General features: G+C 35.7%; 1 protein-coding gene across 2 annotated transcripts; it reads right to left on the bottom strand.

Annotated features, from left to right (window-relative positions):
- Nucleotides 1-39,008: 39,008 nt before the first annotated feature.
- Nucleotides 39,009-66,811, bottom strand: LOC149805348 (uncharacterized). 2 transcript variants are annotated; one of them, XM_089949487.1, is made up of 5 exons: nt 66,667-66,811; nt 55,875-55,899; nt 43,514-43,669; nt 41,307-41,534; nt 39,009-39,191 (listed from the first exon to the last, which is right to left on the bottom strand). In XM_089949487.1, the coding sequence occupies exons 1-5, from the start codon at nt 66,676-66,678 to the stop codon at nt 39,160-39,162; spliced, it is 453 nt and encodes a 150-aa protein (XP_089805613.1). In that variant the 5' UTR covers nt 66,679-66,811; the 3' UTR covers nt 39,009-39,159. The 2 variants fall into 2 exon arrangements, with proteins under 2 accessions (XP_089805613.1, XP_089805620.1); XM_089949494.1 differs by having other exon boundaries at nt 43,514-43,660.
- Between the last annotated feature and the right edge of the window lie 5,278 nt (nt 66,812-72,089).

Here is a 72,089-nt window from a genome sequence, read left to right as displayed (position 1 = left end):
TTTTTCAGCAAACACGAATTTTCTTGCCACAAGTTACATGCGAATACTAAGCGAAAGCTCGGTAATGCTTACTTATTCTTTACAAACCCATGGCCGCAACAACATATCTCCAGTTATTACTATCTTCCAGTGCCTGCTATGTCTTTCCCACTGCAGTTTAATTTCTCTGCCGGGTATTGTTTTTTTTTTTTCTTTTCTTCATCCAACCCTCCCGACCACTACTACCAACACCAACGCGTAACCTATCTAAGAATGACTTTTGGAATAGCATCAAAGCTCATTCGAGACATATGGCCTAACCGTGCCATTTTTCATTTCTTTTTCTTTTTTCCCCTCTTTTTCTTTCTAATGCCTGATTTCAATAGTATTGTTTATTTTGTATAAATCATTGGAATTTTTTTATTTGGTCAGTATCTTTGACCAAATTGTCTCAGGTTGCATTAGTCTCGACATTCTGTTTGTTTAGTACATATTTTTTATCATGCACGTTACTCCGCAATGAGCAAATCATGAGTCAGTATCTAGTCTTTTTAACAGCTGGTGAGTCAGTATTTATCTTTATATTTTTCTAACCTTTGGTCATCAATTTAACTTTGAATCTAAGTTCGTTCTTTTTAAGGGTTCGGATTATAGCCATTAATAACAAATAAGATCCCCCCCTCCAATTTTCTGCATTTCATATAAAATGAATAATACAATACTGTGATTAATACAATACTGTGATTAATACAATACTGTGATTAACATATTTGTTAAGTTTTCCTTTAAGGAATATGTTTCACTGAAAAAAATCAGAAAAAAACGACATTGATGTCAAAAACATTTATTTACATCGCATTTTGATATTGCTGATCGTGCCTCATCTAGCACCTGCATTTCTTCTGTTTATTGCATTCCTTTTCCACTAATGGGGCCAACCTGCATTTATCCTAAGTCCTTGGGGAACACTAAAAACGTTGCACTAAAAAAGAGTTAGAACTGACACTGAAAATTATATTTGTGTCTATTTCAGTTTTCTCGGTTTTGTGAAAAGTGACATTTTGGAAAAGTACTTGAACTCGTGGACTAGATTTTTTTTCTCAGCGAAGGTTCATTGTTCTTTAGTTCTTTAAATTCTTGGATTGTAGCAGCTACAAAATCGAACAAAACTTTTAAATTAATAGTCATGATAATACCACTAACAGGGTGTTTTCTGAGACTTTACCTTGTCCCTGTTATAACATCCGACTTTTTTTTATAAATAATGCACCGCACAGAAATGAACAGTTTAAAATGTTCGCGATACATGTCTTTACTTTAACTATGACCAACAGTGCACTAGGTGAATTTCAAAAGTGCTGAATATCAATATTCTTTACTGGTGAGCAGTAAGTTGGTGCATCTTCTTAATATATACCTCGTGCACCTCTGTTCACTTTCTCGGGCAGATTATCCAAGTACTAATTGCCTTTTTATACTCATATGCCTACAACCTCAAGGCAACTTTCCAATCGGCTTCCCCATGGAGAATTTTTGATAACTAGATTTATCCCAATACGAACTTGGAGGTAAAGCAGTGCTGTGTGGATGCTGTGGCGAAGTCTGAATGCTGTTTTCCTTTAGGAAGTCTGTCACGACGGGGTGATTTATGCGTCAGTACATTGTAATGAAGTAGGTAAGTAACGCGTACCGATATACGGACGGGTCGTTCGCAAGTGTTCCACAACATTTGGCAATACGTGTTAGGCATAAATGCCCAGCAAAATTAGCAGTCAGTATATGGACGAACTACATTTTTGATACTAAGAAAGCAATGCGTTTCAAACTGTCTAGGCATTCCAACGAAGTCGAGCTATTTGTGGTCTCTGCTCGTTTTCTAGAAATCCTATCTTTATTATTTTTTCTTTAGTCGGTTTCATAAAAGGAAATCCATGTGTCATCACCTCTGAGAATCTCATTCAAATGTTTCTGGTCACTCTTTTCCTATTTGGCGGGTAGCTGTTTGAAATTTAATCTATTTTAATTAGTCGTCAACGAATAAAGGACCGATCTTGCACAAACCTCTCTGGCCTTTAAATGATTAATTAGTATGTAGACAATGGCAAACAAATTAATGCCACTGACAGTATGAAAATTTTCCACTTTGTATCAAGCATCTTCATTGATTGTCCCTTGCACAGCAGCCATTTCCAGATCTCAACCGTCTTTCAGAGCGTGGGTCATTTTCCACGGATTCGCGAGCCACACCGAAATTGTAAGATATTACAGAGATTTGCCGCAAATTTTATCCAGGTCGGACTTAATATTAATGTGACAGTACGCCAAAAGCGCATCGAATTTACAGTATAATCTTTGCATGTTAGAATAATTCTTTTCCTTCTCCGACATTTTTACGTCACTGTTGTTTATCACTATTGCCACACGAATTGCAAGTGTTCTGGCGTGATGTACGTACAAAAGACATTAAATTTATTGAAAAGTTCAAAGAAAGAAAATAATTATTAAAATAATATTCAGAACTATGCAATTGAAGCCTGATGACTGAGTTTCCGGTGAAACAAGATGCAATCCTATTACTGTCAATTTTGTCTTTTGTCTCCATTGGTCTGGCAATTCTTTATTTGTCTAAAACTTTCTTAAAAGGAAGTATACAATCATCTATTAAGGCGACGTGATACATATTCGTGACAATCCGTTTTTTGAACATAGGGCTAGAACCCAGTTTCAAGTAAGAAAACATTAAATTCGCTCGGTTTTTATCATCCATTCTATTTACAATTTTTTTCGAAAGATGTTATCACAGAATTTTCAAAGTCAGTCCTTGAAAACATTTGTAACAAAAGTTCACATACTGTTTAAGATAAATATTTGTCCTTGCAAGAAGATTCTCAAGAGGTTTTTATTTATGATCAAAGTCGATGGCCCTAGAAGCGGTGTGTGTGTGTGTGTGTGTGTGTGTGTGTGCCGATCTTTTTTGTAGAGCCCTCAAATCGTCAAAAAAAACTTAAAATGTACCCGAAAACGATAGACGTAAAAAAGGACGCGATAAAAACCAGGGAAAAAATCAACACCGGGCACCCAATTGAAAACATCCCCACCCCCACCTCGCTGATCTTCTCTATTTATCAAGACCGATTCGATATCGTGATCGAGAATCATGTACATTTATCGTGATGAAACCATGCGGGGCTGGCTGTGCTTTTGAAAAGAAATTTTAAAATAAATTATATCCATATCACCGCTACATCAAGTTTGGTGAATATTTGTTAGTGTATGCGTATCAACTCCAGCAGCAGAGGGGGTGAACAGACCTTTGCCTGAAAAGCGTCGAAACGTCGAAAATAAACCCTCCTACGAACGATTGAAAAAAAAGCGTCGACAAATTTTAAAAAAGCGTCGACACTTTACTGAGAAAAATCTCGGAATTTTTCTAATTAATATTACTCCATTGTCGTTGGTGATTTTTTCTAGTTTATTATGCATGCTGTTTACGCAATTACGCCTTCACTGAGGTCATCACCCCCTCTGCTGCTATAATTAAATCATTATGTTATAATAAAATGGTACATCCGGAATCTCATACTGCAAGAATAGCTCGAGAACGATTAGAAGCAATCAAAAAATTTCTTCCTGTTAGAGATTCATTCAGAAAAAATCTACAAGCGCAGCAAGAAGCACAAGTTGAGTATGAAGAAGAAACTAAAAAACTGTTTAAGCCCGTTACTGCAGCTACTGAAAAGGTTACAACAGTCATCAAAGAGGATCTTCTTCCGGTATCAAAACAAACAGCGGAACAAACCGAAAAAATAGCAAGAAGAACTAAACAGACAAAGAAGATTTTACGAGATCTTCCACCTGACATAGCCAGGGAAATAGCTGCAGCTCAACCTCCACATGTCGGTGAAGAAATACTTGAAGGCATTGGAAAACTTCGTACTGAAGTCGCCTACGTGAGAGAAGAACTTGCATCTGAACCCAAACCAGTAGAAGAAAACTTAGAATTGATTGCAAGATTTAACAAAGGAATTGTTGAAGACATTAGAAATACTGAAGAAAAAAAATTACCTAAAATGATATTATCTGGTATATTTATAAAATCTAGTATTTTAAAAATTGGTCATGAAAAAGTAAATGATGATAATTTTATTAAATGGATATATCGCGTATATTACAACAAAAAACAAGCTAGAGGTCCAGAATGCGAAAGTCTTCATGAAGAAGTAAAAAGACTTTATAGAAAGAGCCTGAAACAACGAGAACAACTCGCCCAGTATCAACTTCCTCCACCTCTGCAACAAATAGAACAACAACAATCTTCTCCACCTCTGCGACAAATAGAGCAACAACAGTCTTCTTCGCCGAAACTTAAAGAGATGTATCTTAAAAAATCAAAAGAAGAAAGATCACCCTTAAGACTATTTAAGAAAACAACAGAGGAAGGAGCTACTGGCAGTGGTTTGGAAAATAATTTTGTTTGTCCTGATAATATCCTCAATGACGTGTCACGGTTAGAAGTTCTTATGGGGGGAAACGTGCGGGAAATAATTCACCAGAAATAACCAATGAAGCAGCTGATATTTGTCGGCAATTATTTCAAGGTGGTATCATGGATATTGGCGTTTACCGAGAGCTTATTGATGAGCTCGTTGATGATTAGTCACCGCGATTAGATAAATGGTAAATAAAATAAGATGATCATACACAATAATCATCGTAAATCCGTATCGGTCAGAGCGATGAACTCACGATTACCAATCTACAGAGCTACTTACGGAGATGGACTTGGTGATGTTATTCAGGGATTATTTACAAGGATAGCCCCAAAAGCAGCGCCTATTGCAAAACAATTATCGATGAAAGCTATCGATATTGTTCGTGATAAAGCTCCTGGTGCAATTATCAATGTTGCTGGTAAGGCATTCTCGGCGATCAAAGAAAGACTAGCACGATTATTGCGACGAAAACAACAACCACCTGTGAAACTGGCAAGTACTGAGGTGATGCCAGCAGACGTAAGTAAAATAATAAATCAAGCTGCAAATCAAAAACTAGCGGAATTATCTGAAGAAGCGGAAAAAAAATATAACAGCAAATTTAATAGCAGGAAGCGGGCTTCGTCGACGATGATCATCATTTGGAAAAATGGTAATTATAATAAAAATGTTCAGGCGCGAATCAGACCCAGCATTTGATATGGAGGCACCTGTCCTTAAGTATGAATCTATACGTGATTATCAGTTTTATTCTTATGACGCAATACAACCAAATCAGCGGGGGAGAATCGAATTACAGGTTCATGATACAAGTAGATATTTCTTGCCCGCTGAGGCATTTATTGAAGTAGAAGGTAGACTTGTAACGAATGTTGTAGCTAATACGCCATATGCTGCTAATTTGCGTGTTGGTTTTGTCAACAACGGGATTATGGCGTTGTTTGATAGCGCCACATACATGATTGATGGAAAAAATATCGAATCGATTCAGAAGGATGTTGATGTTGCTACAACAATAATTGGTCTAGCGAGATATTCTGATGATTACACAAGATCAGCCGGTCCAACAATGATGTTTGCTAAAGATATTACCAACAACGCTGATCATGTTCAGTATATTAAAATACGGACACCACGAGATACTGCATCTGATCCACAACCGGCTGACTTTGAGCACGCAGACAGACCAGGTGCTGCTTTTGATATTATAGGAAGTGTTAATGCGACTTACAACTTAGGGTTTGCAACACGCCGAGCAACGTTGTCAGGAAATGATAGAAATTTTTCATGTGCAATTCCATTATCTCACATCTTTGGATTCTGCAGAAATGTTAGAAAGGTCATCTTTGGAGCTAAACACACAATTGTGCTCGTAAGAAAAGGTGATGATAATGATGCAATCTGGCGAGGTGCTGGTGTTGCTGATGGTAAAGTAAATATATCAAAACTTTCACTGTGGATGCCAGTAATGACTCCATCTATTACTGAGGAACAAAAATTGCTTTCTTTTATGGATCAAGGCGGTAAATCATTGCTATCATGGTTAACAGTAACCACAGATGCTATTCAAAGTAATGTTAATGGTTTATTTACATGGCATATAGCATCACAACAGGGTGTTTCTTCACCAAGACATATTTTTATTGCGCTGCAAAATAATGACCGAACGAATAATCAAGAACATTCACATATGATATTTGACAATCTTGGAGTTAATGAAGTTTTCTTACGGATAAATGGACATCAAGAACCAGCCGAGGATATATTGTTAAATTTTGATCAAAATCATGTAGCGCGCGCATATCATCGTTTAATGTCATTCATGGGACGTGATCAAAATATAGATACTGGTTTGCAAATATCACAATTATATTTTACAAGTCTATATCCGATTTATTATTTTTCACTGGAGCATCTTGATTTATCCAAACAATCTGTCGTTGATATACACTTTCGAGCTCGTGTTACTAACCCACCAGGTGCTGGTGCCTTCTACAGAGCAATCGCGGTCATACTTAGCGATAAAGCCATGTTACTTGAAGGTGGTAGTGGTCGAATGAGGGTCGTTGATGCACCGGTGGAAAATTTTTAATCGTATTATTTAGAAAAATATATTTTATATAAAAATGTCGTATGGTCATGTTAATGTTACTCTGACTCCTGGTCAGGTCAAAAAACTTCAATCAAAAACCACCAACAAATGTGGAACTAAAATATCACTAAAACGAGATCAAATTGGTGGTGGTCCAAACAAATTATCGTTGACAAATAATCAGATTAAACATTTCAATAAAGCCCTGGAATCAAAAACTGGAGTTCAATTTCATCTTTCCCCGAGCGCCATCAAAGACATGGTTAAAACAGGTGGTATATTTCCACTTCTTGCGGCTATACCAGCATTAATAGCTGCTGCTGCTCCAGCCGTAGCAAAAGCAGCCGCGTTAGGTGCTGTTGGAACAGCTGCTGGAATGGCTCTAAAGAAAGCAACAGGGCAAGGATACAAAAAAAAGGGACGCGGCTTAAGATTGCCAGGATCTCGTTGGGGAAAGGGTCTGAGGCTTCCACGTTAGACGCTCCAGCATCAAATTTTGATTTACTTGATGCTGCTAAACGATTAAAAATAAAAAACTTCAGAGGTGTTTTCATGCGAGATCAATTACCAAAACAACCAAACAAACTAGAAACAGGTATTATTAATCTCGATGAACGTTCTGGACCTGGTACTCATTGGGTATCATACGCGGTTGACCCACGTGGAATCGTTTATTTTGATTCGTACGGGTTAGCTCCACCAGTTGAATTTCTCAAGTATGTTGCACCACTCCACGCAGCAACCAGAGTTTGGTATTCAACGTTACCCACACAAACAATGACAGATCCGCCAATATGCGGCCGTGAGGTAATTAATGTACTTAACGCTATATCAAAATCATCCAAACCGCCACATAAAATCGTGCATGATTATACAAGCAACCGATTCGTTGCGCGTAAAGCGTTTTAAACAACAGGTCTTATATAATGGTTGATATTTATGGAAGACCTTCTTCACGCGTTAAGAGAAAATCCGGCGATGTTGATTTGTCAAAGTACGCTACTAAGGATGACCTCGCTGACGTTATGAACCTGGCTGGAGTTGACCCAGATGAGGTTGTTATTTTTCAAGATCGACATGGTAAACTAAAAACAAGCAATATCAAATGGAATGATATAATCCGACGAGTACTTGGTGCAGTTACGGATAATATTCCTGTGTTTACTGACAGCGGCAAAATCAGGGATTCAAGTATGTCACTTAAAACCATCAGAGATGAAATTGCAAAAAGTGTTGCTAATCGCGTAAAAAATACCGGTGACGTAATGACAGGTGAACTTAGCATGAACGGAAATAAAATAGTAGTTTTAAGAGATCCAACATCCGACGAAGACGCAGCAACAAAAAAATACGTCGACACCGTAGACGGTAAATTATCCACGTTACGGGCCGAGTATGATGTTCACGCAGGTGCTTTTGGAAGATTTCGAAGAAATTTTCAAAAAACCGATGATGCCATAGATAAATTCTTCGGCACTTCGCGCGCCATTGACATGAAACTGTTGATATCAAAACTAACCTAGACACGATTAAACAAACACAGCAAGACATCGTAGCGGGGATTCCTGAGATCGTCAATAAAATCAGTCTGATTAAAATCTCAGCCGGAATAACTCCCGGACATATCACAAACATCGCATACACAGTATCATCGGGATTTGCAACATGGTCGCAGCAAAATAATACAATCAAATATACCGCAACAGTCACTGGCGTGTACAGGTTGTCCGTGTTCAGTGCTGCGCAATTTGAGATCTTCACAACGTATCCATGGCGTCATTCCACCGACAGGTTTTCCGGGGTTGCATCTGTTATATTAAATAACGGAACCGAGGAAATATTTATCCTGGAAGCAGCCGATAAGAAATTAACCGCAACATCTTACTGGTGGTGTTTGGAATTTGTAGCTGAAACACCTCAATTGGTTACTGCATAAAAATATATGGACGGTGCACAATACAGGTACAATCAAGCGCGTGAATGGCAGGCGGCGCTAAAAGATCAAGTCGAACAATATACAGTAAAAGTAAAAAAATACCGACGACGATTAGTTATCGTCGACGTGATTGTTTATTCAGTATCCGCTGTTGTTGCTGGAGCTGGAATAATATTATCCACGGTAACAATGATGGCACCAGTAGCTGTAACTATTTGTATTTCAGCAGCAACAACGATTGCAGGTGTACTTAATATCATTGCAAAAAAAATACGTACTTGCACGAATGAAAAATTATCCGATTTCATAATAAAATTACACACAGCGACGGTAGCATACTCGAAATTGTCCTCGTTGTTATCAGCGAGTCTCAGTGATGGAATTATATCTGATTTCGAGTTTTCAATGATAACTAAAATATACGACGAAGGTATCGGTATTAAAGATACAAATATTAATAATGACGGAATTACTCCAGCAGATCGTGACTAATACAACTCCGCCAAAGATAACGATGATCTCGGTAAGCTCGATTAATCCTGAATTTAGTATTAACTTTCCTACTGCAATTCCAGTAAAAGAAATTGCACTAGCGCAATTACGGGTATATTACAGCTGGCCAAATATCAAATCAAAATCATTTAATGGTACACCAGCAAATAATTCGCTCGTATTTGCTAATAAAAACAAACCCGATGGAACACCTGACTGGGTTGTTGTTGGAATACCCACTGGTAGTTATGAGATCGAGGAGATCAATGATGAATTTCAACGTAGAATAAAATCAATAACAGGAAAGGAAGCAAAAATATCGATTAATATTCATGAGCCGACGCTGTCCTCGACGATAGAGATACATTCTCCTGATTATGCCGTTGATATTCATCAATCTTCAATCAGATCCGTACTAGGTTGGCCTGATGTTCCCCCGGTACATGAAGGACCACCAGAACCAAAATTAATTGAATTTCTTACTGACGAAGCTAGTTTTATAACAACTCCAGAATACCGAGATTCGTATCCATGGGGGTTGAGGGCTTACGTTTTGAGAGATGGTAAAGAATATCCTTTACTACCGTTTTCTATCATTGATTTTGATGCAAAAACTTTAACTAATATCGTTTATGAAGGATATCTCAGATTACATGCTAACAAAATTAGAATTGAATACACAACTACATTAACGACACTGGCACAGTTGTTTAAAAACTATATCCTGGAGTATCCTAATGACGATCTAAAACATCAGATCATTGTAACGATACAACATTTAAATCAAATTATATTAGATCTTAAATATTTTAATCAGAGCATTATTGAGGCAATAAATGCTAGTGATTATATAGATACAAGAGAAAAAAATAGTATCAAACAAGCATATAGAGTCATTATAAAATAACTGAAGCAGAATTATTAAAATTTACACTACCAGTATTTGAAACCGGCGAATTAAGAAAAACGCTCAAGGATCTTATCACGAAAAGTTTTTCTGAAATACTCGATGCGTGGAGAAAAATAGCCCCACCAACAACTGTTCTTAGATATAATAATGATCCACTCGGCGATGGAAGACACGTATCTCCGGGAATCGTTAATATAACATCGACAATCGCAGTTAATCTAGTTTGTGACGTAATAGAAGGCAGTTATCAAATAGATCTTGGAAAATCAAATCAAGCTCAACAAGGATATATTTTATATACATTTACACCACAAGTTCCCCCTGGGGATTTGATCGTGCAAGTACCAACCAATCCTGTTTATTTACGCACGCATAATCAGTATTTGTCACGAATAAATTTCAAACTCACAGACCACCTTAATCGCTTAATTGACCTACGTGGAGAAGAGCTTGTAATAAATCTATATGTAAAGTCTTAGATCTTTGATCAAGAATCTTCGTTTCTAAATTAATCCAATAAATATTATATAATGTACCAGCACGGGAGGGTTTTTATACATGACAAAGAAGCACTTGAAAACGCCATCAGAACATGGTTTTCACAAAACACAGAACAATTTAACGTTAATTTAGTTACTGATGAATACGAAAGCGAGGATTTCTTATTAACACAAGAACAGCTAGACGAACTCCGTCGAGAACATATTATCGAGATCATTTGTGACAGAGATCAGATTCTAAATTATGCACACTCCTGTATTAAAGTCGATCAACTTAAAAAAATAATAAATAAATAAAAATATTGGTGCAAAATATATCTGATGAGGTAATTGTGTTGAAAAATTCATCTTTTTTGAATATTTTTTTTTTCTGAAAATTTGATCATTTCACATAAATCTGAGTCATCAACTAACACATCAAATTCAGAATAAATAATAAATCTAAGTACCAACTAACCCATCAGAGTTATAAATTTGATCATTTTACATAAATAAGAATCTTCGATTCTAAGTACCAACTAGCCCATCAGAGTTATAAATAAATAATAAATAAGAATCTTCGATTCTAAGTACCAACTAGTCCATCAATTTCAGAAATAAATAATAATTCAAAATAAATAATAATAAATCTGAATCATCAACTAACACGTCAAATTCAGAATAAATAATAAATCTAAGTACCGACTAACCCATCAGAATCATAAATTTGATTGATTTGCATAAATCTAAGTACCAACTAAGCCATCAAAATTACAAATTTGATTGATTTGCATAAATCAAAGTACCAACTAACCCATCAGAATTATAAATTTGATTGATTTGCATAAATCTAAGTACCAACTAACCCATCAGAGTGATAAATTTGATCATTTTACGTAAATAAATATTAATTCAGAAATAAATAAATAATAATTCAGAAATAAATAAATAATAATTCAGAAATAAATAATAATTCAGAATAAATAAATAATAATTCAGAATAAATAGATAATAATTCAGAAATAAATAATAATTCAGAATAAATAAATAATAGATCAGAAATAAATAATAATTCAGAAATAAATAATAATTCAGAAATAAATAAATAATAATTCAGAAAAAATAATAAATCTAAGTACCAGCTAACCCATCAAAATTACAAATTTGATTGATTTGCATGAATCTAAGTACCAACTAACCCATCAGAATTACAAATTTGATCATTTCACATAAATCTAAGCACCAACTAACCCATCAAAATTACAAATTTGATTGATTTGCATGAATCAAAGTACCAACTAACCCATCAAAATTACAAATTTGATTGATTTGCATAAATCTAAGTACCAACTAACCCATCAAAATTACAAAATAAATATAATTTCAGAAATAAATATAATTTCAGAAAAAATATAATTTCATAAATAAATATAATTTCAGAAATAAATATAATCTCAGAAATAAATATAATCTCAGAAATAAATATAATCTGCACGTGGTCAGAGCGAGTTATTTTCACCAGAATTATTACTTTGGACGGGGTTGCTCGCTAACATAAGTTTTCTCAATAGTCTTATGCGAGTACTAATTGTTTTCTTTTCCTCGTACTCGTGGGATAACAACGATCTAATTCTTTCTACGGCGGCAGAGAGAGGAATGAATTCATTCACCTGATTATCTTCTACGGTAGCTAGCGACTGAAACATTGCCGCCTGAATCCGTTTCATGAGCTTGTATTCAGATGATAGTGTGTGTATTCCCTGGTTTTTACGTTCTTGTAAAATCTCAAAATCAGAAACTATTTTTTCAGGATTTAGTTCATTAGATATATTAATCCCGTTTTCCTCTAGTATTTTGATAGCAACAATTACATCATTGATATTTTCATGGTTCATTATTTAGTATATAAATCTTTAAAATAAAAAAAAATTATCCCAGAACCGCTATCGAGTCTTTAGCGAGTTCGTCGGGATGTTTCAAGGACAACAATGAATGAAGAGCTCCTATCGAGTGTATTAGCGAGCTCAGATTATGAATGAAGAGCCCCTATCGAGTGTATTAGCGAGCTCGGATTATGCATTGGACGGCACAAACATATAACTTAATTAAGGAAATGAATATATACAATGATGAATATATAATGAAATGGATATATACAATGAATGAAGGACGGCACAAACATATACGCTCAGCAAAATCCCACCCACAATAATTAATCCAGTGGGTGATACGAAAAATATGTATCAACCACCAGTTAATATTGTGGTTGAATTTTGCTGAGCGGGGGGTTTTTGCGGTTCCCCCATTATTATGAAAATCGCAATTATGCGCACCACCGACAAACTGTCAGCCATGGGGATTCGATCCTGGACCGCGAGCATCACAGTCCAATACCATACTGATTGAGCTATCGAACCTTGTTACGAACATATGTTTCGGAAGTTAATATATAGCAAAGGAACCAGTTCAAGAAATACGTTTTCACCAAACAAGTTATTTATAAAAGCTGGAATTTTTTACTATACCACGCCATCTAACTGTTAGATGTTTTCATCCTTCCTATAATATAACTGTTAGATGTTTTCATCCTCTCTGTGACTATACGAGATTTTCAGTCCTCTCTATAACTGTTCTATGGAGAAATATATATTTACGAGATTTCCCACTCGTAAATCCGTGTCATAGTCAAGGGAGTATTCAGTTGCTAATATTACTCGAACCACACATGCGCATAAATACACACGTACACAATCTCGCATTATATTTCTACACTGAACAAGGAAAATGCTACTGATTTTTAATTCCAAATACTATATGCACGTATTTCTGTAATCGAGTAAATGCACGCAGGATCCCTGTGCTGTACTGTAGATCTAAAATTTAACCCCACGATCGATACAGACTAGACGCTGGATTCTGCACTCAGTAAGCTGGAATATACATTCGGTTTTCTGTAGTTTAGCTGTAATGTTGCTGTCTATGTGTTGTGTTGTTCTAAATGTTTCACGAATAGAACAGAAAAATACACGAACTATATATTTTTGTAAGTTAGAAACCGTAGATAATTATGACCATAAAATTACCTCCCTTTCATGAGTCAAAAAATAAGTAGTGTATGGGGGAAATACTATGACATAAATTTAAAAAATTAATTCGAGGTGGTGATGATAGTTAACAATACTGAAAGGTGATTTTCTGTTTATGTTTTTTCGAGAAAGATGTTTTATATATATTTTCTGCTACTTTTTGTACTGAATGCGGGTGAATATCAAAATATTTCGCAGCAGAACATATTGAACGAAATATAATTATTTCGCCAGTTTCTCTGTTTGTAGAATGTACCGCCCTCTTTCCGATTGTCTTACATCTTCCAGTATTACCACATGCAGAGTTCACGCTTTGTGTGACAACTCGAAGGTTGGATAAACTATTATTTTGAGGATCTCCGTCAATATGATCAATAACAAGACGGTCATTGATCACTCCAAAGAAACATTCGTAGATGAAACGATGACAATGATATCTTTTCTTCCTAACAGTAACTCTAAGATAGCCATTATCAACAGTACCAACTGGTCTCTTCAACCTGCAATGTCTGATGACACCATTAATATCTGATTCATAGTTTGTTATTATGGGATGTGGGACAAATTTATTTTGCTCCATTATAATAATATTATTTGTTCAAATCATTGTTTGTCTGAAATCTTGATATATAATCCTCCACGGATTTTATATCATTTTCACTATTATTATTTTTTTTGTCATAATATCTTTTAAGCTCTCTGTATCGTTTACCACCGCACTTTCCACATAATTCTGTTTTTCCTCGCACTCCAGCACCACATCGCAGATATGGTATTGGTCCTAAGCTTCCACGGTTAACGCACTGCATGTGTTGTCCGCAAAATTCACCTCTACAGGATTTATTACAACGAGTTAGTGAACCCACCATAAGCCATTTGCATTGAGACATTGTATACATATATTCTTTATTTAAATACTTATTTGAAATATATGAACGAATTCGATAGATTATCCCGAATAAAACCCTTAAGTGGAAATAGATTTAATCTTGACAGAATATCTTCTGACTTACCGATGAAATATTTGGTTGATCCGAAAAACAGAGGTTTGATTAATAAAATTCACGACGCCAAGAAAGAATTTCACACAGATGGTGCATCTCATGTCTGGTCGACGTTCAAGATTATACGCAACAAAAATATCATTAACGCTATGATGAACGACAAACGAGCAGCAATTATCATTAACTACCTCTTTGATATTCATCAAGGTAATCGCAAGTATCTTTTCAGAATAAAATTCGTCGTGTTGACAGAAACAGATGATTGGATTATCCGTGACAAATATGATCCTGTCCACGGCAATAAAAAACTGTCGTACTAAGTAGAAATTCCAAACCAGGTCTATTGACTGGCATTGACAAACCGTATTATGAACGAGCATATCCCGTGACCGCGGTTATTTATGGAATCTATGTGATAAATGAAAAACCCAGCGTTGATAAACTATCACCGATGAAACTTTCAAAAATAAATTGTGTGGCTGAACGAGTAACAGAACATTTTACAAACGCGGCCCGTGGAAACGGTCTAACGGATAAAAGACGTAAAATAATAAACACGTGGGAAGATATGGTTAAAGATACCGGTGCGTCTATCAAAGATGTAGCTGGGTTAGGAAAAATATTAAAATTTCCAATAACCGTAGCGACGATAACAGGGGAGATTTTGTATGAATCAAAATATAAATCAAAAGGAGCCTCAATTACAATTATTGATCATAACGCACACGCGTGGACTAACGCAGTAACAGTGTTTCCACGAAATCGAACTGTTAAATGTTATCCCATAGATAATTCTGATGGAGGTATGTTTGATTTTATTAACGAAATAAGTAAAAACGATCCTGTGTCAGTATGGTTATTTCAGAGTTCTAACGACGAATCAGATATGAAATTTGATCAGTTTGTGAGACCAAATGGCGTTATTTATCGAACAAATCCTCTTCACGAAAAAATGAAAAATCTTGCACTGCAATATACTGATGACGCTGACGAATTATTGAGCAGCTGTTTTACTGTTCCGTCAGTTGCGGCTCATTTTGCTAGAGAGAAAAATTCGTGGAAACCAACTCGGTTTGATTTTCTCAATGACATAGTATCCAGTTGCGTCGAATATGGACACGGCGGATTGTGGAATACTAAATACGATCACAGAGATGTTATTTCAGTTGATATGGTTGCGTGTTATCCCGGAAGTTTTCTTGGATACGGAGATTGTTCTGTGTATTTTGAGCGATTCGGTCATCCGACGCACGAAATGACGCGAGTATCGATAAATGGACCATTACCGGATTTTGACCTAACTGGATTTGCTCGTATCGAGTCATTCGAAATGTCTAAAGGACTTCATCCAATTTGTTATGTTTGGTTTGGAAAACATTTTTCAGAAAAAATGTGGACACCAATAGTACTATTACGGTATATGCTTGATTATACGATATTAACACGGTTGATTGTAAGTGAAGCAATTATATCATATCGAAAACAAACCGAGGTTTGGTTACCACATTCGGACGAAACCGATTCGAAGGATCTTGGTAGAAAAATAATTGGCAAGTTTACACAAGGAGCAGCATATGATCACAGACGACATTGTGCAAGATTGATCATGGACGATACTGAGTTAGATTTTATAATCGTTGATACAATGAACAAGAACACGTTTATAAGTCGAGAAACAGTTTTCTTGTCAAATGGAAATAAACTAGGTACAATTGTGAGCTACATGGACGGTGAGTCACCTCATTATACTCATTTAAGATCATCGATGCTCGCGTATGTTTCAATAAATCTATTATCGATGATAAATAAGGTTTCTACGCATGCCGTCAGAGTTGCTACTGATTCGTTTTATATAAATAAAAAACATTCAACACTGTTAGAAGGATTAAACATAGGCACTCATACATCGTGGGGTTCGTGGAGAATAAAAAATGAATATATGCTCGATTATTCCGAATCCGCTGATGTTGCGGTTAAAGATATTTACTGTAAAAAATGTCAAACATTGACAACTTCGTTGTTACCATCGGTATACGATCCAATAACCAGACACAAAACGGTTTATCTAAATGGACCTGGCGGTTCTGGTAAAACCACTCGAGCTATCGAACTATTTCAGAATTCAGATATGATTGTACTAACACCTACACACAGACTAGCGAGAGAAATGAAACAACGCGGTGTTAATTCCTGTACTTATCATAGCTTTTTTCGATGGAAGGGTGATGCATGGACATCTTTAAGGATGGGAGAGAAATACATTCCAAGGATCATAATATGGGATGAGATATGCACTGTACCGCTAGAAACATTAAAAACATTTCTTGATTGGTTGTCAACAAGAAATACTGCCGTGATAATGTGCGGCGATCATGGTCAACCACCACCCGTAGCTGGACCATCTCCACATGATTGGCTGAAAAATTTCGTTGACCATGCTGAAGAAGTATCTGATGATCATAGAGCACTTGATGCAGCGTTGAAGGAATTTAAAAAATTAATCAGACTACAACCGAATAAAATTCAGTGTGAAATAATACGTGAAATAATTTCAGAAACACCCATGAAAGACTTTCTGCAAACGTGGCGACCAAACGATTTGATAGTTGCAAGCAGAAAGATAGTTCGTGATAAACTTCAACGGGAATTGTTTCAGTTACAACGAGAAAAGTTTCCAACGTTGTCAGTTCCGTTATGTTATCGACCAGCAGATACGCGACGGCAAAATATCGACGTTGATATACCAGGAGAGTCAAAGAGGAAACAGAATCTTGTATTGAATGATATTGTTGCAGTTGATGTTGATGTTGTTGAAGATGCTCTACGTGCTGATAAATCCCCGTGGACGCTTGGATACGCGATGACGATTCATTCATCTCAGGGATTAACTATTACTGATACAGTTGTTTGGATCGTTGATGATCACATCGAATGGTCGAACTTGGTTTATCTCGCAGTGTCTCGAGTTAGAAAAATATCTCAATTGAGACGAATCGTCATGGACTCGTCAGTGATTAGTGATGATGTTGCTGACGATGATATAATAAGAAAAAAATTATCTGGTTAAGAACAGTGTGATAAAAAAAATAAACGCAATTTTGATCTTGATGTCGATTTTATTAATGCGCTGAAACAACAACAGAATAATCATTGCGCAAGTTGTAATTGTATAATGCTATGGCGGTATCTGAAAAATGATCCAAGACAATTTACCGTAGATAGAAAAAATAACAATCTTGGTCATACACGAGAAAATATAATGTTGACCTGTCTTGAATGTAATCGACGTAGAGGCGCCAGCGCCTTGGGTGCTAGTTAAGTGATCGAAATCATCGAAGTGATTTTGGTGGTAATTGTGTGTTATCGGGAATTATCTGTAATTGTTCACGCACAAATCCACGTTGAGGAGCAGCCGAATCCAGTCTGTAGATTGCGGGTCTACCTGAGGATCTTGTCACGGTGGATATCTTATGTGTGGTAACGCTCCAAATAGGATCAGTTGCTCTTTTTTTACCGCCTTCAAGTTCACCGGGCTCGTATAAATACCTAACGGTGATATTACCTAATAATGGTTGTGCTGAAAAATCACGTTGTTGTGTGGGTATGTGCGCGCTTGTAATTGCATTAATAGGTTTCATGTTGGTCGTTCGAGTAATCTCATTATTTAATGCAGCTATCACATTTGGTAATCTTGCCACCCATTCACGAGATCTTGTATCCTGAATAAATTCCTTTGCGTACTGATATCCAAATAACCGCTCAGCAAGTGTTCGATTAAATCGTTCAACAATTGCCTGATCACGATGAATTGCAGTATGTCCTCGTCGTATTTTGGTATTATGTTGTTTCATCAACGATGATACTGGACCAAGAAATTCCTTGCCAGGATCAACCTGTAGTAGCTGTGGCCATCGTAGACCACCTTGTGATCCACCACCTCGTTGATAAATTCGTTTAAACGCGTCGGCTACCTCACTTGCTGTTTTAGTCGTTAAGGGTTCTGCATCTTTATATCTACTTGCAACATCAACAACAGTTAGCGCGTATTTGTACGTTTTTCTACGTACAGTATCATGTGGCAAAAACAGAATATCAGCTTGATGAACCTCATTAGGAACACTGACACTAAAATGAGCAAATCGAATTTGCTTAGGACGTGGTAGATAAATTTGCCATATTGCCTGCCTGGATAACCACGCTTTAGCAGTAGAATGTTTAACCGCTGCTGCATCAGCGAGTTTACTAATTGCTGCTTTACCCTTCCAGTATCCAACTGGTGAATAATAAATCGATTCCATTATTAATTACCAGCCCCAAGCGCTAATTTACCTTTCATCGCGGATCTTACTAACCAACTAGCTAATTTTTCTTTGATATTAGTATTTTTTATAGCATTTAACGCATGAATTAATTTCACATCTGCAATATGCCTATTTTGTAGATTTTTACTCTTATAAGCTACATCATGAACATGACAAGCTCGATCAATAGCGTTTATTGGTTCCTCGCCTGGTTTTGGTTGATCCTGATTATCAAGCCTGATATCGAGTCGAGTACCAGGACCGCAATAATTATATCCTGGTAGATGTTTTTCTCCGCTGTATTTAGCCCATGGAGCACCTGGAAACTTTGACATCAAATTAGCAACATCACCACCGCGCCTGTTAGGTAAAAACGAAAATTTCTTTCTACCGCATATAGAACATTTTCCACCATATGCTATTTTTTTATTTTTTGTTATAACCGTAGCTAAATCAACAGTTGGAGTTTTAACTTTGCAGCGTAAGCAATATAAATTCATAGATATTTTATACAACATGGATATAATTGATTTCTCAGCGACAAGAAAACAAGAACCTGTCAAGCACCATCCTGCGTTACCAAATTCCATCACAATGATAATAATAGGACCATCTGGAAGTGGAAAGACACAGTTGTTACTTAATCTTATAATGAGATGGTTAAAATGGGATAAATTATATTTGGTAGCCCCGTCAGTTGATGATCAGCGATGTTATAATGTACTTAAGGATTTTAATGAAAACGCTAACGACGTTATCGAGTTTATAACCGATATTGATGAAGCACCATCAGTTGATTCCATAGACGGACTTATTAATAATTTAGTTGTATACGACGATGTGATGCTGGACAAACAATCAAACCCAGCCAGGATTTTTTCTCGAGGTAGACATAAAAATACCGACGTTATTTATGTTACTCAACGATACACACAAATACCAAAAGTGATTAGAGATAACTGTAATATTTTAGTTGTGTTTAATGGCGTAGACACACATACGTTGCGAAATATTCATCAAACCTGGTGCAGCGGTGACATGGATATAATTAAATTCAGAAATTTCTTTTCACGAGCGCAAGCTACTCCGCATGGGTTTATAACAATAAATTTACACGATCCTAGAACAAGATATCGTATTGGACTTGATAAAATATTTGGATAAATTAATAGCAGCAGAGGGGGTGATGACCTCAGTGAAGGCGTAATTGCGTAAACAGCATGCATAATAAACTAGAAAAAATCACCAACGACAATGGAGTAATATTAATTAGAAAAATTCCGAGATTTTTCTCAGTAAAGTGTCGACGCTTTTTTAAATTTGTCGACGCTTTTTTTTCAATCGTTCGTAGGAGGGTTTATTTTCGACGTTTCGACGCTTTTCAGGCAAAGGTCTGTTCACCCCCTCTGCTGCTACTCCGTTAAATACAACTAAAATATTACAGTTGTCCCTGATCACTTCTAGCATTTGTGTATATCGTTGAGTAGCATAAATCACGTCTTTGTTTTTATGTCTTCCTTTGTTGTTGTTGAGTTTAATTATAGTAGCTTTCGCACAATTGTGCATGTGCCACTTTTTTCTGACTGCACCGCAGCCTGCTAGTTGTTCCTGGGGAAGGGGATGGTGCCACCTCCCCCAGGCTTTTATGGATTCAAGGAACCCTGATAGTTTGGCCTCAATCTGTGGGTCCATAAAGGTCTTCCTCGAGAAAATATTCTAGCTGGATTTGACTGCTTATCTAGCATTACATCATCGTAAACTACTAAATTGTTTGCAAGTCCATCTAGATCATCTACGGATGGCGCTTCATCAATATCAGTTATAAATTCGATAACGTCATCTTCATTTAACAGATTTGCGTTGTCATTAAAATCTTTAAGTACATCATAACATCGATGATCATCAGCGGACGGAGCAACTAAATACAACTTATCCCATTTTACCCATCTCATTATCAAATTAAGTAGCGATGCCGCCGATGACAATCCTGATCGATTATTTTTACGATAAATATCTTTAACCGTGACATCGGTGGATTCAGAATAACAGTCTGTCTCTTCTCACGTTATTCTCTATTCACCCCACGACGCATACTCATTTATATCAAGTTGATCTAACAGTCTTTTAAATTCATTTTACTGACATAAAATGAATCCGTGGCTACTCTGACTGCAGGAACTCTATTTACCATCGATAATAAATGTATAGAAGCATAAGCCAGCAACGAGGATCTTAAATGAACATATTGCGGCGATTCACCGCCGAAATGGCTTACAATTGTGCCTAATTTAGTTTCAGCTAATAAATTAGCTGGTTCTTGACTTATAAATATATTTTTGCTTGCGGCATCAGTAATTATAAAATCTAGTTCGTGGTCATCCATATTTAATCTTGTACAAAGTCGTCTATGTTCAGATCCTTCCCGAGTGAATTTACCAATTATTTTTCTGCCAAGATCTTTTGCTGTTTTATTTTCATAATCGGCCTCATCGGGATCTTCAAAACATTCCTTTTGTGCCGGCAACTATACTTCTTTCTGAGAACTGTATGTTATAATTGCCTTAGTGACAAACAACGATATTAGTATTTTTACATCAAGCATATATCGTAACAGCACTATTGATGCGTAATTTTTCTCTACAAACAATGCCTACCAAACCAAACATAACATATCGGGTGAAGATTTTCGGCGAGTTCAAACGAATCAACACAAGCGAATCCAGTCAAATCAAAATCGGGTAATTGTCCATTTATCGATACTCTTGTCATATTTTTTGCTGGATGTCCAAACCTGCTAAAATACTCAGAACATTTTCCATAACGATGAAAATTCCCCGGATAACATGCAACCATATCAACCGAGATAACATCTTTGTGATTATATCTGGTATTCCATAATCCGCCGTGTCCATATTCAATACAACTAAGTCTAATATCGTTAAGAAATTCAGCACGTGTTTGGTTTCCATGAATTCTTCTCTCTGGCAAAATGAGATGCAACTGATGGAACCGTAAAACAAGTTCTTAATATTTTATCGACATTGTCGGTATCTGTATACTTTACCGCGAGTTTTTTCATTTCTTCCTGTAGAGATTCTTTACGATATATTTCACCGTTAGGTCTTATAAACTGATTAAAATCACTTTTTTCTTCTATGCAAATACTTTCGTCAGGTTTTATTGCATCATTATCTTCAGAACCATGAAACAATCATACAGGTACATGATCATTTTTACTTGCTTCAGCGATAACATCAAATATATTTCCATGGTAAAATCTAACAGTTCGATCTCGCGGAAATACTGTTACCACGGGTGTCCATGCGTTCGCATTATGATCAACAATATTTAACGGAGCACCTTTCGACTTATACTTTGATTCAAACTAAATTTCTTCTATTATTGTTTTTACAGATATTGGAAACTTTAATTATTTACTTAGCCATTCAACGTCGTCGATTGTTGCGTTAGTGTCTTTAACTGATTCAGCCAAATCCCTTATAACTTTACGTCGTAAATCCGTTAAACGTGCTTTGAAAATCTCATAGGAGCTAGATCATTAATGCTAGGATTGTCATTCATCGGAAATATCGCATAAATGACAACGGTTACAGGATACACCCAGTCATAAAACAATTTATCAACTGCAGTCAACATTCCTGGTTTTGAATTTCTATTTAACACCACAATTCTCGTGTCAGCAAGAATAGGTTCACGTTTATCAACAGTAACCCAGTTATCGACGCGCTTAATACATTTTATCTGAATAAGATAATTGCTGTCATCAAGATACTTAATTTAAAAAATGTGCTCGATTATCACTCATAGTTGCATCGACCACGCTATCTTCGGTTCTCTTAGATGTTGACCCTATATGAGTCATGCCGCTTTTTCTAAACTCATGTTTGGCTTCGTTGATAGCGTTAATTAAATCGCGGTATTACGTAGAATTATTATCTTTGGTTCGGGATCTAATCGATCAAGGTCGAATTTGTACCAAACAAAAAACATTTTCTGGCACGAATGAAAAATCATTCATCTATTATCTAAACAAATGTTTTGTTCAAATAGACACTGTTCATTAATATAATGAAGGCACAGAATAAATGCAGTTGGCTGCTGATTGGATCTACCGATTATTGTAATCGTAATTGCAAATGCGAGTTTTGTTCATCTTATGGACAGTATACAAGGCGCGGAGGTAGAGGACCGATTCCATTTATTCGATGCCAACATGGAATGCGAGGAAAAGCTCAATTATGTGGAAAAATGCGGAGGAAAAAAAATACCGAGAATTATTATGATATTACAAAAGCAATACGTTTCCACTTCATTCCCAAAAATTAAATACTAAAACAATCACGATGGATGAATTTGTTTGACATCCCAAATTTAGAAATTATGAGGCGTCACGCAATGAACTATCAGACATTGTAAACTAAAAAGAAAATTGGATTATATTATTAATACTGTTTATTACATGGTAAACATCCAGAGTAAAAAATATTTTTCTCACCGTTTTGGTTACGAGTGTTTTAACGGGTTAATTGGTAGCAATCTTGTTATCGATTATATTAATTCAGACAAGTTAGATAATCGCATATCTAATTTGAGAGCTGTTACTCAAAGTCAAAATATGCGATATTTTAACACGTAGATTTTTTTTTAAAAACCGACGAAAGGTTACTGCAGTTGTTGACGCGACAGAAATTAACTTTTTTTAATGAATCTTGCCTGGAAATATTTTAATATTAATAGAGCTTCGGTAAAGTACGTTGCCGATGGCATGATTTATTCAACATACTCACGTAAATACATCTCGTGTGTATCATTCTACTATCTTTAGTATTATAATATTTAAACAGTTAAAGAAAAGAATATTATATAATAAACCGTACAAACACCGATAATATAATAAGAGAAGTCAGCTTGTTAAGATCCAAGAAATTATTGAAGCCAACGCAACGCCGAGTAAAGAAAACGTTATATGAAATACTTGATCCTGCTTTTATTGAAGCTGAATATAGCGAAGTTGAAATAAATAAAAACCGTGGCAGAAAAACTCTATCAAATGAATATCGTATAATTAAAACACTTGAAAATGCGATGAAAAAAGATTCACTTGCGTTTATACGCGATGACGATCTTATTGAATATAATCCACTTGCTCGTGTGATTAGAAAGGTCATAAATGAACTAAGTGAAGAATACTCGGCACAGCAAACTTTTTCAAATTCTTCTTCCCGGGCTTTTATTTTGTCGTATTGTTTTTTCTTAGCATTTAATCTTTCGGATAACTCTGTTTGAAATGTTGTTAATTTATCGGTGCGCTTGCCATGTTCTTCCTCGAGTGTTTGATAAGTTATCAGTATAATCGGCGATCTCGTCTACGGTCATGGATGATTTTTCTTTAAGTTTTTCTTTAAGTTTTTTTTTAAAACTTATGATATTCTACTCGCTTTTCAATCACGGTTGACTCGGGTTTTTTTTTTTGGTGATCTCGCACAACTCATTCTAATTTTCATTTGCAGTATTATATTTGGCTCGCGCTGTGCTGATTTTTTTGTTGAGTTTTTCCACCCGTGCAGTAATATCTTTTCCAGGCATCGTTTCAACAACACCTGCGGAAAATATCTTACTGTTACTAGCCTCCTCCCAAATTCTAAAAAGGCGATATAGACCATTTTTGTACGCGCTGGCGATTTTTGGCGGCGATTCAACCCTGCGTAAACTGATTATTTTTCCCTCGTCGTGCATAGACAGGTATGTAGTTGGACGAGGCATATATATATATATATATATATATATATATATATATATATATATATATATATATATATATATATATATATATATATATATATATATATATATATATATATATATATATATATATATATATATATATATATATATATATATATATATATATATATATATATAAATGTTTATAAATATCAACAACAAAGAAACATCAAAATTATAAAAAAAATTAAAAATATCACAAAATGCCAACAAAAAAAATGTCAAGATCGTGGTTACATTGACCGGCGAGGACGCTTTATTTTTGCGCTTACTATTCAGTTTTATTTTTTATTTTTACTTTTGAGTTTTACTCTTGATTTGACCTAATGATTTTACTCATGTGTTTATTATTAAGCTTTATTTTTCACTTATACAAGTGAAAATATATATCAATTAATAGCGTGTAATAATATTATGGGACCTTATTCAACTAGCTTCTCTCAAGAGCGACTGGAAACAATTAAAAAATATCTTCCCCTGCATGAATCTGTCAAACAACAACTTCAATCCCGTCAACAGGCCCAAGCAGAGTTTGCAGAAAGTGCAGAACAGTTATTTAAACCGGTTACCGAGGCCACATAAAGCGGCGGACACTAAGCAAACTAAAAAATTCTGCGAGATCTTCCAGTTGAAATAGCTGCCGCGTAACATCCACCCACCGACGAAGAAATATTTGAAGTAGCAAGGGTATTCGCACTGAAATCGCCGAAAAACTTGAACCTAAACCTAAAATAAGAGAAGAAAATCTTGAATTGATTGAAAACTTTAACGAGGGCGCTATTGAGCAACTTAAGGGAGACAAAGAGACAGAATTACCTTATAAGTCGGTACAAGGTTAATTTAATAAAGCAAAATATTTAAAACCTGAATACGCTAACGCAGGTAATGATAATTACTTTAAGTGGATATATCGCATATATCATAACACAAAAAAGGTCAGAGAGAACGATCCACTTTTTAGATTATATGCTAAGCGAGCAAATTCAGTTCTTGAAAAGTTAAATTAACGATTATAAAAACAACAACAGCAACAGCAAGAAGCAACCGGTAGTGGATTTAACAATGTGACCTGCCCAAACCATATATTCTCGACAGCGTTTCGCATCTAGAAGTCTTAATTGGTGGAAAACGCGCCGGTAACAATTCGCCTGAAATCATTAATGAGATATCTGATATTTGCTAACGATTGTACACAGGAAAAATCATGGACGCCGACGTATATAGTCTTATCATCAATGAAATCGTCGATGATTACCAAAGCGATTAGATAAATGAGTAGTAAATAACATGATTATATATATATATATATAAGCCAGCGCGGACCAGTAATGGTCCAGGTAATAAATTCACGATTACCAGTTCACCGCGAATATGGTGTCGGAGATTTTGTACAAAGCTTATTCAAAAAAATAATTCCAACGGCAATTCCGACTGCAAAACAGCTGGGCATGAAAGCTATTGATATTATTCGTGATAAAGGAATTCGTGCCGACGACGATGTTGCCGGAAAGGCATTTTCAACAATCAAAAAAAGACTGGCGCGATTGACGCGTGGAGCACAGGTAAAATTTCAGCCAGTAAACCCGGCGCCGGTGAAACTACCAAGCACCGAAAATATGCCAACGGATGTATCCGCGATAATAAATCAAGCCGCGAATTGGAAACTAACCGAGCAAGAAAAACATATCACCGTTAGTTTGGGAAGCGGTTTTCGTGTTATACGAAAGAGGTAATAGTAAAGATGTTTAAGCGCCTATCTGATCTCGCATGTCTGCTCCAATGTCTGCTCCAATTCTCAAGGATGAAACTATACGTTATTACCAGTTTTATTCTTATAAATCACGAGAATCAGACCAGCGTGGACGAACTGAACTACGTGTACAAGATGCAAGTAGATATTTGTTACCCCCGGAGGCATTTATTGAAGTTGTCGGTGAAATAATAAAACCGATCATACTGAGTACACCGATGAAGTCAAAGTTGGTTTTGTCAACAATGGTGTTATGGCGTTATTTAACAGCGCCGAATACACACTTGATGGAAAAGTATTGAATCGATTCAAACCAACGTCGATGTCGGCACAACGATACTTGGACTGGCTTAGATTGAGCGACGATTATACACGTTCGGTCGGCCCATCAATGATGTTTGCCAAAGATTCAAACAACAGCCCTGAAAACTCAGGATATATAATGAGACGGCCAAGAAATGCCGACGACAGCGCTGATGCAGCTGTATGGCCGGTAGTTCACGGCGGCAACCCAGACTACAACTCGGGATTCACAACTCTTCGATCGATGCTTAACGGGCGTAGTGGTAAATTTTCTTGCGTGATTCCGCTTTCACATATATTTGGATTTTGTCTCAACGTGAGAAAAGTTATAATTGGAGTTCAGCATTATGTTGTACTTGTAAGGAAAGCCACCGACAACGATGCGCTTTGGCGATCCATGGGAGATTTCAGCAAAGTTGTTTTGACAAAATTAGCACTGTGGATGCCGACAATGACTCCACCGCTCTTCAAAGAACAACTGCCACTGTCTTTTATGAGCACAGGCGGTAAAATGGTGTTGTCATGGCTAACGATGACCACGGATGCGTTTCGAAGTGCCACCAATGGACTTTTTACATGGCCTTTGTCGTCGCATAAAGGCGTTTCGGAGCCACGATATATATTTATTGAACTTCAGGATTCCGCAGGTAAACTCGCGCCTGCGCAGTGCAATGATTTTAACTTACTTAGAGACTACGATTTTTTTCGTATAAATGGTCACCAAAAACCATCCAAAAATATAACGTGAAATTAAGAAGACAACAATGTGACGCGTGCGTATCATCCTTTGTTAACATTTATGGGGCGAGATCAAAATGCAGATAAAGGCCTACAAATATCACAGCAGGATTTCGCAAAGTTGTATCTGATTTATTACTCTTCTCTGAAACATTTAGATTTGTTTAGGCGTTCCGTTGATGATATCGTTTTCGAGGCCAATATTACAAAAGGCGCTATTGCAAATTATAGAGCAATCACGATTATACTCAGTGACAAAGAAATTTTACTTGAGGGCGCCGGTGGTCGAATGACACTTGTTGACGCGCCCGTAGAAAACAGGTAAGCAAACAAATTGGAATTAAAGTATAATGACTTACACGCACGTTGAGGTTAGCTTGACTCCAGGTCAAATCAAGAAATTACAATCAGGCAAAAATTTGTGGAACGGTAACAACGTTGAAACGCGATCGAATCGCGACTGGACAAAATAAATTGTCGCTGACCGCGCGGCAACTCAAGCATTTCAACGATGCCAAGCAGGCAGGAACGGGAATAAGACTTAATCTTTCCGCGAGTGCTATCGCGGACGCAATCAAAACCGGTGGTATATTTCCGTTTCTTACGGAGATACCAGCATTAATAGCTGATGATGCCCCGTTGTTGCAAAAGCGGCCGCGTTAACAACAAAGAAAACAATTGCGCCAATTGTTGACGTGGCATCTACAAAAGATGAAATCATTAAACAAAGAGAAACATTAAATCAAATTGTATATGATCTTGAACTTCTTTACCAAAGTGTTATGCAATCAGTAATCAATTCAAAAGATGAACATAAACAAGGATTTTACAATAAATATTCAATGACATAAGTAGATCTACCTACTTTTAATTTTCCTGGATATAACGCTGCCGAACTAAAGAAATCAGTCAATGATATCATCGTCATGTTTCGCTGGGAATTGTAAATATAACATCGACGATTGCAATCAATCTTGTATGTGACGTAATCGATGGTAGTTTAGCGAAGTCAAATCAGGCAAGTTTAGCGGAGTCCAATCAGGCCCAGCAATGTTATATTCTATATAATTTTACGCCACAAGTCCATCCGGGATATTTAATCGTACAAGAACCGATAAATCCTGTCTATCTGCGCTGTCATAATAATTTGTTGACATGGATAAATTTCAAACTTGTTGATCAAGTTGGTCATTTACTTGATTTACGGGAAGGAAATCTAAATATAAATCGATATCTTAAATCGTTAAGTCAGCCATGCACGGTTTCATCACGATAAATTTACATGATCCACGATCACGATATCGAATCGGTCTTGAGAAACAGAGAAGAGCAGCAGGAGGGTGATGTTTTCAATTGGGTGCCCTATGTTACCTGGTTTTCATCGCGATTTGAGGGCTCTATAAAAAAAGGTCGGGGCGCAAACCACCCCCACCCCCACCCCCATCCCAGCTCATGACCTAAAAGACATGGCGTCGAGTAGATCGCCGCTTCCAATGAACGCGTAGAGTCCAACGAGCGCCAGGTGTTTACTTAAATGACGCGTTAGTAAAACAATGAGTTCCATTTGCTAGATTTTAGAACTGAGTGGGAACTAACTGACTCGTTTTGATTGTACAACCTAGTTTCCTTGGTCTTCTCAGCCATTAATTATTTTCATGTATATTGACTTCTGTGTAAACTTATGTTGTAAAATGAAAGTATCCTTTAAAAAGGAACTGTTCGTGCCATTAGACTGAAAAGTCTACGCATTTACAATGCCGATTGGGATACTGATACAGAAAGTAAAATAATCACAAAAATGAACCTCATTGCTTACACCGCCAGAAAGTCTATTTTAAAAGAAAGACTTGTATTTATATAAATTAAATCTTTAAATTTTAAATCTTTCGATATCGTAGTTTTGATCAAACGGTGAATTTACATACGATGTGTGTAAGACTGCATTGCTAACCACGTGATTTGTATTTAGACGAAGCACACAAGCTTATTATATCTGATTCATTAGGTACGTATTTTTTTAAAGCATATCGCCTGCCGAAACAAACACTTTCTTGTTCCGCTCACCTCATTATCAAATATAATTAAATGTTTATATATATATATATATATATATATATATATATATATATATATATATATATATATATATATATATATATATATATATATATATATATATATATATATATATTGTAAATCTGACGTATCCTGTTCATACTTTGGCGGTATCTAAATCCCTATCATTGTGTGAATACGTATTTCATTCTGGGGCAAATAAATGAGTACCACCCAAAAATGTAGGGGAGTGTGTGTGATATGGATTTTTAACGTACCTTTAACACTTTTTCAGTCATATCGCTACGATGTGTGCCGTGTGGCAGTTTAAAGTGATGTCTATCTAGCATTGGGGCATCATGTCGCAGGCATGTAGCAATATGTCCCTAGTCACATTATCCTGACACCAGGCGGACCAGTCTTAACACTAACCTCTTAATGCTGAGCACCTAGCGAAGCAGTTTTAGTACCATATTTTATAAGTCTTTGGTATGACTTGGCCGGGGTTCGAACCCGTGTACTCGTGTGTATAAGCTATATTTAGAATGCTCAAAAACGTTACGCAGCACTTGTATGGATTATTTAACACTATGAATTAAGGACAAAACTGAATAAAAATGAAGACCTTTGTTTTCTTGGTCTTTTTTTTCACACAAGATGATTTTGAAATTGTTCACTTCTTTTGTGTAATTTTTGTGTGAGTTTGTTTAAGTTTTAGTGAGTTTTATTTTAACAGCACCTTTTAGACATTGTTGGCCATATAATGCCAAGGAAATGAGAGCTAAGTGGATTTTAAAGGACAAAAGTGTCATCGAGCTAAACAGCCGCGTAGATTGGGGAAGGAATCAATCATATTGTATTAAGATAGCAATCGCATCGTTGCGCTTAAAAGTTATGGTTTGTAGCGATCACGAAATCTAGTGTAACTGGTACCGCACGAACATGGGTGAATTTACAGCATGATGTATATAGAGAAATATTTTACCATGCTTTATTTTTTTATACAAAGAATTGTACTAACAGCTTTTGTGTGATTCACATGTATTCCTATATTTTCTACACAGTATATGCCGTTAAGTACAGTCCAACTGCAAACAACATGACCTGTCGTCGTAAAATGTGCCGGCCGATCTGGGTCGATGTTGTTCGTTCTACGTATTAATCCTAACAAAAAATGAGAACAATACTTAGATCCAGACAACGGCCGCATTATGCGTTGTCAGATCTGGATCTATGCAGTTTGCAGCTGGATCGGACTGGTACATGAGTATATACGGTACTGTCTGTGATCTACTGTGTAAGCATGGCACTATATTATATCTACACAATTTGCCACAAAAACTAACTAAATTTGTTATTTGAATGTTTATCTCACTCTCAGATGATGATGATTGCAAAGGTATTAACAGTAGCAGCAACATCAATAATAATAATAATAATAATAATAATAATATCCATGTCATTATTATCATCATCGTCGTCGTCTCCTTCACCCTTTTTTATTATCAGTGGCAATTTCCATCACCTATTTTAGCTTCCTATGCATATGACTTAAATATGACTGCAAATAAAACAAAAAATCTCTGTACCTAAAGATGCCTTATCTGCATATTCGTCATAATGTTTCTTAAAAATATTGATTTTGAACGCATTGCAAATTTGCTTATATGTTTATACTTTTTTGTGCAACTTTACACACGTGCAGATATGGATAGAGGGTACAATATTTGTGTATTTGAATGCGGTATAGATTGTATATACTGCATCGTCGAACTTTCTTTTGTATTCTTTGCGATTCAGAAGATTACTACTGTTGCTAAGGTGCTGTCTCTTCTTATACAGTTTGCAATGATCACAGTTTGGGCCATTCATTTGTCGTTATCAGACACCGTCCGCCATTCTCATGCCTAAAGTGAAGCAAGATCAGACAAATTTAAGCTTTTGCCGTTAAAACATGAGGCCTTGGTCGCTCATGTGCAAAAAATGAGAGAAATTACGATATCGAACCATTACAAATGCTTTTTGTTCTCCATGACTCCTGTTATCCTGATAGTATAAGCCACTGTATCAGCCTTGATCATCTTTATCTTCCAATGTAGATTTTTTTAAACAAACAAGCAGATTTAGATAGGAATAGAGTCTATACCTTCCATCCACCCACGCCAAAGAAAAAAAAATCAGTCAGATATTGAGGTCGCAAGAACTTTTTAACACTACCTACCACGTTGCCGCCAACTACCATCCTTTTATATCTTTACAGGCAGGTAACCAATATTTCATTTAAAGAAAAGATGTTTATTAAGGAAATATGATCGATAGAATCGATAGCCAGAACAAAGGTTAAAGCTGGAGTCTTTTGACTATATTGCCTTTAATTTTTTAATAATAAAATCACGTCAACAGAATGCATATTATTTTTCGCAGCCAATAATGAATTGGAGAGAATATTTCCAGCTAGAAATATCAGAATCACATATTTGTTTGAAAAATATATTCATTCGAAAGTCATTACTTATAAATAAGCAAGTGCGGTCATACATAAATAACCCGATCAAATCATTCGAATATGTGCCTATTGGGATCCAGCACAACATATTGAAAGATGGTTATTAGTTATCCACCAATTGTTAGAATGTTACGCCAGCTGAAAATACCGTAGAATTACATTTGATGTCGCATAGTACACTCACAAGGCAGTGTCTACGCCACTGGCTTAGATTCAGACGTACAGAGAACAGCATACACCTTAAACTGACGTCGTTTAATGAAGCAGCATATTAAAATTTAATATTTTACAGTTTGGTGTGCATTATACGCGGCAAAATATACTTAATGCGCAATTTCTTTGGGTTCCTAGACTAATGATATCAATCAGGAATCTAAATCTGAGATAAGACGTTCGTAGGGTTTAGCTGAATAATTGAATGATGGCCTTATGCAGCATCTAGCTCTGATAAGGATTCAATCAATATTACAACACTGATTCGTGTTTCTCGTAAGATTAACAGGCAGAGAGATTTGTGAAAAGTCTCCGCTTTATTATTATTAGAGCCCAATCTCCCGTAATGGTCATTCATATACGTTGACAGCTACTTATCGCATCCAACCAGCTTTGATTTTTCTCCTGTTGTTTTCCCCATATAGTTGACGCACATTTATCTAGGATCTGCCGTCAAGTAACTAGAATCGGTCCGCCCCAAGGCCGCCTGATCAAGAACGATCGCACGATAATTGACACTAGATAGGTAGTTTTTATCGTGTTTGCTTTTTGTTTCTTGTTTATATATATATATATATATATATATATATATATATATATATATATATATATATATATATATATATATATATATATATATATATATATATATATATATCTTTGTATGTCTTCATTTTACACCAGTTAGTGATATTTACTGTGCCGCAAGCACACAAAAAATGGTTAATCGGTTTTAAAGCTACTTGAGTATCTTTCGGTCCAGCAAAGTCTTGAGTATTAGCAGAGAAAACAAAAACTGGGAGTCTATAGCATGGACCTGTGAAACTTATTTTCAGATTTGCGCCGTCATTTTACCCTGGTTGAAATCAGTCTTTGGTTATAATTTTATAACGGATATTTTATGGTATGAACACACGATACATTATTAATTAACGTGATGAATCCTTAAACAGTGCTGCATTCCGTTCGTGTTTAACAGAAAGTATAGTCACTTTTATTTCCATGAATGTACAAGCCTTGCTTGAAATAATTCTGGAATTACTACGATTAAGAATTTATATGCAGCCAATGATACAGACCAAGTAAACAAAATGTTTTGAGAAACTTGCCTGTTCAGAAATTACCTGTGACTTTTAACATTGGACAATAGGTGAGGAGCGATAATATTTTCACGTTTTAGACACGGGACTCGGTTCCGCGTATTAAAGCTATGAATAGTTGCTGGGCGGAAATGAGAACGAGGGATGCTTAATATTTTTTTTCTAAACACCTGAGTAACACAAACATTATGAATTTATCTAGGTGGAAGCAAATATTACAAGAGTGTATATATGTAATTTTTTATTGGAAATTGTTAAGAAACAAGACATATTGAGAGAAAGTATTAATTTATTGTTCATCTTTGGAATGTAACCCCCTCACCCAAAAGCAGTTACACTGCAATAGACCTTTTCAGAGGGAGGTTTTGGAAATCTAAGAAGTTCCAAATTCTCCAGTGTAAATAGCTCAAGGGAAGACTTATGTTGTAAATATGAAAGGAATGTGAGACCCTAAGTAGCAACACCTGGGGCATTGTTAATCAAACAAGGACTCGTCAATCAAGCCTAGCCGGCTGTATAGTACCTGAATTTAGTGAACAGGAGAGTTTGTCGGGAGGTAAACATTAACAGTTGGCGTTATGGATTCATTAATGTTCGTGCATTTACTAAGATCTTACATCACAGTACATCTAAAATTGCCTATGAAAAGGTCTATTCCACTTTTATTTATTACATTCCTCCTCCCTTTTTGTTTCGCCAGTTATATTTATTTTGCTATTAAGTACCAACAAGTCACGTGGTACTTAAACAGAATGTTCGAATTGAGCAATATAGTTTTGAATCTTTATTATCACACAGCTCAAGGCTATCAGCCTATGAGATTCAAGAATTTCATTCACTTCTTTTTAGGAAATCTTTTCAGTGACTCCAGGAGTAGATTTGAAAAAAAGTTTATTCAATATTTTAATAATGGACAAACAAGTTGAAATATAACTCAGGCTGATGTAAATCTATGAACTGATTTGCTGACCCTTAAAGCTACACTCCTCACTCTACTGCGGCTGTCACCCATGCATCAGTCAAATGCACATAAAATAGGAAACATAGATAAAAGAAGGACGGTGGTATGGCATCTCCGAACCTCCCCAAAAAGTAAACAAATGCAGTTGTAAATAATTGCACTGAGATAAAAATAAAATTATGAAAATATCGTTGCCTATTCGTTTTTGATATTTAAAAAAAAAAGTTCTTTTGGAGGCAAATTAGTTTTAAAATATAGTTTCTTTATAAATCATTTTTTTGAGTACGAGCAGGACTTTTAGCACAATCTGCTTGCCGGCTTTTCTTGCAGCTCCTGTGAGGAAAGAACAGACAACGCTTGATCGAGTTATCTGTCTTTGACTGAATTTTCTGACCCGTGACAGAAAAGTCCTTCTAAGCAACAGTGCTATCTGACTCGGGAGAGAGATCAAGGGCACAAATGGATACATGTGTACCAGTTTTCAAAGAAACGTTGTTTTCCTGGTAATATCCGGAGAACACATATTGAAGAAAAAAAATCATGTCGAATCATGTCGAGACCCATATAAAAAAAATCAAAATTGAAAGTTGTAATTGTTCCAAAATTACACAATTTGGCCCAGAGTTCTCAGTTTAAAATGAGAGGGAGCCTGAGCATTAGATATGTAACTACTGATAAAATTCGATACTGTCTGCACCGTTCTTATATGTTAGTTATGCTGGGAAGCTGTCCACTTTTCGGATAACCTCCTGACCAACATAAAGCCATAAAAGCATAATACATGAGCGGGTTCTGCCCAACTTAACCAGGTATTAATTGTATATTGAGAAATACGTACACCAAAAACCTGTACGGACGGCTTCCTGAACAAACAGAAAAGGCCTTCCTATATGCTGAAGCTAATCAGGAACACCAAGAATCAGCTGCGCTCACTAATGAAGCCATGATGCTGTGTGATCTATACCATATACACGTGACATTGATTATGGTGTTTTATAACACAAAATAGATACTCGCGCTTTGCGCTGGCATCCATTTTATTGTTCCACAAAACTCAACACATTATAATATATCGTTTACATTGTATTCAGTAAATTTACGCCATTTTCGTTAAGATATTTTTGTGTAGTCTTGTTGTATGTTTGTAATCTGACAACTTGTCCTCAGCATACTAGTTTCACAAAAATCTACAATTTTAATATTTTAACACTGTATGTCAGAGTATAAATAATCCCTATATAATTAATTAGGTTACATTCAAAACAGCAGATAAAAAAGGCAGTGAGATGGAGATTTACCAGACTTGTACACTAGTGACTTACAGCAATAGATTAGTGTTCTACGGCCACGAAGTAAAATCATTACGGCCACGTGTAATTGCATTCATTTCGCCAAAACACAAAACTCTTGAAAGGATCGGTTTACTGTTAAAAGGCTCGTTTTAATTGTTTGTTAATGTGCCAACAGGAAGCTATGGTTGTCGTGTCTACAAAATCGATAACATTCAAGACTATGAACGGCTGTATCGTCGATAGCAGTATTGTATAGACAACAGTAGAACAATGCAAATATTGATCATTTTCCAGAATCTGCGCATTTTAGTATCAAAAGCATCTAATGGTGAAAGTAATGTACTATCTTCTTTCTATCGTTTGCCATTTTTTTGAACAAAGATTAGAGACTTATATAAAAGTAACACAGACACACACATACACACTTTCATGTGATAGTAAACACACATATAAAGAATAAAAACAACCCTCGGAGGATGTAAACTTTTCACCCACTTATTTGTTATTGATTCAACATCGCCAATGGCGGATTGTTGATTCGTCTGACAACCTATTCTGTATCCTTTTACATTTTACGTCAAAAGAATGCGCGCCTCGCAAACCTTAATCAAGCAAGTTTAGTCGGATTAATATTTCTTCAAGCTAATAAACTATACTAACTGCCGTTCCGAGGGGAAAATAATGACAATCAAACCCCATATATGTCCACTTTAATAATTAACACCACTGATATTCAGTGATCCACATATCCGCTTTATCTGTATATATGGCAAAAGCGCCATCTCTTCAAATTGTTTCAAACACATCTGAGTTACTCTAAGAGGGCGTTTGAGTTATTTTAAAGTAAACGGGTTTTGTTTCATGGAAAATTATTATATTATTTATTTAAAAGAGTGATGGTCATCAATTATACATTAATTATTTTCCTTTAAAAAAAATAAGTGGAGCGACCATTGTCCTGGTTCTGGCACAATGTTATAATTATTAGCAGTGGACGTGGATTCTGGCACAATGCTATAATTATTAGCAGTGGACGTGGATTCTGACACAAAGCTATAAGTATTAGCGGTGGACGTGGATTCTGACACAATGCTATACTTATTAGCGGTGGACGTGGATTCTGACGCAATGCTATAAGTATCATCAGTGGAAGTTAACGTGGATTCTGAGGCTTTGCAATAATTATTAGCAGTGGACGTGGATTCTGGCGTAATGCTATAATTATTAGCAGTGGACGTGGATTCTGATGCAATGCTATAATTATTAGCAGTGGACGTGGGTTCTGACGCAGTGCTATAAGTATTAGCAGTGGACGTGGATTCTGATGCAATGCTATAAGTATTAGCAGTGGACGTGGATTCTGCAACTATAAACAGCTTGCAGGATGGTCGGTGAAAAGGATAAGCTTTTACATTTGGGTAACATTGACCTACATTTTATTTTAAAGTGACAGGATGACTGTTAGATTTGTCTTCCTTGAACTTAAGATGCACATTTTCTATTCGGTGTTCATCGTTTTTCCCCGGATGTACTGCACTCTATGTTAAAACCGGTCTTAGGGGGCGCTCTACAGATATTATGAACTTCTGAGAAAGTGGTGGGTGTAAGGTGAAGTTGTTTACATTTGTAACACGCACAGTGGAGAGATTGTTGGCATACCTCTATGTTACTTTCATGTACTGTGGCTGAAATTTCATTGGATAAATTGTACTTGAAAAGACTGTAAATGATCTAAGCATATAGCTAACTAAAATGACTGTTCCCTTGTGCTAAAAAAAAATCAGCCTGAATTAGTCTAAAGTACACTATCTTTAGTCGTTAGTAAAATAGGGAAAATGAATTTTGCCAGACTGGACAAAAACAGCTTATGCAAGTGCAATGAATGAATTACCAAATATATAAAATGTAAGAAAGAAAGTTATTGGCTCTTTTTTTTTTTTTACAATTTACCTCTGAAGACCATGAAGTGAAAATTACCAAGCGGAGCTAGCGGTTTTTTTTGAACGGTGCACATTTGAAGTAAGGCCAAGTTGTATACTCTATAACCCAGACTACACTCATCAATCACATACCAAAATAAAGGGAATTAAAGGTTCTTTGAATAATACCTAAGATATACAAGCTCCTTTTTAAATAGCCAGTATAACCAGTAAGGACACCCGGGGAAATTCTTTTCCTTTAAAATTCTAACCATATGCAAAATATAAAACTGGTGTGCTCCACCTTATTCAACTTTGTATCACTAACGGCCATCGCGAATCAACGGGAGCGCTAATAGCTTTTCATACAGATAACAATATAACTGGGGGTTTTATGCTTTCATTTACTATTCGAATGGAGAGAGCAATTTGGTGCGGTATTTAATTGCTATTCATTCCGCACATAACACAAGTGATGTTTCTGTCTGACACAGGCACTTAATAACCATCGATTTGACGCCAATACCGTCTCTATAGAACAAGAATGTTTAGTTCCTTTATTAAATCTATGGGTTCTCGTTTTCGCTTTAATGACAGAAGAGTCCAAATATCGCTTTCTTTGCCAACGGAGTTTTGCATTTTGTTTTATTGAGCGAGTCATAAATCACAGAATCGAAATGTTCATATACAAACTTTAAGGTTCTGTTGTACTTCAGAAAACAACACTTTTCAAACATCCTCTTTTGTTGTACCTTGTTATATAAAGTAACGATAAGCTTATTTATATTATGTTAATTGAACCTTATTTTCAACAAATGTTGGAGAGGGTATACGAAGTAAGCATCTGATGACTTGTTGGTACTCATGGTAACATGTCATGTGATGTATACAGATATGCTAATTTATATTCTGTTGGTAACGTGTCATATGATGTATACTGATACGCTAGTTTATATTCTGTTGGTAACGTGTCATATGATGTATACGGATATGCTAATTTAAATTCTGTTGGTAACGTGTCATATGATGCATACAGATATGCTGATTTACATTGTTATGGTTTCTCTGATTAAATCATGTGTATTCAAATAAACAACGCGAAAATATTTATATGCTTGTATAATAGACAATTAACCCCAGAAATACTTTTCATTTGACAGAATGTGCCCTTTCAGAATGTAAACTTACTATCAGTTAGATGTATCCAAACAGGTTTAACAAGCATAGGTTTTGCATTAGATTGTCAATTTTCCCCCAGAACGGTGCATTACAATTGCCGATTGTCGCATTAATGGTTAATGCTTTAGAACATTTTTATCTTTTATCGTCTATTTATTTAAAAAGTTATGACTTCTGTTTCTTTTTTCAATCCCGCATTTGATCGCAAATAAAATCCAGTCGTAATTTATCTGCACTGCTTGCTACTGTTGTAAATCCAAGTTAGGTCAGGATCATGAAATTTGTAAGCGAAATTGACTGCACTGCCGTTGTCAAAAATAAAAATGAATGACATAATCGAACAGTCGAAAACCCTTGCTGCCTCTTGTACTACATGCTTCACATACACAAGAAATGGTGGAATTGAGAGAAAACATCGAATTAAGGTTCTATATTTGAGAAGACAATACATGAAAAAGAAAACAAAATCTACATAAGCCCCTCATATGCGGCGCCAGACGCTGGCCAGCATTCCACGATTCGATACAATTGACGAGTACATGAATCTCGTGGATAAAGGGCATCATTCACTCCTTCATCGCAAACACATGGACAAATTCTGAAAAATAAATGAAAGATATGTCATGGAGTGGTACTAGAAGTGTTTGAACAGTGAACATTTCGATTTTTTCTCGATCTCTCTTAAAGCAAACCAAGCTAAATAAACCTGATGTTGGTTTTAACAACACTTTAGCCACATTATTGTCTTGATCACCCGTCAAATTCGGAATTAAATTCCTTTCCCATGGACCCGCTGATGCATCTTGACCATCGATTTCACGATACTTACATAACGAGTCCGACTCCCAACCAATATCGTGGTTCCCTAATAAACAAATCAAAATCATTGTTTCCTACATAAACTGCACAAAACCAAACACACACACACACACACACTTTTATGTAGCACAGTAGAACATTATGTGCATCGTATGCGCCATGAGCATGCAGATATCGTAAAGATCAAAGTTCCAGCCAAAATTCCTTTATCCGAACACATATAATATCCGTGAGTTCACAGAAACTATGGTTTATTGTAGTCGGTGGAAAAAAAATTAAGCACGATTATTAATTGATTTGATAATACGACACAGACACAATGTAATGCTGCATTATGTCACAATTAATATTTTTTCTTGCTGAATAGGTTACAGCAGCATGGTCGAGGTCCATAGAAGAGATGGAATTCTTAATACAACAACTGCACTTCAAATCAACTATATTTCGTCACCGGGTCTACTTTTATGAGAAGGTTACTCTATAGGTCAACTCCGTATTAAAATCTTAACGGCTACATACGCAGAAAAAAGTCATATTGCTTGTCTGCTTGGTACACAACAATCAAAGCCTTATTAGCTCACCACGAGACAGTCGCAAAGTCACTCTATTCAGAAAAAGTTATATAATGTTCGTCTGCTTAGTACAAAACAGTTTCTTTAGTCACAATGACGCAGTAGTAATGCCGGTCTACGCTTTATCAGGCAGAAGGCTAGGGACGCCCGCAGAATTATTTTCGGGGCAGGGACAAACATGTAGTGTTGAACTATTAAGCTTTAAGCATGTAGACCAAAATATGTTTCGAGATAAAAATGGGGTAAGGGTGGTGGTGGTGGCAAGTACCCTTCTCCCCTTGCCCCTATGTTCTGATGTCCATGTACAATGCCTATCTACTCAGAACAAATAACGAAATGTGACTGATCGGTATAACAGGCAAGGCTAAATACGGTACATTTCACTGATCGAATCCAAATTTGTTAGAAACTCAGTTTACATTAACAAACATCTTTTAAGCAACCAACCGCCTCCATAACATAACGCCTCAATGTTACCATCATAAGTTCTAAACCGAAGTCAGGCTTTATACCGATTGGTCCAATATAAGACCGATAAATTTCATCCACTAGGATCACTTGATCCTCGATTTAAATATAGGCTCAGCTTTTACTGGTGAAATCCATGGGTCATTCATTCAAGTGTGCAAGGTAATAAGACTAGATGTAAGAAAATTTCAAGTAAAATGTCAAAATGTTCGAATTCGAAAAGAGCAGATAGCAGATAAAATCCCCCTGTGTTTAATGCGCAGGTGTGGAAAGATTCGCGCGCAGTTCAGTCTTCTCTGATGCTTCTGACATAATGTGCGTCATGAAAATCTTTCTCCACAACTGTAAAGAAGAACGCAACGAGACGAGAGATAGGGTTGGCCCTGGTTCAGTTTGATTAATTATCAGTGTAGTATGATGTGGCTAAAATTCATTCAAAGCATGTAGGAAACATTACCATACTGCTGAATGTATCTAAAAAGAAGACTGGTATTACAGCTCTACTCTTCAGCTCATAACGGCTTTTTGAGAAGCATGAACAGTGTGTTCAATATGTAATGACTAAAAACGAACGAAATACTAATAGTAACATCATGGAACCGAAAGTTATAGTTAGAACACCACAACCAATGAACCGCTTTTCGAAACCAACCGGCTGGGATAGCGAATGCAAATCTTGCGAAGAAACAAAAGTACAGACAAAGAAACGAGTTATGCTAATTATTAGCTTTTCAAAGTGTTTTAAAAACTCGGTTTACTATTTTAAGGATTTTTCTCTCTGCTTTTGGGTTAGAATTTTCTCTCAGGAGATATTTTATTTGTAAAAAACAAACAAAACAATGATGCAGCCTTACCTTCATAGCTGATCTTCTCATCTCCATCCTTATCAGCCTTTCTCACGAATTTTTCAACTTTTTCATCTGCCCCGGTTTGGTCTAGGGTCCGTAGCAGCTGCTTCATCTCCTCCATGGTGATATGACCGTCATTGTCCGTGTCTATACTGTTGAAAATTTTCTTCAACGACTGGGTGGGCATGCTCTTTGTCAAGGTCAGGAACTCATCAAATTCTATGGCTCCACTTCCTAGAGAAAAAAATATTTGACATGATATCCATCTGTATGTGTGTGTGCTAGATGGGGGGGGGGGCGGACTTTCATCAGCTCTTATGCCCGTGGTGAGTAATTTATACTGTACGGCTTACAAATATAAGGCACTAAGAAGAACTGCTGGCTATGCTAATTTTGGTTGCGCATTTGACAGACGCTCTCGATATTTTACACCTACAAATATGTTCATATTATACAATGTCTCAACCACCAATTCGACACCGTTGTACTCTGACACGCACTAGAAGTGACAGGAAGTACGAAATACTCGAAGCTGACCCACAGTGTAACCTGACCAGGAAAAAATCATATAGATAGAATCATCAAGGTGAATAACATGCTGGGCTAAATTTTAAAAGGGTTTATTGAAGAAGGTTCTTTGAAAATGTCGAGAATTCCTACCGTAAATACCAAGCACGGAAAATGGTGCAAAGGCGTACAGCAAGGCTTATCGCAAACGCTATAGAAGCACCGGTAGCATCACAGCTATGGCTATGATCGAACATCTTAGATGGTAGTCCCCTGAGTCGGGGATAACAACATTGCAACTGACCCTCCTATACACACTTATGCATGATCTGGTTGAGACTTGAGCTTCCATCTATTTGACACGACCTTCAATGAAGTGGACGTGTCCGCATTCTTAGAAATTCATGAACTTTTCATCGATAACATACTGTTTCATGTAGTTTCTTTCCCGGTTTAAAAACCGTTGAACTCACATTCAGCAACAGCTACTGAAACTCCTTCCATAGTATCTATCAAGATGGAGCTTTAATCGATCTCATCCAAAGCAAGAGTTCCAACCCAATAGCAAAGCAGAGCAGAAACATCTGCCAAGCTGTTCCAGAGGGATTCTGTCTCTGCTCCTTCTTTCTGTCCTATTTTCTAACTTTCATAACTTCGATATGACGAACCTACCCACCACCTTTTCTTGCCCCCAAAATTTCACCCGTCTACTTTTATCGTCAACATTTCCTTTGGTTTATTCTCTTGCGAGTATCATATCAATCCGTTGAGAACAATTTCAAGTTGACAGATCAACATACATATGTAGATGTGGATGTAAAATTTGCATGATTACAGGATTATTTTATTTAAAAATTTTTCGCGACCCTTCAAAAAGTGTTAGTATACGCTTCTTATCATCAGTTTGTTGAACGGTATATTGATAACAATTTAAACTTTTTATCCATATAAAATTATTCGACCCACACATGCTGTATGAAAGAACAGGGTCTACGCTGTTCGCTGCTGGGCATGTATTTTACATAAGAAATATGGTTTAAAGAAATAGCAACTCCTCGATCATTGATGATACTCTCTCTTTACCCGATGCCACATACACAATATATGTACTACGACATGCTTGAATCACATCTCTCCTTTTCTTATCTTTCATTTCACCTCCTCATATAATCTAAATAACACAGTACATAACCTCGCTCAAAGAGAAGAATGTACGAAAGAAGCCGTTGTGCATATATTGGGATGTAGATACGAAATCGTCTCTCACTCTACGAGGCTTATGACCCTAAGTAACCTCGCATACTCATTAACAAAGCGTTTTCTATACAAAAGTTTTTCATTTAATAATATAGCCACTTTGTATGATAATTTTTTTTTTATCTTTCTTATGAAAACATTTCATGAAAACTGGATTAAAATTAGTGAAGCTGTAACACTTTGAATTTATTCAAGGCATGTAACGAACAGTAACCATTTGTCGAACTATCAACAAACAATACTGGCTCAGGGACAACATTAGCATTTCAGTAATATTAAGTAATAATTCATACAAAATCCGACTGAAGACTGGTTATCGATTCATCGGAATGTACGAATAAACAACGATTGTCTGACACATGGTGGTAGCATGAGTAGAAATTTTGAAAATCAAATCTGACGTTCAAGTTTAAAGGCAGAGAGAGAGAGAGAGAGAGAGAGAATTTTACCGTCTTGGTCAAACTTGTCCATGTAATCCTTGATTTCCTCTGGAGTTGGATCCCGTACCAAGACACACTTGATGACATACTTGATTTCGTCCAAGGTTATACAACCATCATTGTCTTGATCGAAAAGGCAGAAGAACTCCTTGATGGCTGCAAGACCAAAAATAAAGAAAAACGATCACAGGAAATAAAAATATAAAATAGATGATGTTGTTACTTTTGTTCGCAAAAGTGATGTATTATCTAACATGGTAAGAAAAAACATTCACGATAGATTAAACATGCGAGAATTTAGTGACTCGATTTGTGTGCAAACGTTGGAATTAAGATTTTTTATGAAGAAACTGAGGGATGAAATTTTTATGAATATTCACTTGGATGCTAATATGTGCTTTCGTGTGTGCGTGCGTGTATGTGTGCGAGAGAGAGAGTGCGTGTATGTGTGTGCGCGCGCGCGCGCGTGTGTGTGTGTGTGAGAGACAGAGAGAGGGGGGGGGGAAGAAGAAGAAGATACACCGCCTATATACAATATTCCCGAAAAGGTTAGGCAACAATTAAAGTATCATAGCGATGGTACTACAAGAAGAAGAAAAAAAATGGTTTGTTAATTGCAGCTACAAACATGTGAATTGGTGTTGTGTTTTTATTCTAAATAGAACAAACTATGTGTTGAGATACAAGTCGGGTTGTTACATTAATGACCACATGTATTACAAGCAGTAAAGTACACAGCATTAATATTTTCTGTGTCGCTTATATTCTCATAAAGTTACTATTTCAGTTTCTGTAGAGATATTTAATGTTTTTTTGCCAAAAAAATATTTCTTGAACCTGTCATATAATAAACATGGTGGCATAAAACAGATGCAGGCATAAACATAATGTTCATCGACAACATAATCCCCCTCCTCAAGAAAACATTAACACAATGTTCCTCCTCCTCCACAACAAAATATAAACCTAATGTTCCTCGACACTATAATCCTCCTCCTCCTCAACAAAGCATAAACATAATGTTCACCAACACTGTAATCCTCCTGCACGAGTTTATTAACTGATTTATTGTCAATATTTCGTTATCAATCGAATGAGAGAAGTCGTTCATTAATTTTTCACAATGTTTTCCTATTGTCCGTTATAGGCATAAGTTGGAAATCATAATAAGCAGTGATCTTTAGGTAACTGCTTGCAAAGCAATTTTAAAATCAACACTTTTCTTACGGAAGACCTTACCAGCCATATTTATATTTTTTCAGTCTCCCAATTTATCGATTTCCAAGCTCACTCAAAACAGGTTAGAGCTGTAATACATTAATCATATTAATCGATGATGAGCCGATGTTAAACTACGCCAGGCATCGCCAGGGTGGTCGGCTGTTAAACCTTTCATTCTGGCCTGGACATCAAGAATCGTCCAGGAGACACCGTGGCAAGCATGACGTACTTAAAGTGTTCCTCCTAGAACTTGAGCAATTTTCGTGGAAATATTTTCACTTGAGTTTATTCATTTATTTTTTATCATGCACGGGTTTCTTCTTTAATATAGAATCTAAAAATAGCAATATCAGATATGAATCACGATCATTTTTAATGGGACTGTCGGGTACAACTGAAGCTCGCCTAACATCATTTACATCCACTTCAGTGCCACAAAATGTGTCATAGAAATGAAAAACAATTGCAGATCAATACTCTTCTAGTCGCAAACTTTATGCAGAGATTTACTGAGCAACAGGTCTTCCTGCATGAAATTTTTTCCAGCTCGAAATTTATTACAAAAACTTGATTATCGTATCTCTGCGATTGGTACAATGTGTTATTGAGGCACTCAGTATTATAATGTATAACTTTTAGATACTAGGTAGGTCACCACTGAGTAGTTTCCGCAATATAAGCCTTTTATTATTTGCATTTTGTTTATTCCCACTAAAATAAATAAATAAATAAATAAATAAATAAATAAATAAATAAATAACTGAAGCAATTTCATTATCTGCAATTGCTACTACCAACAACAACAACAACAACAACAATAATAATAATAATAATAATAATAATAATAATAATAATAATAATCTGTTACTATGGTGAATTTGCAGCTTTTATTGACAAAGATTGATAAACAATAATAAAATTCCAGGAGTGTCTAAAATCTAAACGTCGGTTAATCTGATGAGTCAGACAGACACGCTTGCTATTAACCAGACCTTTCATAAGAATGAAACTCCTATTGTGCAGTCGAAGTTGGTCTGTTTATGAATTCGATTTTAAATAAGTTATCGGTATAGATAGCAGTTTGAGAACTTTGTTTCAAAACAAAGCAGTCGACTGGTTCCCATAGCAACGATGTTATACTTTAGTGACCTGAAACATTGACGGCATTGTTTTGATTACGATGAATATGAGCAGTAAGCTGAAAGATGGATGGAAACCAAACAATTCAGCGTCAGCAAGTCGCTTTTTTATATTACAAATAAAGCTACGTATGTATCCTTGTAATTATCATTATCACTTTTAAAAAAAATAAACAAAGTCATTCATCTCTGCAAATTGTTACTTGAAAATTTTCCCCCCAAAGATTAAAATATTCAAAATGTGCTTGATACAAACAATCCCAAAACTGAAATGGGCTGCAAGGGCGTTTTAATTAGAAGTTATATGAGTGGTGGTTCTATACACATTTCTGTTTATTACTACACCAGAAATACGCATGTGGCGCCAAAACTAAATGTATCTGCATCATCTAAAAGTACAGAGAGAGAGAGAGAGAGAGTTCTTGACGTATCAGTCGCAGTCGCAAATTTAAACTGGCCGAAATTTACGATGCTTTTATTAGAATGACTTTAACTTTTGCTAGAGACTCTGTCCTCAGATTTATTCGAGCAGTGTTTAAAAACTTAACAGGACCTGTTGATATCAAAACATGTAAGTACCTGGAAATTGATTGATTGATTGATTGGATTTAGACCTGGAGATAGGTCATCTCGGGTTTAAGTACTTGTCGTATTGGTCATGTAACCATTCATATGACCCAAAACAAACTGTTTACCCCCCTGCTTCCTACCCTTTAGTTCTCCTTTATTCTTCTACCCATGGCAGTTGGTATATTCCTTCAGATTGGTTTCTATTACACGGCACACTGTAGGCAGATATATTGACAGTCTTGTAATATCTTTCCGGGTCACTTTCCAACATTCTGTTCATGCAACACCGCTGATTTTACACTACTATTGTAGGGTCTAGCCTTGATTCCAAAAGTGGTCTTTGTGATTTCCTCGCCGTTTTAGCGGAATGAAAACTTGACTTTTCTTTTCTAATCAACCGCTCCGGTGGCCTAGTGGTTAGAGAGTCCACCTCGGATGCGGGAGGTCGTGGGTTCGAACCCCAAACGAGTCATACCAAAGACTTTTAAAAGTGGTACTAGCGTATGCCTCGTTTTTTGCCAAGCCTTAAAACGTTTTTATTAGGAATGGTCGGCCTGGTGTCAGGATAATGTGACTGGGTGGGACATCATGCTACATGTCTGCGGCATGATGCCTTAGTGCTAGACATCACTATAAACTGTCACACTGCAGACATCGTACCGATATGACTGAAACATTGTTAAAAACCAAAACACACACACACACACCTTTTCCTAATCGTGATACTGTGTCCTGGCTTGTTCCACCGATGTCGTTAATGACGCTCACAAGTTTAGTGAATCGGTCATTTCCTTAATTTTGCTGTCGTTTATTTTTAGTGCAACTTGTCCTGCATACTCGTGTAAACCGGTGGTATTCTCATGCACAACACTTAAAATGCATAATAACAGTCACATAGCGTATTCCAAATCCGAGTCCTCTACGATGTTAAATGGGTGTCAAATATATTTCTTTATTCTTGCAAAATGTTGTTTTTCTCATAACAAAGTTAAGTGAAAAAGAAGTGAAAGAGATGATGGATGACACCTTACGAAAGCAATAATGAATCAGAACTTTTCGGACATGTTATTTTATGCGACACTGTATGTATCAACTTGTTCATTCAAGCATTCTAAGAGGATTTTGCAAAATATCTCACTAGATATTGAGAGTAGTGTTGTACTTCGCCAGTTTCTACAGTCTATAAGGTCGCCCTTTATGGTAGTTTTCATTAAAACGACATCCGACCGGTCATCAGGAAATTTACGTTTCATCCCAAATGTGCTGAAACAGCTGTAGCTATTAAAAAAAAAAAAAAAAAAAAAAAACGGCGTGACGTGTACACTTATTTTGATCATGCCTGCAAATATCGAATCAATCATAGCTGATAGCTGATTTCCGTATTTTCAGCTTTAATATATCACTTTAATGTCTTCGAGAGTTAATGGACCAGTTACAATATCCAGATTTTCTCCTATGGGTTCTATATAGGATTATGTTTTGGGTTTTATTCTGTTTAGCAATATTTTTACCTGAACAATCCATCTCTTGATTCTGTTGGCGTTCGATGCAAGACGTTTACTAGGTTGAACCTTTATTATATTAACATACTATTATTGGTCTTTTTCCACTGATTCACATACTGATTTTTATACGTCTTTGTATTATCCCCTATCAGCTGCTAATTTAGCTTATTCTACCGAACCATAAAGATGTTGTCTTTTGTCTTCCTTTGCAGTTTTCTTTACTTTTCTATCTTTGAGAGCATACTTTCCTCTGAGACGATTTGTCTTCATGCAGAGTTGGGATGTTTATTGTACCTTTGATTTCGGCTGCTCTGTTAGCTGTGTGTGTCTTTGGAAAGCTATGACTTATTCTTACTTGTCTTAAACCCAAGACGTTCATGATTTTCTCTGTGAACACCTTGCTAATATCATCCCGTTTGCCTTGGATGATATTTTCTACTTCAGTCTTTGTAAATGTATTTAACGTGCTTTACATGTTTCATGCAAACGTCTGCAAAAACTCGTGTCATGTTAAATACTCCGCATAAAATGATTGTAGGGAATTGATGTTGGGCTTGTTCTTCCTTAGATTCAATTTCCAGCAGGGTTGTAACAGATAATAGTCACTGTTGATGTCTGCTCTTTTCTTGTCTTTGTGCCATGGAGGGAATGTCTCCATCTCCCATTCATAATGATATGTTCAGTCTGATTCTGATCCTTTGTACAAGGGGAAGATCGGGTTTCTTTATGGACGTCCTTACATTGGAAAATCGTCCCGCCTGTGACTAGATCATTCCCACCATACAATTTAGCCTTTTGCCGTTTTCATTTGCTACTCCTCTATCATTCTTGACGACTACCCTTTCCTTACGAATATTATCCTGGCCAAGTTTAACTTCAAAATATCCCATTACAATGACCGCATCATCGGTCGGGATTTCATAAAAAGCTCATTGTAATTGGTGGTTAAAAAAATTCAAATCATTGTCTGTATCTCTTTCTGTACATTTCATTGTACAATTGAGACTTTTGCCACTTTATAGTTACAATTTTCTACTTTAAAAGAAATTTCTCCTGTCCTTCAAGGCAAGAGTTACTCCCTCTTTATGCTGGTTGTCTTCTCTGCCAGAGTAAATTATGAGTTCTCCTATATTAGTCTTCGAGGAATCAGCGCTTGCACCAAGGATATCCAGCTGATTTTTCATCATCACTCCATCGTGACTTAGCTGAGAATTGTTGTCACTTTTCAAAACACATTGTTCTGACATTCCATGTGAATACCCGAAATCAGTGTTTTGATTCATTGATCATCTTGTTATATTGCTAGCTACTCGTTCTTGGGGTTTTGACTAGCAATAGTCATACACACAGAACAGCGAGTTAAACTCGATTATTGGCTGCTCAGTCGCAGCGTCACCAGAAGGCTGTAGTCGTTTGTCCTATATAAGCTGTGAGGGCAATAACAGAGGCCATGGGACTGATCGAGGTCCCGTAGTACATCGTCTACTTCATTTTACATTTCCAGTAAATTCTAAGTCTTGATAATAAAAAAGAACTCTGTGATCTCCCGCATCTCCATTGATGGGATAAAGAGTACGTATGCCAACCAGATAAAAAGTATTCTTTCTTCTTTCCCCATATAAGGGTCTCTCGCAACACTAATTTTATAAATCAAATTACGATCGTAAGTTCTCTGGCCTTCTTGTTTCATTTTCACTGAATAATAGCGGTTCTGTTCCATAATCGTACTTTTTTTTTCCTAATTGCTGTAAGTGTCCAAATTAACCTTAAGACCCCACCACTTAAGAGAGAGAGAGAGAGAGAGAGAGAGAGAGAGAGAGATTAGAAGAAGAAGAAGAGTTAAGGGTTCTATAGACGGATTTACATGAATTAACCAGTACAAACAAGATGTGTCATAGCTTAGAATTCCTTAATCTGTTAGTCGATTATACAGATGATGTATTACCCACTCTGAAAATAATTTCCGGTTGATAATAAACCATATACTGATTATTAACGTTCGCCTATCGATTACATCCTTTTTTATTAACAGAAATATCCGGCCGTCTAACTTGTTACAACAGCATTAGTCCTCATTAAATTCTAGTCTGTTGCTGAAGTTTTATTAGCACAAGGCGGCGCCATGTTAGCTCTATCCGGGTAATCCGTGACTAAATTAATTAACACTCTCTCTTTTCTGGCGACGACGCACCGGCAAGACAAGACAAGACTTTATCACACTCAGGTAGTAAAGGTTACAACATATGAGGTATATAAGAAAAAGAACACGAGTGTATAGCGTGTGATATTACATAGTGCTTAACAGGGTTTACAATAATCTAAAATCATGTAAATACTTTTTTAAGAGTTGTACGTTACGTGTATTCATTGATTATATTTGTAAACGTTAGCCCTGGTAGTGCAGAAGAGATGTATAAATTTTCGTCTTTCATCGTGAAAATGAAAGCAAGATAGAAGATAATGATATTATCCCCTAATTCTTGAAACTGACAATATGTCAATATATTTTGTTATAGGGAACATTAGCCTATGTGCAAGTTTCGACGGGAAACCTATGACTTGCAGTTCTAAACTTAATAAAATTTTTAGATATAATATTTTGGTAAATAAAGATAGATCTTTTCTAAATCCAAACTCCTTTTAAATAACATATAATTTAGACCTTTGGATGACGTATTTATGTTAGCTGCCCAAGTTTGTGTGCTTGCTCTTCTAGTCGTTGTGCTACCGAATGTGTTAACCATGTAACTGTTATAAAACTTTGATTTTTATATATGTAACTTAAATGAACATAGATCTGACTCCAAGTAACCATTTATTGTCTTACGAATTATCATCATAGTGTTTGTATAAGAGAGTACACATACGATAGGATATTTATTTCTTCATGACCACTAACCACTTTAGCCCAATAGTTTATCATGCAACTTTTAATGTTGATACTTAAGGGGAAACGACTAAGTTCGCACCATATCATGTATAGAGGGGTGGGATACAATTTTGTTGTTGTTGTTGTGGGGTTTAACGCCATTTTTCAGCACACAATAGGCTATGTATGGCGGCCAGTATTAATGGTGGAGGAAAAACCCGGGAAAAAACCCAGGAAGAACCACCAACCCAGGAGAAGCTACTGGCAAGCTTTCTCAGGATACAATTTTGACATTTAATATACTTAATATACATCAGAGGAAAGAAAGATAGTATTCTTGACTATATTAGATTTCATAAATCCCAAAATTGCACAAGCATATGTTACAGTTGGTACAATGATTTGATCGAACAGTTTCAGTTGACAATCAGTAATCAAATCTAGATTGTGTATGCGCCTTTTGTAGTAAGTGCATGCATTTATTAGCTATGGATACTTGTCTATTCATGCAGTTGGAGAGCTTTCCGTTTTTGCTAAATATAAGACCTAAGTACTTATATTCCTTTACAACATCAATAGCGACACTGCATATCTTACATTTTTATGTATGAATCTTTTTCGAACCAAATACGATAATTTTTGTTTTCTCTGTATTGACTGTAAGTTTACAGTTATCATCATATCTGCTTCACATTTCAAGAGTATTTTGCATGTCAACAGGATTACCTGCGATAAGTATGGTGTCATCAACGTATGAAAGCAACATAACATATATACATGGCCAGTGTGTTTGGAATGTACTGTGCATCCTCTACACCCATTTACTAATGAAAAAGATTCTAGGTCATTTAGAGCTATAACGTAGAGAAATGTTCCCCTTATCTTACGCCTTTTACAAATCAGAAGAAAAAAAAATCATTATTTACAGTCAGAAGATTTGATATCATTATAAATACCTAATATAACATTAAAACATTTTCTCTGATGCATACCAAGTACAATTTATGCCTTAATCCAACTCTCCATACATTATCAAAGGCACATTGAAAACACTGGACAACAAATTTTTACAAAAGTCATGTTACTGAAATAAAATTAGTCAATTCTTATCAATTTTTATGTGCTGAACACGAATATGACAGTCAAATTGCAAAATTGGCTCTAGTTTTTTTGTAATCGGCAAGAAATTAATGTTTACATAACGAAATGCATTCCAATAGTAAAAGGTCAACTGTAATAGCCTACCTATAAAAAATCAAGTCATTGACTACATCTTAGATTTCTTCGCCTGTCTCTTGTACAGCTGTTCGGGAGCATCTCTGAGGAGTGTCCAGCAGTAGTCAGCCAGCATTGTAGTGGACCATTTTCCCTGGTATCTTTGTTCCATTGTTGCGATATCTTGATGAAAACGTTCGCCGTGTTCATCACTAACAATACCACAGTTGCTAGGAAAGAAATCCAAATGGGAATGAAGGAAGTGAATCTTTAGAGACATATTGCAGCCAAGTTTCTTATACTTCATCAACATGTCTTCTACTAGTTCCTTATAGTTTTCTGCCCTAACATTTCCGAGGAAGTTTGTAGAAACTAGGCGAAAAGCATTCCATGCTTGTTTCGCGTCACCTTCCAGCAAGTTGTTGAACCGGTCATCTTTGAAAAGCTCTCGAATCTGAGGACCCACAAAAACTCCCTCTTTAATCTTTGCTTCGCTGAGTCGAGGGAATTTTTCATGCAGGTATCGGAATGCTGGCAAAGTCCGGTCAATGGCTTTCACGAAGTTCTTCATCAAACCTAGTTTGATGTGAAGGGGTGGTAGCAAGATTTTCTGAGCCTCAACCAGAGCTGGGTGTTGGATATTCTTCTCTCCAATGGCTACATTCTGCCTGTGAGTCCATTCCTTCCTCATGTAGTGCATTTCCCTTGCTCGGCTATCCCACTCGCATAAGAAACACATGTATTTTGTATATCCTTGCTGCAGTCCCATTAAAAGGGCAACTACCTTCAAATCACCACAGAGGTGCCAGCTGTACTTGTTATACTCAATGGAATTCAGTAGCTGCCTTAAGTTATCGTATGTCTCTTTCATGTGGACAGCATACGCTACTGGAACAGATGGAAGAATGTTTCCATTGTGCAAAAGCACAGCCTTGAGACTCAGTTTCGAAGAGTCCACAAATAGTCTCCATTCTTGTGGGTCATGAGTGATTTTTAAAGCATTCATGAGGCCCTCAATATCGGAACAGAATATCAGATTACTTTCCTTTCTGAAGAAAGGCTCCAATTGCTGGTGGCGCTTTCGATATGCAGTAATTGTGACATCTTCTTCTAGAAGATTCCATTGTTGGAGTCTTGATCCTAGCAATTCTGCCTTGTTCTTTGATAAGTCCAAATCACGAATCAGGTCATTTAGTTCTTCCTGTGTTATTCTGTGTGGGGTTGATGATGCACCACAGTGAAAATCTGGATCACTGCATGCTGATGGACCAGGAGAAGAACAGGTCGACTCACCTTTGTCTTCGTCAGATGAATCAAGAGAATATTCTGCTGGAGGTTCTGGAATAGGAAGTCCCTCACCATGTGGAACTGGTCTCAATGCAGACGGAATGTTTGGGTAGACTATTCTCGACTTCTTTCGCTTCGTTATTCCGCCGGAAAGAGGAGGAACCAAGCAGAAGTAACAGTCATTTAGGTGGTTGCTTGGCTCTCTCCACACCATTGGGACTGCAAACGGCATTGATGACCTTTTGCAATTCAACCACTGTGAAAGCTGTGTTGTACATGTAGCACAGCATATATGCGGAGCCCAAGGCTTGTCTTGGTCACCAACCTTGCATCCGAAGTAAAGATGATATGCCTTCTTCACTTGAGAATTGATACTTTTCTTCTGGTTGGCAAATGTCACTTCCCCACAAATATAGCAAAAATTGTCCGCGGTATTAACACACTTTCGAGGCATTACTGTTCTTTATTGTACGTAAATGGATAAAATAATAAGTTTTATGTAACAGTAGCTTGAACTGTCTCGCACAACGTCTAAAATATTTTAAATGCTGAACCTATCTGATTGGGCTTTATATAGTACACTGCTTACGTCAGCTTCAGCAGCCGCCTGGCATTAGTATAATAGGCCTACACATGTATAGTACACTGCTGACGTCAACTTACTTCAGCAGCCGCATGGCATTAGTATTGCATTGCATCAGAAAATGATGCAATCAACTGTGGATGATGTGAGCATGATGGTATTATGCAATGTTACATCATTATTCCGGATGTTGCTGCAGTCCTACTGGAGAAATTTACACAGTGAAACATAGAAAATGAGGTATATGAATATCTTCAAAACGAGAGCCAATACAAATTTTTCACGGTTATATTCGTGTTCGGCACACCAAAATACTACAGATTAGGGCCTTTTCAAGTCAGTAATGATTTCACTGTTGACCAGTGAAATCAACAAACATGCAAAAAAGTTTACTTTTGGCATTTTCTAATAAATTCAACAAGGCTATACAAAAAATGTCTATTTGGAATAGCTATTTCTTAATCTAGCTTGAGTCTTAGATAATAACTTATTATTATCAAGAAATTTAGACAATCTTAAGTTTGGTATTGCGGTAAAAACTTTACCAAAGCAGCTTACTATAGTAAAGAGGTAAATGAATTGATATATAAGTTTTGTCACCTTTATTTTTCTCAATTGGTACAATAACATCTTTAGTCCAGTTATCCGGCACATCTAGATCGTGGTAGTTGCTAGGATTTATACGATTGTAACGTCTACAATGGCTTCTTCATGTTTGCAGTACTATTTTTGGCATACATTTAATTATTATCATGGATGTTAAATAAAATAAGTACGCACGCGTAAACGTTGTACATTTCTGTAAGCTTTAAACCAATTCTTCTTCGAACATACGTTATGCAAATTACATATACAAGATGCTCTTTTCAATGACACCCAGTATCTCCTAACCTCATTACCAATAGACAATATAACAATCTATGACACCCAGTATCTCCTTACCTCATTCCCAATAGACGATATATCAATCTATGATACCCATTATCTCCATAACTCATTATCAATAGGCGACATATCAATCTATGACACCCAGCATCTCCTTATCTTATTACCAATAGACAATATATCAATCTATGACACCCAGTATCTCCTTAACTCATTACCAATAGATGATATATCAATCTATGACACCCAGTATATCCTTAACCGATAGATAGCATGAGGGTTATGACGCCCAGCATCTCCTTAACTCATATTCAATAGACAATATATCAGTCTATCACACCCAACATATCCATAACTCGTTACCAATATACAATGACACCCAGCATCTCCTTAACTCATTACCAACAGATAATATGAGAGTTATGACACCCAGCATATCCATAACTCATTACCAATAGACAATATATCAGTCTATGGCACTCAGCATCTCCTTAGATCATAACCGATAGATAATGTGAAGGCTATGACACACAGCATCTCCTTAATTCATTGCCAATAGACAATAGATTAGTATATCACACGCAGCATATCCTTAACTCGTTACCAATATGCATTTTATCAATCTATGACACCCAGCATCTAGTTAACTCATTACCAACATACATTGTGAGGGTTTTGACACCCAGCATCTCCTTAACTCATTACCAATATACAATATATCAGTCTATCACACCCGGAATATCATTAACTCATTACCAAAAGACAATATATTAGTCTATCACACCCGGCATATCCTTAACTCATTACCAAAAGACAATATATTAGTCTATCACACCCGGCATATCCTTAACTCATTACCGATAGACAATGTGAGGGTTAGTAGCATATGCAAGATGTGAATAGTTACTTTATGTTACATAATGCAGGTCATGTTGTTAGGACTCGTACCACAGACTGGACTTTTATACTTACCTATTTCTTGGTTACATTATCCTTTATTTAAATGTCCGAATTTCTTTTGACTTGGTAGAGGTTTTGTCATGATAATTAGCAAATTTTGAAAAAAGGCATCGAATGTATCGTAATTTATACTTACTCTCAACATCCTGATCTTCCAATCCCTGAAAGAGGTAAAGAAAAACCTTAAAGAAAATACACAGTAAACATATTCCTTTAAAAAGATATACAGGGGAATTATGTCGGACTTGTGCAAATTTAGCCCAGCGGTTGTATTGTGATTAAAATTTCTGCTTACCCAATATCAAGGCTTTATTTAATATCTGAAGAGATGCTATTGCACGTGTTATATATAGAAACATAATAAATTAATATAAATAACACATGAACATGAGTCATGAGATAAATAAAACAAAAAGTATTTGACGATTACCCAGTGTATATTAAAGTTACGTGTTTTAAGCTTTTCTGCGAGATGGTTGCGAGTTGTAGAGGTGGGCGGGTGCATACCATAAGTAATATAACGTCCCTGTCTTGTAATATGTAACAAATTGCTACTCTGTCAGCGATGATAACACGTGAAAGTTAAGCCAGAAGACGGCTGATTAAGAGAATATATGTTGAGGTTTGCACCGAGACATGGCAATGCCAGCCAAGAGGTTACATTATTTGTCCCCCCCCCTCCACTAGGTTCTGCCGATAGAGAGACAAAAATGTAACCCCGCGACTGGGATTTTCTTGTCTTGATACAAACATCAACATAGATTAATTTTCTCACCCACTCGTTTTTTTCCGTTTCAATTTAAATAACCCTGCACTTTTTGCAACTAAAGTTGTCAGATTCAAAAGACAGTATTCACCAGGTACTCTTATTGCCCCTGACTCACTTGATATAAAGGTCATCAGGTTTTGTATTCTGTCAATCTTAATAATTATTCAAGTATAATCTAGCTATATGTTACTCTTAGAATATAAACCCCCCAAAAAGAAAGAAAACAAGCAAGTTATAATTGTTACGTGTTGTAAGTATTGCATCATGAACGTCTCGAGCGATTTGCTTTTATTTCTGTAAACGCGCATTGATAAGAATATGTTAATGAGGGCAATGGGGTGCCCAGTCGAATCTGATTACACAAGTTTTACGCATGAGAAAATAGAAACATGAAATCATTTTATATTATTACTGTATTATCACATTTAATCGATGGATGTCATATGATAATAACAATATGTAATTAATATCTTTTATACGGATAACTCTCACTTTCATCAGTTATAATTTGTAAAAAGTTCTATGGTCGGCAACTGTGCGATAAAGTACACAGCTCTAACGAATGTGTAATGACTGTAAGGAGATTTCTAATTCATGTTATTCTTGGAAATTTATATTTTCTGTCCTGGAAATATGGCTAGTGTTCTTCTTACTGGTACAGTGATACACTACATGGAAATATTCTCGTGGAATAGCGTGTGGATTGATGATTGAACCACTCTGATTAGTAAGTGCAGGAATTTTCCTTTGTTTACAATGTTTAATTTAATTGGGGCTGGTTGGGAGTGTTTGACAAAATTTGAAGAGCGCAGGTCCGACACAGCACATTTATGGTTGTTGCCGACTTTGCTTTTGAGAGAGTTTGGATTTTTGCAGGCAGTGATGTGTATTGCCTGTGTGTTTGGAACAGTGTTTTCTGTTATGGTTCTTTCCTCACAGCATCGCAAATTTTATCATATATGTAGCTCTGTACATTTTCAGGTTAGCGCCATTAAATGTAGCAAAAGTATCCAATTTGTTTCGCACGACGTATCTAAAACTAATTAGATACGTTTAGCTACATTTAATGACGCTGACCTGAACAGTTACTAAGTTACAGATAGGATAAAATTCGCCATGTTGTGTGTAGTTTCTAGCATAATACCAAAAAGCTAAACTTCGTCTGCGTGTGTGTGTCTGTCTCTCAGAAAATGTTTTGTATGGTATGTTATGAAACGTTCGACAGACCATAAGTTACTTTATGAGTGAATTTTTTTTTGTTATATATTGTTTTTGTTTAATTTTATGTTAACTCCGTCAGACACAGGAAAAAACAACGGGTTTCTTCTTTTTAAAAGTAGGTCCTATCGCGTGGACACCATCATTGAGACGACCGGACTGAGACAACCAGATTGAGATATAAAAAAATAAGGGTAGCAAAACAGTTTAATTTCTCAGAAGGTAAGCCTGATTCAACATTAATAGGAACCTGTCTTATTGTTCGAAGGCATTACACCCTAAGGGATGCATCATTATCAAAAATCATACATTACAAACAATTTTTGGAAAAAAGAATATTCATTTGTCGTGTTTGTAAAGGAAACAAAGTTCCAGATATGAGCGGAACTAGTGGAAATAGTATGCCCGAAATAGATGCACAGGTAAAAGTCACGGGAATACATGCTATTCAATATATAAGGAAACTCTAAAATAGTAACATAATTAGCTGTTCTTCCAGTTTATTGGGAATTCCTACATTTGTTCACACGCAGATAAGATTTATTACTTTATTCACTGAAAAGTTAAAAGATGTACCAATGTTCCAAAAGATGAGAAAGAGTTTTTTATGCACCAAAGAAATGTATCAACTGCAAAGCAGATCAAGAGAAGAAAAAGTTTCACGGACATGATCAATTCAGCATAAGTATGGATGATGCAATATTAAAAAGAAAGCTTTGAGAAGATTAGTTTCCCTGATCACTGGGCATTAAGGAATATGAATAGTTAATCTGTCCTACATTTTCATTAAATTATTCTTGTTTTATCTTTGAGGGGAAATTTACATTTAGGGAATTTCTCAACGCGTTTTCAGGAACAAAGGCACGCCCATGGGTTGACTTTCAAAAGTAAAACGTTTTTTCCCATCGTTTGTATTGTACCAACCTCGTAGACAAAATCACAGTGTTGTCAGAAATATCGTTAGCAAGATAATAGTAACTCTCGACTTGAGGAAATTTTTCATAGGTATAACGAACATGAGGGACCCTGGTCACCCGGCGCATTATGCGATGGAAGATATGTATTTTCACGTTTCAATGATGGTTGCGCGTTATGCGCGAACAACTATTTGACAGAAAAGTACAGCAAAGTTCGATTTACGAAACAACCGAACAAAGCATTTGTTTGTGCCTGGACAGTACTGTTAAGACCATCTAAACAATGTGGAAAGCGAGATAGATATATACATATATACTTTGACTATTTCACGTATAATACGGACAGCACCTCAGACAAAGCAGCAAGATGGATATAGCTCCATGAAAAGTTCTTTTTTATATATTGAATCTCATTGTCGTTACCACTTTGGTTTCAAACTTAATATGCGCGATAAATTTATGACTAGACACACACAATAGAAAACAAGGTAAATTTGTATAATACTGAATCGTTACTTTGTAATTTTATTATACACCACATAGGATAATTCAGTCGTGGTCTAGCACGCCTTTGAAACGAAATTTGACTCATTGTCACATTCAGTGAAAAATGGGATGTTGTTGCCTGGAAACACGATGCCTCCTGCCGAGACAATCGTGCAAACAATATTTTATTCGCACTGGAGTATTGAATTTGCCCGATAAGACTTAAAATATATTTAATCAGAACCCATTTGGTCAAGATATACAATGCTGTAAGTATTTCCAGCTGTTATCACCAAAAAGGTGGGCGGACATTCTTGCCAGTTTCTGTGCTCCTGTATGCACCAGTTTTCATCAGAAACGTTTAATGTAAAGCAGGGAATAACAAATTTCAAACGAAAAAGTTGGCGTATTAGGCATGGGGAAATACGGACTCAGATGAAACCAAAACCAATAAATGCTTGGAGATTTTATCAAAATTACGCGACAATGGATAAGAAAAAGTAAATATACTAATGCAAGGTGATAATTTTAGAACAAGGGAGACACCTGGAGAAATAAAGATAAAAGATTATTGCTTCAAACAAGGGGGAAAAAGATAAAGATCCTTTGCAGCCTGTAACAATAATCTTGTATCTGCATACAAAATGCTTGGTGAAAATTAAATGAAATTTGATTTAAGACAATTTTGCGCAAGTGCCATATTTAATTAATTGGCGGAGGAAAAGGAATTTAAAAACAAACAAAAAAACCCCGTAAAATTTGAGAGCGTCGCATGGTAGTACCCTTAGGGAAAGAAGGAATGACAACATAACTTTACTCCTCATGAAAAACAGGTAAACATTTTGAACCTGTTCTGTTCGGGCATTATGTGACGACAGTTTTGAGTAGTCTATACTGTTTGCAGTTGCTTGAGCGTTATACTAAGTCGTTATACTCCGACGTTATACTAAGGCGTTATACACAGGCGTTATACACAGGCGTTATACTCAGACGTTATACTAAGGCGTTATACACAGGCGTTATACACAGGCGTTATATTCAAGCGAATTTGATATGTGTTAAGTTGCTGTCACGTGACAGTACATCTCGACGAGTTAGTGGCCAAAAAAAATGTTTATCCATTCCGATAAGTGCCATATCACAAAATCCCATTTTATCTTAAATGCATAATCTAGAGACTCTAAATTTCTGACATCCCTTATCAAAAAGAGATTTACGGGTGGAATGCCCTTCTGGTACACCCTTATTCTACACCCCTCCAAGAAATACCTTCATTGGAAATGTGCGACAAAAAAATGAACCATTTGTATTCGTGTAGGATAAGAAAATCCACAGCAGTATCTGTAGCCGATAAAATTATTGTCATTCATATATCAACCCTATCTTTCATAGTTAGTTTTTTAATTTAAAAAATTCGGTTAAGTGTCAAGATGTAGAAAACTGGAACATTAATTTTAAGACATGCTGAACAGAAGTGTCTATTTGAGCCAGACCAACTTTTCGAACGCATTGTCTTGTATTTACTATGTGAAGATCATGCTATTCCGATCAGGTGGATGCCAGGATACTCGAGAATACTTTAGGCATATACGCAAAGCCCAACTATTTAAGTTCTTTCTCGGGTGCTCTGGTAAACGCTTCAGTTTTGCAAATAGTGTATGATTTCTTGAAAAATCACTTTCTTCATTGATTTAAAGTTTCTAAAGACGCACTCCAATCCTTCTCACCCCCTCTTGGACATCGTTGCGACCCTGTTTTATTTTGATGCATTCACTACTATCAGAGAGGATAATAAATACTAGTGTAGTGTTTTCGAGTCGTGAAAAGTGTATGTAAATGTCATTGGACTACACTTTGACTTGCGTCCATCTTTACTTATTTAAATCAAGTACGCCACTCCAATGCTACGTTCGTTCTGTTTTTATTATTGTTGTTTTTTGTGTTTGTTTCCTCCTTAAAGTTCGTGATAGAAAATCTCACCGAAACCGTCCGAAACCGGTCGGATAATATAGATTTGCAAATAAATAAGCACTTTCCAATGCGGCATCACACTAGCTATGCATATGCTATAGTTATTGTTCATATATTATATGATTCATCTCAGATGGCGACACGTTTTTATTCGAATTCTAAATTCCTTTGATTTAAATAATATAAAATCAATTTGTCTATTTCAGCAGTTGCCACATTGAACAAATAGGTTTTCTTATATGTGGCAACAGCTTTAATAAATGATTATACTGTTTAGAACAGGGGTGGGCAAACTACTGCCAGCGGGCCGCATGCGGCCCGCCAAGAACTTTCATGCGGCCCGCCAAGGGTTTTCATGCGGCCTAGGAACAAGTCATCATTCGCACTGACTCTGTTTATCAAATAAATGTGCTTCTTTTGAAGTTTAAGTTTTCAAATATTAACAACTGAAAATTAATTATGATTTTATTTAGAAAAACCTTTTGTTTTTGCTATTTCAAATATGAATAATTTTACTTAATGAACAATGCGGCCCGCGACAAGGTGTAAATTTGTGTATGCGGCACTTGCACTGGAAAGTTTGCCCACCTCTGGCTTAGAAGTATTTCTACCAAGAACAAAATATTTTTTTAAATATATATATAGAAAACGGTGATTCGTGAATTCGGATATTTTTTATTTGTTTTAAAGAGCTAATACATAAACATGAGGAAAGTTAACTTTGGAACAGAAAAATCGACCTAAAAATTCAATTGCTTTTCAGATCAAAGTTTTTGTTTAGAGATAAGTTACACGAATGAGATTAAGAACTGCAAGTTACACGAATGAGATTAAGAACTGCAAGTTATACAAATGCGATTGAGAAATACAAGTTACACGAATGAGATTAATATGAAACTGCCACATAAACAACAACGGCAACAACACACACAAATCAACAATACAAAGCAATTATTTAAGAGAACGGGCTTCTGGAAGATTTGCAGTTTATTTAAAGTTATCTGTCATGAAGTTGACAACACCACCTGATTTTGAATGCTCAGAGGTGATTAAGTAATTGCAAATAGTAATCAATCAAATGATGTTTTCACCCTGAGCAATAACCCAAAGGAAGCAGTATTAAGAATATTACTTTTTTTTTTAATGGCATAAAGAGTTTGTAGTTCGGATTTAAACACGATTGATTATGCATTTTATCTCTCGAGGTTTTCTCTCGATTTACAGAACACGCTCGTAATGAAATTAATTTAAATATTACTAAAGATGACATAACGTATCACATGTTATCTCAGAATTGTCCACATTATAGTTCCTATCATGACGATAGTTAAGCCTCATGATGTCCGCATCAATATTTACCGAAACTACTACTAAAGACTGCTTGATAAGATAACTACTCGCACTACCATAAAAGACTACTTGTTGCTTTATGTACCAATTTAGATTACAAGACCCTTCAGGAAATCTTTATAAGGCTGGGTTGGATCACCCGTACAATGCAGAGACTCATTAGCGCAGTGTTGTAGCTAGCCTTTCAAGCTCCCAGTACACATATCTGGCTAAATCACATGTCGATATCGGCCACTGCAGAAATCTGCAAGACGTTCTGAATGGGTTAGGATCATGTCTCCATGATTTTATCATTACCAACAAACAAACAATCAACCAATAAAAAAGGGATATGTTTGCTCAGGTTTCTGAACTTCCGCTCATGTGCTGTGGAATCAAGAGAGTATGCATACCCCTAATGTAAAATCTTTTTATATGGAGGACATTAAATAACAACTTTTAGCAAAACTATGAATTGGTGAATAGGACTATTTTCAAATATGATGTGTACAAAATCAAGAAAGACTTCGTCCGCACGAAGCTTTCAAAGTTCGATCCATATTTTGACAAAAATACATAGTTCATACTCAGGTTTTAAAATATGGCATGTACAAGAACAAACAAAGATTAGTTTGTATCCAGGTTTCAAAGTATGGCGCATAATATAACAAGAAATATGTAGTTCCTAACCAGGTTTCAAAGCATGGCGCTTACCATGACAAGAAAGACACCGTTCATACTGAGGTTTCAAAGCATGACGCATACCACGGCAAGAAAGACATAGTTCATACCATGACAAGAAATACGTAATTCATCCCATGACGAGGTAGACATTGTTCAAACTACGACAAGAAAGTCATAGTTCAAGCCATGACAAAAAATACATAGTTCATACCATGACAATAAATACATAATTCATACCATGACGAGATATAGTTCAAGCCATGACAAGAAAGACGCAGCTCAAGCCATGACAAGAAATACATGGTTCATACCATAATGAGAAATACATAATCCATACCATGACAAGAAATACGTAGTTTATACCATGACAAGAAATACATAGTACATACCATGATGAGAAATACATAATTCATACCATGACGAGATATTGTTCAAACCATGACAAGAAAGACGCAGCTAAAGCCATGACAAGAAATACATAGTTCATACCACGATGAGAAATACATAATCCATACCATGACAAGAAATACATAGTTCATACCATGACAAGAAAGATATAGTTCATACCAAGGTTTCAACAAATGACTCATACCACGGCAAGAAAGACGTAGTTCAAACCATGACAAGAAAGACAGTTCATAACAAGGTTTCAAAGTGAGATGCATACTGTAGCATGAAAGATACAATTCATTCCAGGTTTGAGGGTACTTAGCATACCACGACAATAAAGGCATTGTTCAAAACCAGGTTGAATTCACAAAGGCGGATGTTTCATCGTGTTTTTGTTACAGTTGGAAAGGTGTTGATCTTGTTGGCTAATCATTGAGTTCAATGCCTGTAGCAGTTGGTCAGGTACAAAAGGCGAGTCTTTCTAGCAGCTGGTCGATAGGAAGTTTGACTGGTTAATGATTACAGCAATCAAAACAAAGTCCAAAGATTAGTTTATTTCCGAACAATGCAACTCGCTGGGAGTTGATTTTTTCTAGACGTCAGGCTTACATATTTTTGAACAATTTAAGTGAATGCTTTTGTGGATGATTTAGATTTCTTTACATAAAGGCTGATTTTTTAATTATTATTATATTTTCTAATATCGATTTCATCATACAAATCTGAAAACCTCTGAGTCGCCTCTGTTCTCCAAAGCCGTATTTTTAAAGATTCATATTAATAACAGAACTGTCTCATTTTTTTATTGATTGTCTAAAATGTGTCTCTTGATATGCTACTGTAGCATTAAAATGTCCAATCATTAAAAACCTAGCTAAGATGAGGTCTAGATAAGGCCCTGTACATGATTCAAAATACTGTTTTGATGATACATGTTGGCTATTGAAAAATTGTCTGAATATTTCGTCATCACTTTTTATGTTTCCTTGAACATGTCAATAAGTTTAACACCAATCGATATATAGTAATGCTATAAAAATTTATCGATAAATTTATTCCGTTTGAATTTGTATGACTGCTTCGGTGGCCTAAGTGGTTAGAGCATCCGCCACTGATGCGAGAGGCCCGTGAAATCGAACCCTGGCTTTGTCATACAAAATACTGAAAACATATGGTTGGCGCCTGGCGCTCAGCATTAAGAGATTAGTGTCAGGACTGGTCGGACTTGTGTCAGGATAATGTGACCGGAGGGACCTGATGGTACATGTATGCGGCATGATGCCCCAGTGCTAGACATCATTATAAACATTTCATGTCTTAAAAAAGTGATGGTCTTTGAAGTTTCTCTTCTGAAGACTGAACAGAATAAACCGGTTAAACCGAACGTCTTAAAATATTAATGCATAAAGATACACCATGTAAATTAATGGCATGCTTCGAGTTCTTCTTCGATACTTTCTCAATCAGCTGAGTAACAATTATCGTCAATAAACCTTTAGGATACGCTCATTATAAAAAAAAAAAAAAAACCCAGCACTAAACCAAAAAGCAACATTTGATATTTACTTGAAGAAAGGATACTTCATGAGTTTCCCCCAAAACTGAAATTAATTCCATATTTCTTCCACAAGCGCCTCGTCGTTCAACTAAGGAAGATGAAAGGTGATATAACACTATCACATAGCCATTATCGCAGCGGAGTCAACAACGCAGCTCTATTTGAAATGTCCGATTCCATTGAAGACAACAATTGTGTATATTCCCTTCAGTTTTAGGGATGGATAGATAGAGAGATAGATAGATAGATAGATAGATAGATGCTTTAAGAATAAGTTAAATTATTTCAACAATTTCTGTTCTTTTATGACTTCACCACGATTGAATGATTAATTAATTATGAAGAAATAACACACGAGCGACCACTCCGGTGGCCTAGTGGTTACAGCGTCCGCCTCGGATGCGGAAGGTCGTGGATTCGATCCCCGGCCGAGTCATACCAAAGACTTATAAAAATGATACAAACAGCTGCCTCGCTTGGCGCTCAGGATTAAGAGGTTAGTATTAGGACTGGTCGGCCAGGTGTCAGAATAATGTGACTGGGTGGGACATCATGCTGTATGTCTGTGGCATGATGCCCCAGTGCTAGACATCACTATAAACTGCCTCACTGCAGACATCGTAGCGAAATGACTGATCTTTAAAAAAAAACTACGTTACAAATCCAAATCTCTCTCTCTCTCTCTCTCTCTCTCTCTCTCTCTCTCTCACACACACACACACACACACACACACACACACACACACACACGAGAGCGTAGTTTGCAAGCGCCTACAGATTATATTAGACCTAGAAGAAACAAGTTTATGTCACAGTAATTACCAGAAATAAACACACATTATGGCCAGATACACTGAGAATAGGGATTTAACACAAAGGCTATTGTCATATACACTGAGGTTTGAATTTAGCATTCACAAAAAAAAATTCGTCTTTAAATTCGGAAAGATGAATTCTTAAAAGAAATTTGGTCTTTCTTAGTAAGATTATTACTTTTGTTATGTCCAACACGTGTGTGTGTGTTGAATGAGAATGGTACATATTTTGACCTATTACTTATTGCATGGAGATTCAGATATAGAAATAAATCAAAACTAGATTTAAAGAATCACATTTGTGTTATGAATTATCTGAGGTAAAACAAAGATGGCTTGCATCTTATAGAAATTGATGGTTCATGATATTAAATAAAATAAATAAATAAAATAAACAAAAACCTAGCGAAAGGAAGGAACGGTAAACAATAAATAAAGAAAAAGTTAGTGAAAAGTGGGAACGGTAAATAATAGATAAATAAATAAATGCAAATTTAAAGGAATGGACGGTAAACATTAAATTAAATAACCTGGTGAAACGAAGGAACGATAAAGAATAAATAAACAAAAGCCAAGTGAAACCAAGGAAAGGTAAGACTGAAATAATGAAATACTTCTTATTGAAACTCCTAATATTGTTGGAAATCATGAAGAATAAAGATGGAAGTTGCATTCCAAAATATTAATTGTTGGAAATAATCCAGTGAAATTACTCTAACATCAATAACATATTATTAATACCATTATCTACAATATCAGTTAAAACCAAAGTATTGGAATAAAGTACTTACTCTTTGTGCCATCTTGAACTCTTTGTTTAACACCCTTCTATTCCAACAGTAAACGCAGATTGACGGAGTAGACGCCGGGCTAGAGTCTATAACGCGTCACTTTAAAGTCGATTTTTCTGGCGAAAATTCCCTATGGATGCTGCGAGCGTACGGAAACCGGTTTCTCCATGTTCTGCTGCTATGAATAATATATGTAGCGTGGAATATGTGCCTGCGCGACAATTTGCTGGGAGCAACCAGCCTTCGATCGATAAGTTTGCACTGGGCATGCGCCGCCATAAATACAAACGGACTGGTTGAACAGTCAATCGATAGGATGCACACAGAACAAGTGTCGCTCTTTATTTTTCAAACTAATTAAATACTTATTGACCGGCGATGTTTTGTATAAGGCAGACAATATTAATAAACATCAGATTAATACGTGGATACACAGAGAGGTCCAATATCTGCATAGTCTGACAAAACTGCAAATGGATCTAAACATTCCATTTGCAGGAAAATATATTTTTTTTTATTGATTTCCGAATGCAGCTTGTTGCCCGCTATATCTCTAGTCACATGATTTTTTTTATTGCAGTTGTTTATATTGTTACAATCAAAAATCATTCCGTGGTGAACTCATACCTAATGTATGGTATTATACATAACAAATACATTACTCTTAAACAAGATGTAATGTTGTATATTTTAATCTCCAGACATAATCAGAAGTTAAGAAAGGAATCAGAATATGTAGTTAATTTAATTTGATTGTATGTCAAGTTATAGCAGCATTGAATAAATAACATCGGTGAAACCGGTCACAGAGACACTTAGCTCTAGCGATAGAGGAAGCAGAACACAGAAGGATAAAGCACATATCTCGACTTTGATCGTTTCGGAAATCGAACCCTGGATGGCAGTGGTGTGAAAAGAATGTAATGGTCTGGGCAGGACTAAAATAATTTTGAGCAATTCTGTAAACATATGAATGCCGACAATAGTGGACAGATGAGTTCAAATAATTTCCATCATAACGAGGATCTAAAATTTTCAGAGATGAGTTCAAATTATTTCCATCCTCATAATAGGAATTGGGATAAAAAAAACAACAACATAAATGCCGAAAATTCCGTGCAACTAGTTTCGCATTTATGCTTCTTCAGGAACGAAATGTTTTAAAAGAAACGGATGGCGTCTTTTATTTTAAAATAACAATTATTCATAAATGATATGCATCGTCAATTATATATATATATATATATATATATATATATATATATATATATATATATATATATATATATATATATATATATATATATATATATGTATATATATATATATATATATATATATATATATATATCTATATATATATATGTATGTATATATATATATATATATATATATATATATATATATATATATATATATATATATATATATATATATATATATATATATATATATATATATATATATATATATGTATGTATGTATGTATATATATATATATATATATATATATATATATATATATATATATATATATATATATATATATATATATATATATATATATATATATATATAACAGGATCAAAAAAGATATACGAGTCTCTAATGAAACCCTGAATCAGTAAAATAATAAAATAGAGACAAACAGTCATACATATAATTATATTGTTATAAAGAATAAATACAATATATCCATTTAAAAAAATATATATTAAAAAAATTAAAAACAAATTATAAAATTTTATATAGTGCATTGGCATAAAGGCCAATAGGATACAAAGTATGTAACTTACGAATCCAATAAGTTTCTTCTCGCTTATAGAAGACCCAGGCATTTGCAAGATTTTCTAATTACAACTAAACAGACAGAAAACAAAAAAGACAATTTTCATTATCTAAATGTAACAGACACCAGTGCTCTCAATGTGCAAACATAAGAAAAAGTACTTCTTTCAGTAGCAATAATACAAAAGAGGCATTTTCTCTACTTGATAACACTAACTGCATATCAACTGATGTGATTTATTTGATAACCTTTAAAAAATGTAGCATGCAATATGTTGGACAAATACTTCAACAAGTTTCTAAGAGAACGAAAAATCATTGCTTTCATTAAAAAAAATTGTTGAGATCCTCAGTTTTCCTCTAATATTTCAATACACTTTAACACCAATAATCACTCTCTACTTGATTTTTCTTTCATGGCAGTAGACATTGTGCATGGTGACATGAATATACTCATAAAATAAACTTACTGGATTCGTAAGTTAGATACTTTGTATCCTAATGGCCTTAATGCCAATGCACTATATAGAATTGTATAATTTTTATTTAAAAAAATGATATATTGTATATCCTTTATAACAATATAATTATATGTACGACTGTTTGTCTCTGTTTTATTTTATTATTTTACATCCTCATAATGTAAACAGTTGAAACTTGCTGATGATAATAGCATTCCTTGTTGGTTTTTTTCAAACGAAAATATTTTTGTGAGCAATCTAACAATTTTCAATTAGAAGTGCTTTTGCATTCAATTATTTGCTAAACCTGATAATATCGTATTATAACTTGATAATACCGTGTTATAACTTGATAATACCGTGTTATAACTTGATAATATCGTATGATAACTAGACAATAGCGTGTTATAACTTGACAATACCTTATTATAAGTTATTGTGGGAAAAAAGCAAGAAAGAAGACAACTTATCTGATGTTTGAAACCCATTACTGTCGAGTTGGTTTTCTTTTACATTATTTATTTTCCCACAATTCCGGATCAAATAAGCATTATGTTTTGTTTAGTACGTTCTCTTTTAGAACACTCAGTTTTAATTAAAAAAGCAAACAAACCTTTGTCACAGAAATATGAACACAAGAAAATAAAATTAAAATTCTCTAAAGCAAACAAGCGTATCGCACAACACGAGACAATTCTCATTACAAATGTATGGAATTAAAAAATATAGCTTCGTAATATTATAAATGGAATTTGCACAAAGATACATCAAATCAGACAAGCTGACGCAAGGCGTACTGATTATTTGTAACTCCTTCTTTTCATGCATAAGTTCACGAGTTCACATCTGAGATTAATATAAGTTTGATTTCTCAGTTTAACCAACAGACTCTCTCTCTCTCTCTCTCTCTCTCTCTCTACATGCTCTCTACATGCTTCACCTAAAATTTATTTCCCTCCCCTAACCCCCAAGAAATTGTCGACATTATCTCTGCTAATAAGAATTGATAACATTCTCGAATTTAAGTTCTCAATATGACTTCGAAGCTAGCAAATTGGAATCAGCTCCGATTCGCGAACGAAAAATGTGCCACGTAAAGGCTCTTGAAATCATCTAGTTGTTTGGACCGATCGTAAGCGTCTAAAAGTGGTAATATCCCTCACGATACATTGGTCTTGTCATCCCATATTTTGAAACATACCCTGGAAACAGTAAGTCTGTTCCTTGTTAATTATGAATCAGTTACTTAGATGAGTCATGACAACTAACATACACATGTTAATTATCCACAGAAGAAACATTACAAGTTGGCATGCCTGGTAACAGAAGACGCTCCTAGCAATACGTAACGGATAATATATTTGGAAACCGATACACATACGTTTAGGTGAATTGCGCTATCTGTTATACTAATAAATCACCGTGCTTATTGATTGCAATTTTAATCCATCTGACCGGATCCCATACCTACAATTTCTGCTCGAATATAGCCCATATAACATTGTTTGTAATATGTAACAATTTTACCTTTATGATTTAAGAGTGACTAAAAACTGCGAGAAACATATCTGATCGAGGAAGTTTTTCGTAGTGGTATTCCGAGTATGCATGGTGATACTGTTTTCCTTTTTGGCCGTTGTTCTCACAGAAAACCAAAAGGGTTAGAAATGTTAAATGGCTGCTCAGTTTCTTGTTGGTGAAAAGAGAAACACGTGTTTCTGAAAAATATTTACCTAAAGCAGAGTTATCATTCGTGGACTTTATTCTCAGAAATGGACACCCTCCCACTATTTTTAAAAAAATATTTTCGACTTCATCGCCTTCCATTTTGGATTTTCATCGGGATTTGAACTTTGTTTCACTTAGGACTTTTCATTTATAGCACTCGTGTCTTTTAATTCTTGGATTGTGTTCGGATTTAATTTCTAAAACCGTAATTTTTCTCTCATTTTTTCACTTTTTATTCTATGGAAATAAATTATTTGTTAAATTTTACAAAGTTTGTTGTCTTCACTTTTTTCTGTTACTTATTTTAAGAGCAATGACTAGTAACAGAAAATTGAGGCGCTCGTTCTTGGGATATGAAATTTGCTAAACTATTTCAGACAACCGTGTTTTTGAAATTTAAATTCCCATAGTTGCAGAATTTTAAATCCCAAGTAATTTTTCACAGTTTAGAAATCTTTAGTGGAGATCTTTCTTTCAGATCATAACCATGAGCAGTTGGACTGTTTGAAAAAAAGATGAGTTCATTAAACTTGCCAGAAAATATGATCTTTCTGAGGTAAAAGCTTCTTTAACGAAACAAGAAATAAAAAATATTTTGGTCCAGTATTTTGTGGAAAAGAATGTTTTGGATAAAAGTGCTTTGGTTTCGATCATTAAGTCTGTATCAGACACTGACATAAAAGTAAAGGAGTTAAAATTAAAATACAAAATGGAATTATAGATAAGAAAACTACAGACAGAAGATAAACAAATGCAATTAGAGAGAGAGAGAGAGAGAGAGAAATGCAGTTGCAATTTGAGAAACAGGAGAGAGAAATGGCTACCTATACAAAAACGTATTCTTTATTTTAAATGAATCATGACATATAAGTCTTTAAATGGTCTTTCTCCAGATTATATCTCTAGCATAACTGGACTAAGGTCATCGAATACTGAGCGTAATCTCCGATCGACGACTAACAACGATCTCCAGATTCCTTGGTCGAAAACCAATCATTACAAAAGCTCATTTACTGTATCAGCACCTACTGTATGGAATTCCTTACCAGTGAGTATACTTAATTCAACTTCCTTTGCTTCTTTTAAAATATCATTAAAGAAATTCCTTCTAGACCAGCTGGAATGACATATTAAAAGCTCTGAACAGAAAACTTTCTAATCATATCCATACTTGATATATATTTGTATGTTTCCCAGTATAGTCACACATAGTCATTCATGTCAAATATGTAATAATGAGTGTGCGACGATACATGGTTATGTGCATGGTTTTCAATATTCGTTTTTTATTTATTTATTTATTTTTTATTACAAAAACTGAGGACCACATGGCAGATGGGTCAGCCATGACCAAATGTGTTATCCTGGTTAAAGATAGTTTATTATTATTATTATTATTATTAGAGAGAGATAGAGACAGAGACACAGAAAGAAGAGAAACAAATA

This window comes from Sinohyriopsis cumingii, chromosome 2 (genome assembly GCF_028554795.1).
Source record: "Sinohyriopsis cumingii isolate HCF-2022 chromosome 2, ASM2855479v2, whole genome shotgun sequence".
In the NCBI taxonomy this organism is placed as follows: domain Eukaryota; kingdom Metazoa; phylum Mollusca; class Bivalvia; order Unionida; family Unionidae; genus Sinohyriopsis; species Sinohyriopsis cumingii.
The sequence above is the reverse complement of the archived record's forward strand: the minus strand, read 5'-3'. Positions and strand labels throughout refer to the sequence as shown.

Coding starts and splice junctions, on each gene's coding strand:
- LOC149805348 (XM_089949487.1), bottom strand. Junction 41,535..43,513: donor GGACAAGTTTGACCAAGACG/GTAAAATTCTCT, acceptor TTTTTTCTCTAG/GAAGTGGAGCCATAGAATTT. Junction 39,192..41,306: donor TGAGAAGATCAGCTATGAAG/GTAAGGCTGCAT, acceptor TTTATTTTTCAG/AATTTGTCCATGTGTTTGCG.